Source organism: Sus scrofa, chromosome 15, assembly GCF_054392235.1.
Source record: "Sus scrofa isolate SSC_HxYL_T2T_F1_AM1 chromosome 15, Sscrofa_HxYL_maternal_Yorkshire_Landrace_v2.0, whole genome shotgun sequence".
NCBI lineage: Eukaryota > Metazoa > Chordata > Mammalia > Artiodactyla > Suidae > Sus > Sus scrofa.
Window position 1 is genome coordinate 18957802 of NC_139397.1, and position 72089 is coordinate 19029890.

The following is a 72089-nucleotide window of genomic DNA, read 5'->3' on the forward strand; positions in this document are numbered from 1 at the left end:
CCTCTCTTGGTAAACATAATACTCGATAAGAGAGTTGTCTATAATTCCATTTCATCTTTTGTATGATAAACAAAACAATCTTTCTCTATAGAGAAAGACGTGGTAGCAGTTAACAGGCTAATAAATGGAAGTGGACTTTGTGCTTATCCTAAGGAAAGTATTAGGTGCAGAACCCTTCAGTATTACAGCAATTTGAGAAGAGCTGTTCTCACTAACTGATTTAAGGGCATGTTTGAACTAGTACTCCAAACTCTTCAACCTGTCAATAGCCAATTAGATGTGCTACAAAATACCTCTCCTCTGCAACTAGTGTCTTCAGAGTGTTTAAATTGGGTGAAGTCACAGTTATTATCCTGATAAGCAATGATGTCATTGACTCTGGGCTATATTTCTCCCTGTTAAATGTGGCTGCACAGAATAATTGTGGGCAACTGCATCAAATGTAGCTAACATGGAGGTTTCCTCTCCGTTGAACTTGGGATCTCTATACTGGAATAATTTTTCAAAAATCATTAATAAAGTAATTAAAAAATGGTCCTGCCATTTCCATGAGCTCTGATTATGGCAGCTACAGTAATTACTATTGGTGATAGGCAATATACCCAGGGCCTACTAAGGAGATTTTTGTGGGCCTCTTTTTTGCAATCTATGCACCTGAAAGGTTGTGAAGGAAAAATGGGTGCTAGGGATGGCAAACCTCAGCACTGTTATCACTTTGCTGTTTATGATGTTTATAAAAATACTTAGAAACTCTGGTCTTTTCTCAATTACACAGACTCCTCCCAGACCATGGGTACAGTTGCCACCTTTAGGCAGTTTGTGTAGTCTAATTAGGGTTCCCTTAAAATTTTCTTGGAGGGCAAACTACTGCTCAAACAATGGGTATGACAATTACCAAGACTCATCATTTGCCATCTGTGCTGGCTGCCAGTAGGGCAGTGGATCATCATTTTCTTAGAATAACCATAGCCATTTATGTCTGAGGCCCTTAGAGAATTGATTTTCCCACAGGGCCCTTCTAAGGAAGAAGCAGCATCTGGCTCTGGTCTTTTGCTTGCTACTTGAATGCAGACGAGAAGCAGGATTCTCTCTCAGTGAGAACTCTCTCTACGAGAGTCGTGTTCGGGCTCTCTGGCAGACCTGAGGCTGGCTCTAGGAACAGACTGCAGTTTTCATCTCATGGATGTGTAGTCAGTCATTTTCTCACAGTCTCTAAGGGTAGGTGGACATTTTCTCTCTCCCTCCCCCTTCCCTCCTTCTGTTTTTTCCTTCCTTCCTTCCTTTGTCTATTGCATTTATTTATATGGAGCTCTTTTCTGGGCATGAAGCCTGACTTGGCTTGTGGTTTGTTTATAATGTACTGCCTCCCTATCTTCTGTTCAGAGGTGGGCATTTCATCCAGAAATGACTAAACATTCTGTGGATCCTTTAGATATCAACACAGAGAGAGCACTGGGGTCTTAAGAAGCAAGGTCAGCGCTGAGCACTGTAAAAACAGGTTTTCCATTATGTCTTATTTATCCAAAGAAAGGCAGGGTTATCTCTTGAGCAGAATTAGTGGCAGGGCAGAGAGAGAGGAGGAACATAAGGAGGAAGAAAGGGTGAAGAGTATTTCTTTCAAGCCGATGACTAGACTCTTTGCTTACAGAGAAGCAAATGGAAGTGTCAGCTGAGAGACAATCTCATTCAGTTTTGAAATCTATAAACAAGTTAAAGTATTTTCATGTCATAGATATCTTTAGCAGTGCTGGAATAGCGCTATAATAATAAAGGGGAAATGTTGCTCTTTTGAATAAAGTTACCTAGATTCTCTCTAGAATGAACTGTTTCATATATGAGAGTATATGAAGTGATTAAGAACATAGACTTGGAAGCCAGATTATGTGGCTTCACATTTTGTCTTTATATTGTGACTTTTTTGACTTGCCTATGGCTCAGTTTCCTAGTACATATAATGGGGTTAAAAACAGCAACCACCTCACAAATTTGTTACATGAATTAAATGGACAAATATTTATAAAGCAGTTAGAATAATGTCTGCCACATAGTAAGCAACTTAAAAGTGTTTTCTCAGTGAATAAAATGTCCAGTCTCTCCAAAAAGATGGAAATTTTAACATTAATAGGAAAAGGAGGAGTGGGTGGCAGCGAAAGTAGCTTATACAGTATTATGCCAATGCAAGACGACATTGCTTGTGATTTACTTTCCATGAAAAGAGTTTAGATATACATTTGGTGGATGGCCTATAAATTTTATTGAGTGACTGAACTCAGGATTTGGTTCACATTGCTATTTTTCACATAGATTCTCTTTTACTAAAATTTTCATTAGCTTTGAACAAAATTACGGTCACAGGGGTTCCCAGGATCATTCACCATGGAGTCTTGCTATAGGAAGCACTTAGATAAAGGCATTAAATTATCATTAATCGATAAGAAGCTAAACTTGGTGAATTAATTTTTTATTTATACATTAACCTTTAATAGTCATTTAACTTCAGAAATAGCCATAGACATACGGTCTTTCAATATCTTCCAGTTAAAATGTTCTAAAATCAATCTTTTCATTTCCAGAAATAAATCTATTTTGATCACGTCATTTCCCCGATTAGACATATTTAGTGTCTCTCCATCGTCCACACAAGTTGCAATACAAGTGCCTTAGCTGGCAATCACAGACTTTTTTTTTTGGCCCCTTCAAGGCATATGGAATTCCCAGGCCAGGAATCAGATCCGAGCCACAGTAGTGACCTAAACCTCAGCTGAGGCAATGCCAGATTTTTAACCACTGTGCCCAACAGGGGATCAAACCTGAGTTCCAGCACTCCCCAAATGCCACCAGTCCCTTGCCACAGCAGGAACTCCTCAACCACAGCCCTTCATGATCTGACCCTAACTCTTTTTTGCCTAATCTCACACCATTGCTTCCCTTTCCCCCCACTTTAGCTCTAGAAATAAAACTTACCAGAGGTTTATGCCTTTCACTTTTGCACCTGATCAAACCTGTTCTCAGTGTCTCTAATATCATTTCTGACTTGTCACCATTCACTTTCTTTTCTTTCTTTTTTTTTTTTTTTTTGTCTTTTTAGGGCCACACCTGCAGCATATGGAAGTTCACAGGCTAAGGATTGAATCAGAGCTGCAGCTGCTGGCCTACACCACAGCCACAGTAACATCAGAAATGAGCCGTGTCTGTGACCCACACCACAGCTCGCTGCAACACCAGATCCTTAACCCACTAAGTGAGGCCAGGAATCAAACCTGCATCCTCATGGATACTAGTCAGGTTTGTTTGAGCCACAACAGGAACTCCTTACTGTCCACTTTGTACCTCTCCTTTTAGCCCATGTTAAACTCTGACTCAGCTCTGTCTAACCAAACTTCTAGGATTATATAAACTCTCTTCTCCATGTTGTCACTGCAGCAAAAATAAGCTAACCCTATATAGGGTCTAATGTATGTGGGACTCTCTTCTAATTGCTTTGCATATATTAACTCATTTGATCCTCATAATAAACTTCTAAATTCCTCCATTTTACAGAGTAGGAAACTGAGTCATCAAATGGTTAAATTTGTTTCATACTTTTGGTTGATTACAGAGTCAGAATTAGAGAGTCCTGCAGCTTATATATTTTTCTATTTTCCACTTAGCAGATCTTTGTAAGTATTTTTATATATGGCTCTTGTTCTAGTAAGCACCTCCACAACCTAAGATCCTCAAGATCATAGATGCTTGAAGAGATTTGCAAGGTGATTGTGCATTCGTTTAGCATATTTAAAAATTAGTAAGTACAATTTTTTTAAGCTGGGGACTTCTTTTCCCTTTCCTTTTTTACTGAAGTATAGTTGATTTACAATATTATATTAGTTTCAAGTGTGTAAATTAGTAAGTATAGTTATTGAATCTGAAGAAACTCATATGATTTCGCAAATCTCTGTTGCTCCTTCCCATCTTCTGTATTTTCGGATTAATAAAAACCACAGCAATGATCTTGCCCACTATTTATTTTCTTTCTTTGACTTTTTTTTTTTTTTTTTTTTGTGGGGTGGGAGGGTGGGGGCAGTGATTAACCTGCGGCATATGGAAGTTCCAGGCTAGGGGTTGAATCAGAGAAGCAGCTGCCAGCCTACACCACAGCCACATCAATATGGGGTTCTTAACCCACTGAACAAGGTCAGGGATTGAACTCACATCCTCATGGATACCAGTCGGGTCCGTTACCACTGAGCCACAATGGGAACCCCCTATTTTCTTTTTAATATATGTGAACCTTTGCAATTAAACTAGAGACAGGCTTCCTTTTGCCTCTTTTAACTTGACATCACCAATAACTTTCTGGTTTGGCCATCTTTTTTATTCTGACTACAATAATCCCAACCACCAAGTGTGCATATGATTATAACACATTCCCTTAATCTTGAAGACACAACTAACTTGGTTTTTGACATTTCTAGCCAGAGGGGGAAGAATTGAAATAAGAATAAGACTGCAAATTTTGCCATAATTAGAGTATACAATATTATGTAATAGTATTTTAATTACATATTACCAAGATGTTCTGGTTTTAAAATAACAAATTATCCATTTTCCAATCCATGCTAATTATCCATGTTCCAGTCTTAATTCCAACATTTCTATATTATGTTTTCCTATGGGTCTGATAGATTTTCTTTCAGTCATTTAATAGTTTACTCCATGTTCCTTTGTAGAAATATCACAAGTCCTTACCTTAGTACCCCCATTTTTTTTTCTTTTTTTCTTTTTTTTTTTTTTAGGCCCTCACCTGTGGCATATGGAGATTCCCGGGTTAGGGGTTGAATCAGATCTCCACCTGTCGGCCTACACCACAGCCACAGCAACATGGGATCCAAGCCATTTCTTCAATGTACACCACAGATCATGGCAACACAGGATCCTGAACCCACCGAGTGAGGCCAGGAATCAAACCTGCATCTTCGGGGATACTACCTGGGTTTGTAACCCACTGAGCCACAATGGGAACTTCCTTAGTACCCCTTTCTTTAACAGTATTTCAGGAGTTCCTGTTGTGGCTCAGCAGGTTAAGAACCTGACATGGTCTCTGTGAGGATGCTGTTTTGACCCCTGGCCCTGTTCAGTGGGTTGAGAATGCAGCATAGGTCACAGACGCATCTCAGACCTCACATTGCTGCAGCTGTGGTTGCAGACTGGCGCTACAGCTCTGATTCAACCCCTAGCCCAGGAACTTTCATGTGCTGCAGGTGTGACCTTAAAAAGAAAAACAAAAATCCTTACTTCATAGCAAATTAGCTGGGATCACAGAACATCATAAAAAAGCATCTGTAGTCATCTCCATATTGACAAAAAGCCTAGTTAGCTCACGTTAAATGTGGGTCAAACTGATTGGTTACTGACAGGAGATCACTGAAATTTGTCTGTTTTTATGTTTGAGTTCAGGCTGTTCACCCAGTTGTTTTGGTCCCAAAGTAACACAATTTTGAGAAAAATAGATAGATTAGGCATGATCAAATTTTTGTTTGTTTTAAATATTCCTCGTCTCTTTGGAAAAACAACCGTAAACAAATAACTCAGGAATTTACAAATAAGACTCTGGGTTTTTAAATTAGAGTGGTGGGATCTTTTTTTACTGAATTTGACAGTGCATGTGTGTGGGTACAGAATACATTACTAGAATGATCTTGTGCCCTCGCCAGTCTGGACTTTGATCTTTTTCCCTTACCCCATCTAGCTTCTCTAGAAATGTTTCCTACGTAATTTCCTAATGCATCAACATAGGTTTTTTTTTTTTTTTTTTTTTTTTTTTCCCCATTCTAAGTTCTGTTGGGTCACAGACCTAACTCTCATAATTATTGTTTCGACACCCTCAGGAATATCTTTTTTTTTTTTTTTTTTTTGTCTTTTTGTCTTTTTGCTATTTCTTGGGCCGCTCCTGCGGCATATGGAGGTTCCCAGGCTAGGGGTCGAATCGGAGCTGTAGCTGTCGGCCTACGCCAGAGCCACAGCAACACGGGATCCAAGCCGCGCCTCCAACCTACACCACAGCTCACGGCAATGCCGGATCGTTAACCCACTGAGCAAGGGCAGGGACCGAACCCTCAACCTCATGGTTCCTAGTCGGATTCGTTAACCACTGCGCCACCACGGGAAGTCCAGGAATATTTTTTTTTAAAGGTAATGTCTCTAATAGGCAAATGCAAATCCATAAAATAAGACTACAAGCTTTAGAAAGCCTGCTACCTTTGCTTATGATTTCTGTCAGCTGAATCAACCTACAAGTTTTATTTAGATGGTAAACAATAGGAAACAGAATAAGGTAGCCAGGGTATTATGAATACAAAGAAAGCAGATCATATTGTTTGTCACATTTTCTGCAATGAGTTGCTTAGCATGATAGAATTTTTTGCAAATTTTTGAGACAGCGACCAAATATAATAATCCCCATTTCCAACACTGTCAGAATGAATTCCAACTGATAAGCTGAGTTTTTATCTGTATGTTGGAAATTGGGTTTATGAACAGAGATAAGGTTTTTCTGCTCCCCTCCTAACTTACCTCCTACCAAAAACCAAGCAGTGCTAATTTGCTATTTTAATATTAACAACAAAAATTTCTACCTACCCATGTGTTACAACCTCGCTTCTCAATTCAGTCGGTTTTGTTGATTTGTCTCTGGACACATCTGAGTGAATTGCTTACTTCTCCCTTCCCTTCCAAAGCAGTTCACTCTCTCTGCCTTTGAGACCCTGGCTGAGCTACAGGTCAAAGGAGATGCTTATAAAGACCTTAGATTACTGTTGTCTATTCACCCATATAAAAATATCTTAAAATACATTTTACTGTAGTTATAATAACATTCATAAACTTAACATCTTATTTTTATATGCGTATATTTATATTCAAATACTGTCGGATGATGTTACCTTATGTTAATTTTTTCTTTTGGGTAATCATGGTATCCTTGCAAATTTCAAAGAATCAGTTAGTTCCTGCAGTTATCCAAACTCAGGGATTGTTGCTGGGCCCTGCCGCACCACCTTTTGGCCCACAGGTTGGGAAGGTAAGAGAGTAATAAAAGTAAGAGAGTAATAAAAGAGAGTAATAAAAGGGTTTTGAACTCCCTCGTTGTTACTATTTTTGTTTTTCTCAGAGTAGGGTGAAGACTTAAGCAGATAATAAGTCATGAATTAACTTGCTAAGAGAAGAGGTTCTAGTGAGGTATGATTGCTGATGCCAAATATTCTTCTCTCTTTATTCAATGTTTAAAGCTACCAGGGAGAGAGGCTATAGGGCTATATGCACATGTTAAATTCTTTGAACATTTCTTAGCAGCTTTGCCCAGTGTGGCCCATGCCTTACCCAGTCAAAAATCTCTTTCCCTGGAGGCACAGTTAGAATCAACTTTACTCACATGTTGAAGACTCCAAGATGTTATGTGACCACTTAATCTTTTTACAGATCAAAATGTGTGAAGTTTTAAACTGCATAGTTCTAAAGTCTAGAAGCCATTTCCTTTTTTTATGGAAATTTCATATCAAATGTGCAGCCTTAGCTTGATATGTTAAATTATGTCAAACTGATTTGCTTAAGGACCTCAGTGCAAATGAGAAAACCTAGAAGAGGAGAGCTATAGACACTTAGTATGGAACCGTAAACCATCAGGGTGATTTCTCAGCAGACAATGTGGGAAAATGTTCTAATTGGTTGTGTTGTAGAAATCTTGATTCCAAGGTTTTGGTTTAGGCTCTAAGAACTGGTCATTGATATTGATGACTGATTTAGAAATAGGGTTAATGGGTTTTGGAAAAAAATATTAGAAGGAAAGTGGAAAATAAGACCTCCTGTTTAAAGGAAATTATTAATCAGGTCCAAAGTGCTGTACAGCAAAAAAAAACATAGCATAAACACTCAGGGAAAGAAAAAATGCAAAGCATTTTAGTGAAATAGCATGAAGAAACTAGAGGATGTATACAGAAACACCTTTTTGGAGTGAAATGCAACATGGGAAAATTAAATGATAAATTAAGGAAATATTTTTTAAAATACCACGAAATTATGTCATTGAGAAAACCCTCCCACAAAGAGGATAGTATTTAAAGGAAAGTGTATTGGTACACAGAATAGAAGGTACTCAATCATATGCTGTGTTTAGTTAGAACCTCTGATTCAACTAGTCCCAACCCAAGTTCTGTGTTTATTATAGTCAAGATCTGAGCAATTAGATTTATTTTGAACTTCATAGGCATTAATATAATCAGATAAAATATGAGATGCTACAGTTCTCACTGTGGTGCAATGAGTTAAGAATCCAACTGCAGAAGCTTGGGTCACTGCGAAGCTATGGGTTTGATCCCTGGCCTGGCACAGTGGGTTAAAGAATCCAGTGTTTCCACAGCTGTGGCTCAGGTGACAGCTACAGGTCAGAGTCAGTCCCTGGCCTGGGAACTTCTATATGTTATGGGTGGGTCCATTTAAAAAAAAAAAAAAAAAAAAAAAAGGTGAGAGGCTATTCTCAGGTCAGGGTGGAGGATATGAACACAAAACTTTGAACAACATTGTACTATTTTCTGGGATAAGAAAAAGCTGAGCATTTGTATTATTGAAAGAATAGATTGTGCTCTGAGGATAGCAGATAGTGTCTCTGGCAGATGCAACATGTTCTTTTAGTAACTGAGAGGCATTTCATTCCTCCAGCACCCATGTAAACTACATTTTTAACAGCAGATCTTCCGTAACTTAAGATAGGTCCCAATAAAACAAATCTGACTAGTAACCATGAGGTTGCAGGTTCAAACCTTGGCTTTGCTCAGTGGGTTAAGGATCTGGTGTTGCTGTGGGCTGTTGTGTAGGATGCAGATGCAGCTCAGATCCAGCGTCGCTGTGGCTGTGGTGTAGGCTGGCATCTGTAGCCCTGACTGGGAAACTCCATATGCCATGATTGTGGCCCTAAAAAAATTTAAAAAAAAAAAAGGTGGGTCCCAATAAACCCATCATAAGTTGAAATTGCCCTAAAGTTGGAAATGCTTTTACTATGCCTAATCTTCCAAACACCACAGTGTAGCCCAGTTTATCCTAAACATTCTCAGGACAATTACATTAGCCTGCAACTAATGTATGGCAACATCTAACACAAAGCCTATTTTATAATAAAACATTGAATATCTCATGCAATTTATTGAATACTGTGCAGAAAGTGAAAAGATGAATGGTTGTATGTGTACAGATTGTAAGTGTATTAGCTGTTAATCCTGGTGATCATGTGGCTGCCTGGGAGCTGTGTCTCACTACCACTGCCCAGCATCATGAGAGTACTGTCAAGGAGAAAGAACTTGTCCTCTACCCTTCTAGGTTCTTCTGGTGTTCTAAGAATTAAATTGACGAGATAGATTGACAGGAGAAATTCAAGTGAAAGTTTAATAACATGTATACATGGGAGAGAGCCAGAGAAACTGAATAACTCACCAAAATGGCTGAAATCCTCACCTTAAATGCCATCTTTAGCTAAAGACAAAAGAGGATATTGAGGGTAGGGCTTGGAACTTCGAAGAGGAGGAGTGCAATTCACATGGAGATGGAAGAGCAAATATTTGGTCAATAAATGTTTGCTGGGCTGTGCAGAGACAATGGGACACAGAGTGGACTCTGATCTCTAGGTCCTGGTGAGTTTCCCAACCACACCCAAGCCCATGTTCTTTGCAGAGATCTCTGATAGTGGCTCTTTTCTGGGAAGAAGCCCACTTTCCACATTCTTTTAGGTAGTTAGGGAGAAAGTCAATGTTTCTTCTTGAGTCTTTTGGGCTTTGGCTCTTTCTGCTCAAAATAATCCACATGCCAAAGGCACATTCTGGAGGGGCAAATTTTGTTCCCCTACAGAATCCTACCACATATTCCCAAAATCCTGGGAAATTCGAAGTGCAGTTTCTACTGAATGTGTATTTCTTTCATAACACTGTAAAACTGAAAAATCCTAAGTTCAGCCACTGTAAGTAGGAGACCGTATGAATTTTGTCTAGACTTCAAGTTATAGTCACCGTTTTCTGATGTACTACAAAGAGACTTCTCTGGGTCCAAAAGTGATTTGAGATCGTGAAGATTCCAAAGGCCTTGCTCAGCAGATGGCATAGATACAGGATTGAGTACTATCCCAAAGGATGTGGCAAATGTGACTTCCCTGCCTTCAATTTTAAGTCTCTACATATAGGGGTAGCCATGAATGACTCAGAGTTACTTCCTGGGATAGGAAGGGGTGCTTTGCAAGGGAACGGACTTTCATAATTCCAGATAACTTTGTTTACTCATCCTGTGATAACAAGGTCTTAGGTATTTCTTTGCTCTCCCTGTTATCTGTGTTACTCATTCAAGCAGTTATTTGTTCACTCATTCAACAAATATTTTTGGAGTATGTTAGCCAATGCAAGCTAGTCTATGTTAGTAAACTATTTACTTAGTATGTGTCTGGTAGCCCCCAGTACAAACCACTTTAGGGCACAGATGAGTTAATATTTTCTTTATATTACCCTAGTCTCCCAAATCAGTTCCTGGCCTGTCATAAACAGTTAGTGCCTACTTGATTAATTTAGTTTAAGTGAGATAATATTCAGAAGATGTATGTATTTCATCTGAACAAACACAGGCATTGGAATAATTTATTTCTACAGAAACTTGTCAAAGAGTAGAGTTCTGAGTAAAAGAGACCAGGGATGTGAAAGTTTTAATTCTAAGAGAAGTAACGGAGAGATATTAGTGGTTGCCACATCAGTGTCATGCTTGAAAGAGAAGGCTTATTTTGAAAAGAAGAGTCTTGGACACAAAGGAAAGCCCTGAAGTCTTTCCTGAGTTGTCCTTAAAACCATAATCCAGGGAAGAAGTTGAAACTGGTAAATAAAGAACTCAGTCAAGTGTCAGGTTTCAGGAACATGAGTTCACTTACAGGGCAATTGTAAAACTTGGTTTGATAACCTTCTTTAGTTGGCTCCTTAAATACATAACCCATACTTGACTACATGTGGCAAATTTTACCCAGATACGCTCTGGTGTTTCAGTGGGAACTGAAGGTGTCCTGAGGCATCTAATTGAATCTCTCACCGTTAGGTTAGAGAAGTAGTGGTGTGTGTCAGGCTCAAAAGAGGTGGCATGGTGGTAGAAAGAAGTGTGGGGAAAGCAGGATCTTTTACTTTGCCCAGGGCTGGCCCTGCTTTTGTTCATATAAGCCTGGAACTTAGAGACACCACGCACTCTTGGTTTGGGGGACTCTCTCAGAGGTGTGTTGTCCATTTCAACAATTGGGTTTCTGCCAGTAAGGAGATGTGGTCCTGCCTCTGGTTGCAGCATGACTGGAGAAGTGGGGTAAGACTGAAAGTTTTGAAAAAGGGAGTCCTCATGTCAACCCTGTCATCCCCTGCAAAAATCCTTTATATTTTTGTCTGGACTTGACTTTAGGCAGAGAAAGCAGCTCTTACTGGTAATTCTGGTGGAAGAGCCACGGAAGAGGAAGTGTTTTCCAGTTGCTTTCCTGTGCAATGCAATCTTCTTACTTCTCAAGTGCCTGTTATCCATAGGCCTCCTCAGTATGTGAAATTACTTGACTCCTCCTAGATACTCCAAAGAACTTTTATACTTTATTCTGCCTCTCTTGGCAGCAATTCTTAGAGGGATTTTGGCATAGCTGTTACTCTCTTCAAGGATAGGTTTTCCCTCCTCCACCAGATGTTTGTTAGGTGTCAGCACTTGATTTCTTTGCTAACCTATAGAACTTTCTGACTCATGGTACAGGCCTTTTTCTACATAATGCCTTTTTCTAAAACTTAAGTTCTAAAATGCATTCAAGTAGATGAAATCAGAGTAAAGATATTCTAGGGACAACCTAAAGAAGGAAAAAAATTGTAAACTTTCATAAGGGCATCCACAGAGATTTGAAATGAAGACAAACCATTTAGTCTTGATGGTGGTAAGGAATTATAGGCATTGATTTTATGCGTAAGTAATATTAAATTTTACAAAAAGGCCATATTCCAGAACTGTTGGCTTGAAATTTGGAAAGTATTTTGTCATAGAAACAGTGTGTTGATTAGGGTTGAGGGTGTCAGGTTAACCCACAAAAGCTCAGTTATTTTGCGTTATACACATAAATGACAACATGCATTGTCAGACCACTGGGAGTAGGAATCAGGAAGCCTTGATATTTTGGATGGAAGTTTGCTTTTCCCATTTCTGAGGGATGGTCCAAGCAAGAATTTTAAACCTGTGAGATTTACTCTGGGCCTCTGCTACAAACCCTGTCTGCCCTTTCCTCCTCCATTCAGTGAGACTGTGGCGGTCCTAGTGGACACTTAACCTGCTTAAGGCACTTGGATTTAGGCACCTCACCCGCCATTTCCATGCTGTTTTAATGGATCTACCTTCCTTCATCTCTCAATTTCCATTTTTCTCAGTATATTTCCTCTCAGGTGCAAATTCAAATCAGTCAGAACCAGCTAAATCACACTAAATTGTGGAAAACCAATAACTTCTCTGAAAGTGTTTTTTTTTTTTAATTGAAGAATTGTTGATTTACAATGTTGTATTAATTTCTGCTGTACAATAAAGTGATTCAGTTATAGTGATATACCTATCTATCCATTCTTTTTCAGCGTCTTTTCCCATATAAATTATCACAGAATATTGAGTAGAGTTCCCTCTGCTATACAGCAGGCAGCAGGTCCTTATCGATCATCCATTCCATATACAATAGTGTGCAAACGCCAGTCTCTTCTTTAAAGAGACTTGTTCATGAAGATACATTAATTCAGATAAAATGATCCAATTATGGCATTTGAAGGAGGTGTTGATTTGTGGGGGCATGGAAGCATCATAGAAGCTGGTCACCTTGTTATTCCTACCCTGTAACTAAATATATGTATTACACCCTGACTTTTTAATTTTCGTTTACACTATAGAATCATGTGTTTCAGTTCTTGGTTCTGGCTCTAACCCCTCAATACAGCATATAATTTGTCAAAAAAAGCATTTTGTCTCAGAGTCATTAATAGTACCTGCTGAAACAAAGAAATCCCAAATCTCAGTGGATTTACACAATAAAAGTTTATTTTTGTTCACACAATCCTGTGGAAGATGGGCAGCTCCTCTCCAAGAAGAAGCAAGTGGATCCTTCTTGCCAGTCTTTCCATTCCAGCTGTTAAAAAAGAACACTGGGAGTTCCCGTCATGGCACAGTGTCTAATGAATCCAACTAGGAACCATGAGGTTGTGGGTTCGATCCCTGGCCTTGCTCAGTGGGTTAAGGATCTGCTGTGGCCATGAGCTGTGGTGTAGTTTGCAGACATGGCTCGGATCCTGCATTGCTGTGGCTCTGGCGTAGGTCAGTGGCTACAGCTCCAATTAGACCCCTAGCCTGGGAACTTCCATATGCTGCAGGAGCTGCTCAAGAAAACGTGAAAAAAGACAAAAAAAAAAAAAAAAAAAAAAAAGAATACTGAAGACTGAGCTGGATGCTCGAGGCAGCGAGAAAACATGAGCCACAGATTCTCTGCCCATTTTTGCACTCTTTCACCTGGTCCAGTCTGAATGTAAGGTGGTCCAGAAATGGAGAGAACACGTGGGGAGGGAGAACATTAGCCCTCTTTGCCATACCTTTACCAGTGGTTATTTGTCCTTAGAGTAAGCTACTCATCCTTTTCTTTCCTACCCCAAACCAAAACTTATTTGAAGTTCTAAAGATCCTTCCCCTCACTTCCTGATAGAGTAACACCTGTGTTGTATGTGTGGATGTGTTTTAGCTTGGCTAGTAGTGCCTGGTGTGACACGGCAGTGACATGAGCAGGAAGGCGGGTGGGGAGGCTAGTGTTAGTGGGGTAGTGTGGGGAATGAGAACTCAGCAGCATAAACAGGAGGCACAGAAAGATTATTTGCGAATTGTGTTTCCTAAATCAAGGACACTCTCTCTCTGGTCCTCATCTGTTTGTTTTAATAGTGGCTAATAAAATCATTCCTTCTTTCTCTGCTAGTAACTTCTTCACATAATTGATGGGATAAAAGCAATAAATCTAAAAGTGCAGGGACCAATATGATTATTGCTAGCCTTTTAAAATTTTAGGATAACTACATGGACAAACTTCCAACATGCAGGCAACAAGTTATACAATGAAAATTCTAAGAAACAGTGTTACACCACTGAGAATGATCACTTATGTGCTGGTTCGGATTTGCTATGTCGGTTACTTGTGAAATGGAAAGTGAATAATATCTGATATCCTAATGGGTTTAAGTTCTGCGTTTGGTTTCATAAAGCAGGGAATGCCCAGATTCTAGTGAACCTACTCCCCCAAACTGTCTAATATGTTCTCACTGTGGAATTCTCTAGCCCCAATGCTCTTTGAATGTAGAGGCTGAAATTCCTTAAATGGATTTAAAACTTCCTATCTTTGCTGTTAAGCCTCAAACGTGTTATGATTTTTATTTTACCTTCCTTTGCTTTGCAATTTCCATTATTTATTTTTAATTTCCCAACCATATTTCTCCTACAAGCAAAATAGCTACATGCTACCAAGATGTCAATGGCAGAGCTAACATTAAAAAACAGAGCAATTTACCTGGCTTAGAAAGGGGGATAATGTTGCATATACATGCAAAAACATTCATATAGAGGGTTCTTTTCCTGCAGTTGAAAGGGCAACTTTATAACTCCCAGACAAGTCCGAATTAAAGGATATATTAAAATTCAGATATATTAAAATTCAGATGATGACATATATGTTACAGAAGTTAACTTCACTGCTCATAATCCATAGACCTACGAAATCTGGAAAGGAAGAATTCTTATGTACTTTACCAGTCTACACTTTAGAGTTTTAAGGATGCTTTTGTCTGCTTTATTTCACTTGTTCTTCATAATAACCTCAGGAGTATGGAGAACATGAGTTCTTATGCCCATTTCATCATTCAAGTAAAGGAAACCAGAGGGCTCAGGCATCCTTCTGGGGTTTCACTCTCCTTAAGAGTGGTTGAGTCAGAATTGGAACCTACTTTTGACCCTTAGTCTGCTTTTTCTTGTACTACAACAGCCTTGAGTTTTCTTATCACTGTGCTAAGTAAGACCTGACTGCTAGGAAAGCTCCTCATTTATTGGCTTTTCTAGAGATAACAGTTTGCTCATCTCTAGGGAGGGTCTTTCTCTTGATTCTCATTCCTTTTTCCTGGAAGGTGGAAATAATAATATTCATAATTCTTTGGTGAGCACATGGAGAGGATACACTAAAACAGTTAAAAAGCATCACTGTCATCCTTGACTCGCACCGCATATGCAATCTTTGAGTAAATCCCTTGGCTTTCTCTCTAAAACATATCCTGAATTCAACTACTTCTCACCACTTCTGCCACCACCACATGGCCTGTTTGAGCTCTTGCAGTAGTCTCCTGATCCATCTCTCTACTTCCTTTCTCTCTGAGCCCCTCCTAAGTATGATTCCCTACAGCAGGAAGACCGTTCCCTCCCCTGCTCCAAACCTTCCAAGGTTCCTGATCAGCCTCAGAATAAAGGACTCCACTGTTTCATTCTATAGCATATGCCGCTGGGTACCCTTTTTCACTACACTTCCTACTATTCCTCTCTTAGCTTACTTCTTTTAGGCCTATTTGCCTCCTTTCTCTTCATTGAATAGGACAAGCATTAACTGTAAGCATTTCACCACTGGGGCTCTTTCCTTGCAAAAGTTTGCCTACCTTTGCTCTGGTCTCATTAAAAAGATACTTTTGAAAAGAGGCCCTTTGAGATCATCCTCTCTAGCTAAGCTGCACCCAATACATACTACCACTTTTATCCCCTATCACTGTTTATCATATTAGAAATACTTTCATTCATTAATTTTCTGTCTTCTGCACTGGAGTGTGAGCTCCATGAAGGTAGGGAATCTGCCCGAATTTTCAGTATATATCCAGGGCATAAAGTAGTTTGCAGCATGTAATAGGGGCCTAATAAATCTGTATTCTGTGGGTAAATTTGTTGAAGGAATGAATGACTCACTGGATAAAGCCAACTGGGTCTTAATATGGCTTCGCTATTTCTTAGCTAGATGATATGGAGTTTATTATTTAACTTCTCTTAGTCTTAGTTTTCGCATCTATCAAGTGGCAATCATCTCTGCTTCAGAATTCTCTTGTGGCACAGCCTGTTAAGGATATAGTAATGTCACTGCAGTGGCTTGGGTCATTGCTGTGGCATGGGTTTGATCCCTAGCCCTGGAACTTCCACATGCCTGGGCATGGCACCCCCCAAAAAAACAAACAAAAAACAAACAAACAAAACAAACAAAAAAACCTTTGCCTCATTATTAATTTGCTGTGAACATGAAGTGATCATTTACATACATTGCTTCACAGGTGCCTGACCTATAATAGGCACTCAAAACTTTTTGACAGCTATTGACTCTGCTGCCCATGGATGAAATGCAGTTTTGTTATTCTCAGTGGAACTGTGCCCATCAATTTAGAACATGCAATCAATGGAACGAGTGACTCAGCTCTTAATTCAAGCTGTACAGAATCTTGGATCCCAATTTTTGGAGACTGCACAACTGCCTTTCAATAGAAAATGTGACAAAAACATGTTCAGTTTCTGTAATCTGCCTTTGTTTTCACTAGCTCTGCCAATAACGTAGCTTTCTTTGCAGAGATCTGGGTAGAGAGTGTTGGACCCTTCACTTCACCTAATTTGACACATACTACCAGGGGGGCCCTTGTGTTAGACTTTGGTAAAAAGGTTTTGTGAAAATGGGATTACATTCATATGCTTGAATGAGGGCTGAGCCTGGGCGTGAAGCCAGCATGCTGGGAACAGTGGTCCAGTTTGCTTTCCTAAGCTCCTGGATTTATAGACTTTCCTAGAAAAGTCCAGAAACATTCACACTACTGTGGTCTAGGCCCGGCCCTGGGCTGCCTTCAAGATTCTCAGCCTGATGACCCTGCTGACTCACTCTGAGGCTGAACTTTGATGGCTCCTGACCCGTCTCTGCCTGGTCTTTCCCTCTGATGGAAGTGTTCCTGTCACAGGTGCCTCAGGTGGCTGCTGCTAGGGAAACACTCTAAGTACCAGCTTCATGGCAGAGGGAGTTAGGAGAGGGAAAACTTCCCTAGATACCTCATTGCAGCAACATTTGTGGGAAGTCAAGAAAGTTATTTCAGAAGGGATTTGAGCTCGAGGGCTTTGTAATCCATTTGGGAGCTAGGATGTGACTTTCAAAAGAAAACATATAGGACAGGGTGGAAACTTTTAAGAATCTTGTGAATGATTTGATAGAAAGTACTTCAGGAGACCCAAGACCAGGAGATTCCTGAAGGAAAGATCTGAGACATAGAAGGTCCTGTTTGACCTACTCTCACTTGAAACTAGTGTTTTCTACAGCTGTGAGAATGACAAAGACAATACATGTCAAGACCCTAAAGTTTAGAAGAATCCTTTGAGAGGCCAGCAGAACATGTAGGTTCCTAGATCCCATCCTCAGAACTTTTATTTAATAGATCTGAAGTTAGGCCCAGATACTTGCCGTCACATTGCCTTTCTCATCCTCCTCTTTTATTCCTCCCTCTTCCTCCTCCTCCCCATCCGCCTCTCCTACTCCTCTTTCTTCATTTCATCCTTCCTTCTTTTAATAAATTATTGACGTACAATTAACAAAAATGAAAGTCACATATCTTGGGATTCAGTTCAATACATTTTAACAATTATGTATATCCAAATAACTACTTTCCAAAACAAGATATAAAATATTTCCATCACCACAATTGTGCCCCTCTCTAGAAAATTCCACTTTCCCTAACCTCCTCCCCTTCTTCCAATTTCTGATTTCTTATCACAGACCACCTCTGTCTATTTCTGCATTTTATATGAAGAGTATTATAGAGTAGGTATCTCTTTATGTCTGGCTTCTTTCATTCAACATAATTTGTGAGGAGAGTAATATTCATCCACATTTTTGTGTATGTCAGTAGTTAGTTCCTTTTAAAAGTTGCTTCTTACAGGATACAAAATTGACATAGAGAAATCTATTGCATTTCTTTACACTAACAATGAACTATCAGGAAAAAATAATCCCTTTTAAAACTGCATCAAAAAAAATACACAGGAATACATCTGACTAAGGAGGTGAAAGACTTAATGCACTGAGACATATAAAACATTGATAAAGGAAATTGAAGATGATTCAAAGAAATGGAATGATATTCCATGATCTTGAATTAGAAGAAATAATATTGTTAAAATGTCCATACTACACAGAGCAATCTACAGACTTAATGAAACCCCTATTAAATTAACGATGATATTTTTCACAGAAATAGAAAAAATAATCCTAAAAAAAATATGGAACCATAAAAGACCCAGAATTGCCAAAGCAGTACTAAGGAAAAAGAACAAAGCTGGAGGCATAACCTTCCCAGACTTCAGACAATACTACGAAGATACATTAACCAAAACAGCCTGGTAATGGTGCAGAAACAGACATGTGGATCAATACAAGAGAATAGAGAGCCTGGAAATAAACCCATACACCTATGATGGATTAATCTTCAACTAAGGAGGCAAGAACATACAGTGGAGAAAAGACAGTCTGGTCAACAAGTGGTATTAGAAAAGCTGAGCAGCCATACATAATCAGTAAAGTTAAAACACTCCTTCACATGGTACACAAAAATAAACTCAAAATGGCTTAAATACTTAAATATAAGTCATGACACCATAAAACACCTAGAAAAGAATAGAGGTAAAACATTCTCTGGCATAAATCATAGCAATGCTTTCTTAGGTCAGTCTCCCAAGATAATAGAAATAAAAGCAAAAATAAACAAATGGAACCTAATCAAACATAAGATTTTTTTTAATTTTTATTTTGCTTTTTAGGGCCACACCTGTGGCATATGGAGGTTCCCAGGCTATGGGTCCAATTGGAGCTACAGCTGCCAGCCTACACCACACCCACAGCAACACCAGATCTAGCCACATCTGTGACCTAAATCACAGATCAATCCCCGGAGCAAGGCCAGGGATCGAACCTGCAACCTCATGGTTCCTAGTTGGATTTATTTCTGCTGTGCCACAGTGGGAACTCCAAGCTTACAAGCTTTTGCACAGTGAAGGAACCACAAACAAAATTAGAGGACAACTCACAGCATGAGAGAAAATATTTGCAAATGGTGTGACTGACAAGGATTTAATTTCCAAAATATAAAAACAGCTCATACAATTCAATGAAAAAAAAATACAAGCAACAAAAAACACCAGCCAACCCAATCAAAAAATGGGCAGAATACCTAAATAGACATTTCTCCAAAGAAGACATAAATGGCTGATAGGCACATGAGAAAATACTCAACCTCAGTAATTATTAGAGGAATGCAAATCAAAACTACAATGAGGTGCCACTTCACATCAGTCAGAATGGCTTTCATTAATAAGACTACAAATAGAAGGGAGTTCCCGTCGTGGCGCAGTGGTTAACGAATCCGACTAGGAACCATGAGGTTGCGGGTTCGGTCCCAGCCCTTGCTCAGCGGGTTAACGATCCGGCGTTGCCGTGACCTGTGGTGTAGGTTGCAGACGCGGCTCGGATCCCGCGTTGCTGTGGCTCTGGTGTAGGCCGGTGGCTACAGCTCTGATTTGACCCCTAGCCTGGGAACCTCCATATGCCATGGGAGCGGCCCAAAGAAATAGCAAAAAGACAAAAAAAAAAAAAAAAAAAAAAAAGACTACAAATAGAAAATGCTGAAGAGGGTGTGGTGAAAAGGGAACCCTCCTATAATGTTGGTAGGAATGTAAATTGGTACAACTACTATGGAAAACCGTATGGAGGGTCCTCAAACTAAATATAGAACTACCATATGATCCCACAATCCCACTCCTGGCATATATCCAAAGAAAACGATAATTTGAAAAGATTAATGCACCCCAATGTTTATAGTGAGCTATTTACAATAGTCAAGACATGGAAACAAATGCCCACTGACAGATGAATGGATAAAGAAATATATTGTAGAATATTGCTCAGCCATAAAAAAGAATGAAATAATGCCATTTGCATCAACGTGAATGAACCCAGACATTATTATACTTAGTGAAGTAAGTCATAAAGAGAAAGTCAAATAATATACGATATTATTTATTTGTGGAATCTAAAATGTGATATAAATAAACTCATTTATAAAACAGAAATAGACTCATATACATAGAAAACAATGTATTACCAAATGGGAAAGGGGGTGGTGTAGGAAGAAATTAGGAGTTTGGGATTAGCAAATACAAAATACTACATATAAAATAGATCAACAACAAGGTCCTACCAGAGAGCACAGGGAAATATATTCAATATGCTGTAATAAACCAAAAAGAGAAGAATATAAAATAATATACATACTTCATATTCTTTCCCATATATTATGCATGTGTGTTTATAAATTTGCTATACATCAGAAACTAACACAAAATTGTAAATTAACAGTATTTCAATTTCAAATTTTAAAAGTAAATTATTTACTAAAGTTACTGTCTAATAGCCCAATGTTTTAATATCCTATAAGTTGTTTATTATTTTTTCTTTGATGGACATTTATGTTGTTTTCAGTTTTTTACTACTATGAATAACTCTGCTATAAACATTTTTATAAATTTCTTTCTCTGAATATAAGTTTTTGTTTCTCTTGAGGAAATACCTAGGAGGAAAATTGCTTATATGACAGATACATGCTTAAATTTATAAGACATCAATAGACTCTTCTCCAAAATGGGTGCATTTTTTTATACTTTCAAGAGTAATGCAGAGGAGTTCCAATTGCTCCATATCCTCACCAACATTTGATGTTGTTAGATTTTTCAAAAAATTTAATTTAAAATGTTAAGCATATTTTTATTTATTTAATTCAATATCTTCTTCTTTGAACTGTCTGTTCAAATCATTTGAACATTTTAATAGGATTCCTTTTCTTTTTATTGTTGAATTTTGAGTTTTTTATACATTTTGAATATTTTTATCAGATATATGTTATAGATATTTTGCTCGAACTATAACTTATTTTTAAAGATTTCTTTTTAGAAGTAGACATTTTTAGTTTTGAGTTCATCAATTTTTCTTTTAAAATTATTACCATATTTAAATTGTTTCAAGAACTCTTTCCATGAAATTTCAATGATAGTCTGTCTTTTCTTTCTAGTAGTTATATAGTTTAGGATTATAATCAATTTGAATTTGTGTATGATATGTATGCATGTATAACGAGATAGGAGGCTGTGACTCACTTTTTTCCATACAGATATTTAGTTCTTCCAGCAACATTTGATTAAAAATATTTGAATTAACCTGGTACTTTAGTCTTTTCAATTTTAAATAAGCACTCTAGGTAGTTCTGATATAGAGCATTCAAGGATTATTTGATTTATGCTGATGAGGAGAAAAAGTGAATAAGTGTTTATTTTGCTTTATTTATTTATTTATTTATTTATTTATTTACTTGATTTTTAGGCCCACACCCACAGCATATGTAGGGTCCTGGGCTAATGTCTAATAGGGGCTACAACTGCCAGCCTATGCCACAGTCATAGCAATGCCAGTTCTGAGCCACATCTGTGACCTACTCCACAGCTATGGCAGTGCTGGATCCTTAACCCACTGAATGAAGCCAAGGATCGAAACTGCAACCTCATGGTTCCAGTAGGATTTGTTTCCATTGAGCCACGATGGGAACTCCTATTTTGCTTTCTTAATGGAGAGAATTCCTAGCACTGGGAATAACATTATTGTCAATAATAAATATAAAAGACTAAGTTTCATCAAGCTCAAATATTTTTCTACTTTATACTCTTAAAAATTATAGAGAACATCAAAGAGCTTTTGTTATATGGGTAATATCCATTTATATTATCACATTATATATAAAAATATGAGAAACTTTCAAAATATTGATCAATTTATTTAAAAATAACAATAATGAATCCGTCAGGGATAATGAAACTCCCTACCCCATCATGTCCATTCCTCTTTCCTTCACAGGGGCTAGGACTGCATTGTGATCTGGAAGCCTTTCTTTGCCTTCTCTGGCTCTTTCCCTTTACCCTTCAGGTATTTTCAGTAACTCCCTTGAATGTCTCATCACATTTTAGAATCTTCTTTTGAGGGTGCTAGAACTAAAAAGCAGATCTCTAAATTTTGACATATTTGATCATAGAATATCAAAACTTGCCTTTGTAAATATCACCCCTGACCCCATCAGGAAATTTTAAGCATTCAGGAGCTGTCAAGTACAAAATGAAAAATAGGCATTTTCAAAATTTTTAATTTTCACTTTAAAACTCAAATTATATTGTTTGCAACATATACTGTCAGTTGTTTTTCTTAGAGTAGTGAGGTTACTCTATTCAATTATGTGAAAATTTCTGTCAAATTCTCATGTCTGAATAAACATATTTTACCTATGAATGGGTCTTTCTAGGGGAAAAAAAAGCAGCTAGTTCAGCTCACAACTCAATCATACAAGGGCTTTTCCTTGAAAAAATCATTGGACTGAAGAATGCAGTGGAATTACTTTTAATCAATTTGTGCCATTTCATCACATATAATAATAGAAACTCATGTTTTCAGAGTCAAGTTTAAAAAAAAAAATTACTCTTTTTTTTCACTGTTTTCTCAGGGACATTCCTATGTGGAACTGACCACTATATTGCAAGTGGGTGACAGTGAAAAATATGACTACTAATAATCTTAGTAGTCATCAAATCAATTGACTTGATTTATGCTCTGATCCCAATCATTTTACTATCAGTATTTTTGCTCTATCAATGCAAAAGTCAAGAACTTGAGAAAGGCAAATAATTCCTTAGTATTAATATAAAAATAATCTTGACCTTTTAGACCTTCTAGAAGGACTATGGAACCCCCAAGTATTCACAAACATACTCTGAGAAGCATTTCATGAAGACATCAAACATTTATTCATTACCCACCAAATATATATAGTACATCTTTGTAGGCTCTGAGGATGCCTAAGATGGACACTGCCATGTCTTTGCTCTCAAAGAGCTCTGGCTTTTTAAAAGGGGAAAGAAGTTATTCAATAAGTAGATTAGAGTTAGTGGAGTGTGCTATGGAAGAGAGACAAAGGATATTTGGTTCTATCTATAAGGGTCAGAGGAGTCTCTGCCAATGGGCTGATACTTGAAGCAGGACTTGAAGATTGAGAAATGGCTTATCGAAAAAATTAAGGAGGTAGGCATTCCAGGAGGAGGGAAAAACATAATGGACAGATATGAAGACGTGGCAGAGTGTGATATGTTTGTACAACTATGTGAAAAACAGCAAAAATATTATTATTCTCCAACTCAAACAAGAATTTTAGTTATGTATTTTGTTGGAATTTTGACTTTCATGGTATTACTCAAATAAGTAGATTATTACATGGCGCTCCCCCTTTGTGCCAGGTGCAGTGACAGACACAGTCTTACATTGTGATCCCCTTATTTCCCCTCACCATGGGTACTTCTTAATCACTTATTGGAACATTGTTTCTTGTTTTATGTGTATATATTTTAATATGATCAAAAATAAGATATCTGAATATTTCCTTAGACATTCAAATGTGACTGATACCATCATAAAAAATTATGTTGTCTTCACATATATGAGGCTCAAATGCCCAAAGTCTCCAGAAGCTCAGATCTGGTTTATTTAATATGTGTAAAACTGTAAATCTTGAAATTCAAGCCCTTGTATTTCTGAAGATGCTTATGATTTGCAAAACCATAAAGAAAGTAGATGCTTTAGATCAGAAACCCACAGTGCAAGTAAACATATTAGTGTGGTGTGTATTGAATGTTTATTCATGTAAACCCAAGATTGCTAGGGAGAATTCACCAAACAAATCACTGTGATTCAGATGTTTCCTAACAACCACCTGGGGGAGGAGTGTGATCTTCTATTTAGTCTTAATCACTGGCAATCAGGGACATTTGACAACTGGGAAATACCACACGAATTATTAGAAGAGCAATCATAAAATATCATAAAGTATAGAAAGAAATAGTTTCCCCTGTGCCAAGAATGTATGCACAATTGCTTAAAGTATTTAAAGATCTCGTCACGTCCCTTCTCAAGCCATCAGGTTTTAAATCCAAGCTGCCTTTTTAACTAAAGTCTTGTCTAAAGAAACTACAGGCTCTCATAGGCCAAGTCTTTTTATATGCAAACAAAATAAATGAATTTTAATACCAACATTCATGTTTCATTTTGCATATCTCCTCAACATTTGGTGCCTAGGTGGAAGTTTTAGCTTTGTAGTCTCTCTATAAAGCTGTAAATATTTCTAGACCAAGAAGTTTCCAAATGTTTTCACCTTAGCTTTTGTGTGAGAGAACATTAGAAATCATAACAAGTAGGACTGCTTTATGAACTTCCAGTCCCGAATATCATAGGCCTAGGATGTTCTCTTTGCTCTCCTCTCTGTCCTAAAAATTTTTGTACATGTGAACATTTACTAAGGTAAACAATAACAATGGAAAGTAAATGGGGAAAACAAGTAACATGAATGAAGACTAGGAGTGTAAAAGAGTATATGAAAAAGAGAAGAGTACACAAATTGATGTAAAAATGGCTTCAAAAATCTCAGTGGTGGAGTTCCCATCATGGCACAGCAGAAACAAATCCAACTAGGAACCAGGAGGTTGCGGGTTTGATCCCTGGCCTTGCTCAGTGGGTTAAGGATCTGGCATTGCTGTGGCTGTGGCATAGACTGGCAGCTGTAGCTCCAATTAGGCCCCTAGCCTGGGAACCTCCATTTGCTGTGGGTGCATCCCTAAAAAAAAAAAAAAAAAAAAAAAGCAAAAAAAAAAAATCTCAGTGGCGTTTTTTGGATGTGATGCCAAAAGCACAGGCAACAAAAGTAAAAAGAAATAGAGTAGCACTGCATCAAACTAAAAATTTCTGCACAGTAAAGGAAACAATTGACAAAATAATAAGGCAGTCTACAGAATGGAAGAAAACATTTGCAAGCCATATCTGATAAGGGATTAATGTTCAAAATATAGAAGGAACTCAGACACCCTTAATAATAAAAAAAATAAATAACCCAATTAAAAAAAAGAGCAAAGGATCTGAATAAATATTTTCCAAAGAAAATATACAAATGACCAACAGGTAATGAGATGAGATATCACTCCAAACTTGTTAGGATGGCTATTATCCAAAAGTCAAAAATAGCAAGTGTTAGCAAGAATGTGAAGAAAAGGGAAACCTTATACACTGTTGGTAGGAAAGTAAGTTGGTGCAGCCACTATGGAAAACAGTATGGAATTTCCTCAAAAAAATTAAAAATAAAACTACCATATGATCCAGCAAGCTTACTTCTGGCTATATATCTGCAGGAAATGAAATTAATGTCTTGAACAGATATCTGCACTCCTAGGTTCACTGCCATTCAGTAGCCAAGATGTAGAAACAACCTAAATGTCTGTTGATGCATCAATGGATTAAAAAATTTGTATATATAATTCAGCCTTAAAAAAGGAAATCCTACCATATGTGACAATATGGGATGAACTTGGAGGACATTGTGCTAAGTGAAATAAGCCAGGCATAGAGAGATAAATACCACATGATCTCATTTATATGTGGAATCTAAAAAACTGAAATTCATAAAAACAGAGAGTTGAATGGTGGTTGCCAAGGTTAGAGTGAGGGGATAATGAGAAGATGCTGGGAAAATGTACACACTTTCAATTACGAAAAAGTTCTGGGGACCTAATAAACAGCACAGCGACTATAGTTAACAGTACTGTATTACATACTTGCGATTTACTATGAGAATAGATCTTAAGTTTTCTCACCACACACAAACACAAGATAGCTTTATGAAGTGGTCCGTGTTTTCATTAACTTGACTGTGGAAGTCATTTCACAATGTGCCCAAATATCATAACATTGTTTAACTATTGTGTAACTTAAATTGCATATTCCTATTTTGTAACTTAAATATATACAATTTGTATTTTCTTATCATGCAAGTACATGCCTCAGTAAAGCTGGGAGAAAATCTCAGTACTTAATAATTTGAGAGTTTATTTCTCTTACAGGCTGGAGTCCAACCAGAGTTGATGGTCTTATTAGTGGGGGGTGGAATCCTGTTCCATGTAGTCATGGATCCACAATCCTTCTATCTAGTAGCCCCACCATATCCTGGATTTTTGGATTCCACTACTGGATTATTTGCATCTAGTTGGCGGGAGAAGAGTGCTAGAGTATTGCTTGTGAGGTTTTGGGGGCCAGGCCTGGAGACCGTTCCTAGTTCACTTTTGTTCCATTATTGGCCAGATCTAAGTAGCAGAACCCTATCTAACTGCAGAGGAGTTTGAAAAGTATGGTCCGGTTGTACGCTCTGGAGAAAACAGAAGTAGAGTTTGGTGTACACATTGTGTTATCTTGATCACACTCATCAATATGTTCTTAGTGATAGTTGTCAATATTATGGGTAGATTGTCTGTAGAAAAATGTCAGTCTGTGCTGGTAAGAATATATTCATAATTTTGTTTATTCACTCAACAAATTGTATTGAACATCACTCTGAGCAGGGCACTGACAAGGCCCTCAGCATGCAACACAAAGCAGAGAATATAACACAGAAATATATTACAGTCCTTTTCAGGAGCTTAGAGTCTCCTACTATTTAACACATCTACTTTCTCATCAGCTCTCTTCATACATCCCTAAGATGCTGACGGTGTAGAAACAGGAAGGAAGGGAAAGCTAGTTCTTGTCCTAATTCACTATCCCAGAGGTGGCTCCAGCAATAGGCATGTATATCAGTTTATTATCTATGGTCATCTTAGGGACCATCCAGAGGACCATGTAATTTGGATATTATCATTCTTCATGTTTTTTTAAAAGGCTTATGTATACTGGTGAAGAGGACTTGAAATTAGCTGTGTAACTTTAGGCAAATGACTTAAGTACTCAAGGCTAATTTTTGATCTATAAAACAGGAAAATTGATATAATCCCCCTCTTAGGGTGTTTGTGAAAATGAAATGAAATTGGTAAAGTGGTTAGCAGAATGCCTAACTTACTATAACAAAAAATGGTGATATTAACTCATGTTTTCATTTTTGTTTGATTTTAAAAACAACCGTGTGGAGTAGATTTTATTTTAAAAATGAGCAAAACTGCAGTTCAGAGAATTTAAGTGTATGGAAAGGGGTTGCACAGTTTAGTAATTATAGGGTCAGGATTGATTCCTAGGTTAGTGCTATTCCATTGATCCATGATTCCTCAAAAGACCTGTAAGTTACAGAGTACTTTTGAAGGCCATTTGCTTTCTTCTATATTACAAAAGAAACTGGACTAACCTCTTTAATAAAATGGAAAAACAAGTATTACTTCCTCTGGGTAACCAGCCATGACAGTTTTCATAAGCATGAAATTTTAGGCTACAGGCAGCATTTTATTCAAACACCTGTAGTTTGCAGCTTTTGTGTAAAGGTTGCTGTAGTTTGCAGATGGTGTGGAAAGGCAGGAGTGGGTGTAAGATTTGGAATTCCTAAGTTCTAATATTTATTCTACAGGTGGCCAGCTCTATGACTTGAGAGAATTTACCTCCCCTCTTTTCAATTTTTCAGCTATGAAACAGGTTTTTGCAATGTCAGGTACTTACTAAGCATCCTATAAAGCAAAATTAACTGATTAATAAGACAATGAAAACAAAATATTTGGAATTAGAATTGATCTCAAGTCATCTTTAGATCCAGACTGCCAAATCTAATTCATCTGATCTTAGGCTACTTTGCTGTTGTAGAGTTTAAATCCTTCAGCATCCTTAGAAAGTAGAGAGAGGCTAAACGGTCTCTGTTGCCATGGTAAAGGATATTCTGAAGATATAAATTGTGTCTATGTTGATGGTCTAATTAAGAACCAACCAAGATTCACATCCTATAATTACATATCTCTATGCCCCCTTAGAAATAGACATAGTGCTGGTAAATCTGTGAATAAATTTTTATACAATTGTATACTTTTATACAATTAACTTGTTATCCTCTAAAAATGTCTTTGTGGTCATCGTAGAGACTTTTACTTCATTTACTGTGAATACCTGGGAATAGTATTCTTTTAATTTCCCTAACCCTTTATTTATGTGTATTTTTGAAAGAAAAGAAAAAAAAACAAAAAAACAAAACTCTTAGTGATTCTAAGATTAGGGTGGAAATTCTGTTATCTTCCGGAAATGATACAGTTACATTTCAATCAAAATGTTACAATTCAACTAGAGTTCATAGTCTTTTTATTCTGCAAAATCAAGCTAGCAAAAAAAAAAAAAATGCTCATGAATCTAAGTAAAAAATAGTTGATTAAAAATTCCCCTAGTAGATCCGTTTAGGTAGTTAAAAAAAGAAGTCAGATGTTTATTTCATCATTAATATTTCAACTAACTTATTTTTACCGGGGAAGAAACTGAGGCACAGAGAAGTCTGACTTATCACAGAGAAGGCGAGGACCGAGGTTTGCCAGATTCCTGATACTATAATCTTTTTATGGACTGCATTTGGCACATTCTTCTTGAACTTGCTTTGGTTTGAGGGGAAAAAAAAATCTTCTGAGAAGGATTTTATTGTCAGCGTATCTGTCGAGAGACAGTGACTGTTGGGGGGTAAAAACAGAACTAATAACTAGCTAAATAAATGATTTAATCTTAACCTGACTCTCAGTTCCTAGTTTGTGAAATATCTAGAACACATATACTTGCCTCCCGGATTGTCATGGGACTTAAGATAGGAGCTAAAAAGTGCTTGGGACTTAGCTGGATTCAGCAATCTTCAGTTTATTTCCCTATTAATTTTTTGTTTTTCTTTTTTGGGCCGCACCTGTGGCATATGGAGGTTCCCAGGCTAGGGGCTGAATCGGAGCTACAGCTGCCGGCCTACACCACAGCCACAGCAATGCAGGATCCTAGCCTCATGTGGACCTACACCACACCTCACTGTGGGAAGACTTCCTGGGAAGTGGGCATCCTTGCTCATATTTCAACAGGCTGAGAACACCAGGTTTGACTCAGCTCATCCCTGAAAAAGGCTAAATGTACGATTCCTCCTGGGCACACTATAAACTGGCACAGGTAGATTTCAGCATCTAGAAATATGACCAGCAGAGACTTCAAAGTTTCTTTCTTTTGGGGAAGATTTAAAATTTTTCTTCCTAGTTCTAGGAGCTCTGTTCATATTTCTGGAAAGCCCCTGATATAAGTTTTGACAAATTAGAGGCAGGGATCTTAAAGTCCTTCCGTGATTCACTTCATACAGATCATTCTGTATTTTTTAAATTTATTTTTCCATCATCCATTCATCCATCTTTCTATTAATTTGTTCATATTTTAAAATAAACACAATGAGTTTCATAAAATTTTAATTCTTTCTCTCTCTCTCTCTCTTTTTTTTCTTTTCAAGCGGCTAAATTTGTGTCATACGGAAGGTCCCGAGCCAGGGGCCAAGCCACAGCCACTGTAGAAGCAACTCTGAGTAATTATGTTGTGAGCCACATGGGAAGTCAAAAATTTTTCATTCTTAATGTCTAGAGAAAGCAAGGCAAACCACCTATACTATCCCTTTAAATATTTCTCATAATAACCTCATTATTAACTATTATCATAATCTTATACTCATTACTTTTTATCATAATAATCTGAATGATTTTTTAGTTATTTTTAAAATAAAAATAAAAATAAAAATACTAAAATTATATCTGTAAGCCTACCATTCCATAAAATAAATTAATAAACTTAGTTCTTCCTCTCACTTTCCTGGAAGTTCAACCATCTCTGAACCAATCTCATTTGCTCACTTTCAAGACCCATATTACTTTCTGTCAACTACAGACAAAATATGGCCATTGCCCTCCAGGTAACTTCCTAGGAATAAAACTCTGAACTTCTTGCAGCTCAGCTCTTCACTAAAAAAATGTTTATGAAGAATTACAGAAAGATTAATTTTATATATTTTTCCAGTTACTTCAAAATCAATTCCATGATTAAGCAGGTTAGTGGAGGGGGTTGCATAAATGAACTTGAATTGCATTTTTCTTTGATAATAAGCCACTGCCCTACATTGAAGGACAGTTAACAGACCAGCCCAGGGAGAGGAGACCAAGCCAAATACCAGCCTTAAAACCTAGTTGCACAAGACATACATTCTCCTTTTCCTTTGGCTTCAGGGCAAACTGGGCACCTGGGTTCATGCTTCTTCACTCTACTTTGAAGGTACTGTCTTTCAGGGCCTCTGTTTGCCAAGGAATGACAAAATCCTACTTTTCCTCCCTAGAACAGTACAGCATGTGTTCTCACAGGTGGTCACAACATATTCCTCACATTTGCAATCTTACGTCCCCTCTCTGTTGTGTTGCCAGGATTGATTCTTGAACTCTTTTTTTCCGGATTTCTTAAAGGCTCTTGGCACGGTCCTCGTTCACTTGGCTTAGCTGGTTTTGCCTCCACCACATCCCTTGGCATGATTGCATTCACTTGTTTAGCATCAAGGGGGCTTGGGACTCTTGAAATGGTGACTTATACTTGGCAATCATGCTCAATTTCATTTGTCTATAATTTTGCGTCAGTGGATTTAAGCGGTTATTTGCTTTTTATGAGCCTTCCTTTTTCTTCTTCTTCTTTTCTTTTTTTCATTTTTGACTACCCTATGGCATAGGGAGTTCCCAGGCCAGGGATCAGATCCAAGCCACAGTTATGACCTACACCAAAGCGGCAGCCGTGTGGGATCCTTTAACCCACTGTGCAGGCTGGTGATCAAACCTGTGTCCTGGAGCTGCATAGATCCCACAGATCCCATTGCACCACAGTGAGAACTCCTTCTTCTTCCTTAAATTACTCTTTCTTTCCTAAGAGTTTTATTGTCCCTCGGAGAAGAGAAAACTGCACGTAAGTCAAAGTGTAGAGGTTCAGTTTATAATTTACTGATTTGAACAGATGATTTTGAGACTAAATTTTCCTACTAATTCTGGCCTGTGTAGCTACCTCTTGGCTACCATGAGTATTAATGCCTGTGTAGCAGCTGCTAGAGCAACTGGCTTTGGAAGGGGGGCACTGTATTAACAGTGGTAAAAAATTTTATATACAAATTTTATTTATATTTTTAAATCATTTATTTATATATATATATATGTTTTTTCTACTTGGTGACCCAATTATACTATTATACCAATTATACTATTATAAAAATAGTATACACTATTTTTTTCTCACATTAAGTGTTCCATCATAAGTGACTAGACAGAGTTCCCAGTGCCGCACAGCAGGATCGCATTGCTAATCCATCCCGAAGGCAACATTCTGCATCTATTAACCCCAAGCTCCCAGTCCCTCCAAGTCCCTCCCCCTCTCCCTTGGCAACCACAAGTCTATTCTCCAATTCCATGATCTTCTTTTCTGTGGAAAGGTTCCTTTGTGCCATATATTAGATTCCAGATATAAGTGATATTATATGTTATTTGTCTTTCTCTTTCTGACTGACTTCACTCAGTATGAGAGTCTAGTTCCACCTATGTTGCTGCAAATGGCATTATTTTGTTCTTTTTATGGCTGAGTAGTATTCCATTGTGTATATACACCACTTCTTCCTACCCAGTGGTCTGTTAATGGACATTCAGGTTGTTTCCATGTCTTGGCTATTGTGAATAGTGCTGCAATGAACATGCGGGTGCATGTGTCTTTTTAAGGAGAGTTTTTTCCAGATATATGCTCAGGAGTGGGATTGCTGGATCCCATGGGTAGTTCTATGTACAGTTTTCTAAGATACCTCCATGCTGTTCTCCACAGTGGTTGTACAAGCTTACATCCCCACCAACAGTGCAGGAGGGTTCCCTTTCTCCATGCCCCCTCCAGCACTTGTTATTTGTGTATTTATTTATGATGGCCATTCTGCCTGGTGTGAGGTGATATCTCATGGTAGTTTTGATTTGCATTTCTATAGTAATCAGTGATGTTGAGCATTTTTTCATGTGCTTGTTGGCCATCTGTATATCTTCCTTGGGGAAATGTCTATTCAGGTCCTTTGCCCATTTTTCAATTGGGTTGTTAGCTTTTTTGCTGTTGCGCTGTATAAGTTGTTTGTATATTTTAGAGATTAGACCCTTGTCAGTTGCATCATTTGAAAGTATTATCTCCCATTATATATAGATTTTAAAATGAATTATCAAAGAAAAGATACAAAGCCTGAGGTAGTTTTGAGTGGGGAAGGAAATTCATGAGTGATTCCAAGGAGTTAAAGATTATTCATTCCTGAGAATAGTTACCCGTTATGGTCCAGCTCCCTTGAGAAGACAAGATAGAGGTGATCTGGCTGAAGTTTTAAAGTTCTAAGGTATGTTACTTCTAGAGGTTGATTAGAATCTACCTCTTCTTGGTAGAAAATAGATTTGATTACTGTCAATCTAGGAGCAAAAGGTGCACCTGAAGGGAAAGACAGATGAATGATCTCCATCCATTCCCAATTCTATGGAGTCTTACAATCTTATCAAATTCATGATAAATTTTATTACATTCATGATATTTATGCTTGATTTATTTAAAGCTATGAATCACAATGGCCATGGCTATGAAAGATACTCTTTAAATCCTTTGAGGATATGTTTATTTGAACAAAGTTCACCCGCAATTAATATCATGATACTGAAGCAATAACAGAATAAAGAATATTTAACTATTCTTTAATGGCAGTTTGAGGGTAGTTAAATTTTCTGGGAGGCATTTATTATCATTTGTTAAGTCGTTAATAAGCTGTCAATCATTTCTGTTTTTTGCCTTCTTTGGGGGAAACATAGACAAAGGAAAGAAAAATGAAGAAATAAGAGAATGTCTGAATAATAAGTTGATCAATAAGATGCTGGTTTACAATTTCCTACTTCAGTAAAAGGCTTCCAAACTGCTTTTCTTTTATAATTTATAACTTCTCTCTGTTTATTCCTACTTCAGTAAAATTCTTCCAATCTGCTTTTTAAATAATTTGTAACTTCTCTCTGTTAATTTGTCATAAAAAGACACATATTATCTGAAATTTTCTATCGATAATGACAAGAAACTTAGATTTCTAGTTTTAGAAGATGTGCTTAAAGGGAAGCAAACTTAAGGAATCTAAAATGTGAAAACAGGTAACAAAATTGTGATAAGGTGGTTTGGTAAAGACCAGATTGTGAGAGATGCTTCTAGAAGAAAGAAAAGTTATGGGGTATTAGATGGGGAATTAGGGATATTAAATGGGGTTACATGGAGTACGGATCATAATAGGCTTTATATTCTCTGCTCAAGAATAGCTAAAAGATCTTAAGTTATCCTAAAAGGAGAGATTCCTTAAAAGGGTTATGTACAATTACTGCAGTTATTACTCAGTTTTTTCCTTCTGAAAGTTGTTTTATTACATCCTTAATTTCACATCTCTTTGCTAATAAACTGAAATCCAGCAGTAGAACATGAAATGGACAAGATGATACTTTTAAATCTGGAGCCAGTGTGGAGTAGTGATTAGGAGCAGAGATTTTAAAGTCAGAGAGCCCTGACTCTTTCACGTCCCTCAGAAAAATTCCTGAAGCTCCCTGAGGTTATTTCTTCATCCGTAAATTTAGTTTTAATAGCACCTGCCTCATAGTATGTCTTAAAGTGATGTTCTAAGGATTAAAATGTGCAACTTTCCTGACATACAATGAGTGCTCAAAATATTGTAGCTGCTACTGGGTTTATTGCTGTTGTTTCTAGTGAAATCATTATTCTGCGAAATATCTGAGTGGTTTGTGGTGAGGTGACACATTGAAGGTGTTAAATGCATGTTAAATCATGATTAAAAGTGGAGTGGATGAACAAAAGGTTCAGAGGAAAAGTGTGACCCAAAGACAAACCTTTGCTGAATGCTGACCAAACAAAAGCACTGTTGTTTTTTTTTTTTTTGTTTTTTTTTTTTGACTGCAGCACACAAAGCAATATGTCTGAGATCAGAGCCCTTCAACAGGTCCACAGAGCCAAAATTCTGGGAACCCACCACCTCCAGCCCAGGTCGTCAAAATCATCCCAGATCTGTGAGATGTCAGCAGTGAGAGTGGGTGCTTGCCAAGTCAGGAAATGTGACTCAGAAAAAGGATGCCATTCTGGCAGAGAACCCCTCATTAGGATGGTTATTGATGATGTTTGTTTTGAAAGGGAAGAGGCTCAGTACCCTGCTATGAGAGGGAATAGTTCTGGACAGGTAGGCAGCAACCCAAGGATCTAGCTTGATTTTGCCACTGGTGTGCTAGAAAATAATTGGTGAAACACATAACCTCTCAAGGTCTCATTTCCCTCTTCTGAACAAGATGACATTTGAGATTTCTTTCAACTTTTTGTCAACTTAACTAATCTATTGTTAATTTATTTCAATTAATTAGTCTATGGTCTATTAGACTACAATTAGACAACTTGTTAGTTTTTGTAATTGCACATTTCTAATTCCTAAATATTTCACTAGAGATTTATACCTTGTTAAAGATAAATAAAGCATAATTCTCTTTTTATCCATTAGTTGGTCCACATAAGTGTTAAAAGTACAAATAGAAGATTCAATATACAGTTTAACAAATTAATTGGCTAGTGAGTCCACAAAGTTCAGAAAGTTGGTATAGAGGGTTAAAACTTACAACTTCATTCAGATTTTTATAGGGAAGATTCTTCAAGAAGGGGGTGAGCGAGTGAGACAGATTGAAAATATTTGCATGTAGCTGTGTCTGGATAGTTGGGGAAAGTTTAAATTTTTAAATTAGATGCCACAACGATTAATTTTGTCCCGAGTTTTTTCTGTAATGAAGTTTTAAAAAAATTCTTAAAATTGAGATTTGGGTAAATATTTAAAATAGAAATTCGAGTACACTCAATCAGCTGACTTGCTCTCTAACAAAATTAGAATGGAAAGTGGGCGTTGATAGAACTTATGGGAGTCTCCCGAGGTTGGTCTTGGGTGCATACCCTCTTCCCCAAACTGAATTGCTAAACGGTATAACTGACTACTTTTTACTTTGTAATGTCTTTCAAAAACTATGGAGAGCATCTCTAGAAGAGATATTTTCGATACTTTACATTTCATTTATTTCTCCTTGGAAGAATCATAGGTTTCTAAGAACTGGCAAGAGTTACATTCCATGTCTTCCTCAGTTTTAGATTATTCGCTTGATCTCATTACATTTCCATATGGGGAAAATCATTCATATAAACATACTGTCTTGGGTTATCCCTAAAGACAGTGGCACAATGGTAGCCAAGGCATCTCCCAGAGCAGTAGAAAACATCCAGGAAGAAAGACATTTTATTTGTGACTTGTCTCATAGATACTTTATCTTAAGAAATGGAGCACACGGATGGGGTTAATCTCTTGTTCAGATTTTCTTTGGTCATGTACTATTTACAGTATTAAGAAAATAAAGATCCATGTTCACCTCCCTCTGCCCCCAACTCTCCAGACTGTGGAATGCTGGGATTCATACTGTGAATGCTCTGAAAATCAATTATTGTCAGATTCTGTTTTCAGGGCTGCCAGACAATATTTTGGCTCAACTTCAGTCCATTTGGAACACAGCTGTTAAGTTGTTGACAAAAACTAAGGAAATATGAACATGTTCCACCCTTTTAAAAAAATTCCATTTGCTGGCAGCCAATCCAATGGATTTAAAATTTCCTTATTGGAGACCAAGTTAGTACCACTCTCTGGCATTCTTTTGGACTGTACTGGTCGTCCCTGTGTTCCGATACACATGGCATCCTTCATTCACACTTGGGATATTCAGAATTTACTTTTGATCATAAAATTGAGCTTTAAATTATTCTTTTAAAAACTCCCCCATAACTCTAAGTTTAGTAGGACTTAGGGCCTTATTGGTCTTTCCTCTTCTATAGAGCACTTTTTTTTTTAAGACTAGTATGGCAATTTAGCGTTGGTTTACTTTTAAGGGATAAGTGGTTATGCTATTCTACATGCTTTATATTGCAAGTAATAGAAAATCCTATTCAATTAAATAATAAGTAGTATGTGAGCATTTATCAAAACAGGGGAATTATAATTATACATTGTGTATGTGTGTGTGTACATATAATAACATTAAAAACAAGACAAATGGAAAGATAAAAAAATTGACATTAAAAACAAAATCAATGGAAAGATAAAACAAGAAAAAAAATTTAAGTTTACTATAGGAGGAAGGAGAATAGAATAGGAAGACAAACTAGACTTCCTTGTGTATATCTTGTTTGTAGATTAGTCTTCAGCATTATGTAAATATTCACTTAAAAACAAAACAAAAAATATAAATAAATTTCTAAAAATTAAGATAAAAAGAAAATAAAGGAATTTAACCATAGCAATCAGTACTGCCCAATAGAACTTTTTTTGTGATGAAAATTCTCTCAACTTCATTCTTCACTGTGATAACCTATGGCTATTAAACACTTGAAATACACCTAGTGTTACTAACTAAATTTTAGATTTTTATTTATTTAAATTATTCTTTTAATAGCCATACATGGCTAGTTGCTACCTTACTGGACAGCTCAAAAACAATATTCACACAGACGGGAAGTACTGCAAGCTATTTTAATTTTTTTTTTTTTTTTTTTTTTTTTTTGTGGATGTACCTGCGGCATGTGGAAGTTCCCGGGCCAGGGTTCCCGTCTGAACCATAGCTGCAAACTATCTGCATCTGTGGCAACGCCAGGTCCTCTGGCCCACCACACACGGCTTGGATTGAACTTGCACCTCTGCAGTGACCTGAGCAGCTACAGTTGTATTCTTAACCCACTGTGCTGTGGTGGGAACTCCTGCAAGTGATTTTAAAATGCATTAATTTGATTGCATATTTATGGTGGGGAACTTAAAAATAATACTAAACTAATTTAAGTAATGACTTAAATAGTAACATTGTTATTCTGATTCTGTAGGGTGTACATCATGAATGAATCAAACGAATAATTACATTTGTATCTTTGAGAACTCAAATTTTGTGGCCATTTAGAAAGAGATTCAGACTGAAAGTTGATAAGATTAAGTTAAAAAGATTTGAGGCATCTATATGAATGCTTGGTATGCTTTCTTAAGAAACTATTTCCCAAGTCTGTCCACTAAAAAGGCCTGGTAACAATGACCAACCCAGTAGCAATAAGCTCTCTAGTGATCAGATTATGTTCTCTAAATGCCTTTTTCCACTAAAAGAAACCAGGGCTCCTTGGAGAAACAAATGGATGTTTCGGAGTTTATGAATTTATAGGATGAACCTGGAACATCTTGCTATCATAAAAATCAGGAATGCTTTCAAAGACTGGTAGATTTATGTTAGGAAGACTCAGAGCCAAATTGAAAAGCTCCCACTCATCAAAGAGAAAAATGTGTGCACCAATTTGGATAATAACTTAAATGAATTGAAAAACTTCAAATATGCACATCATGAGTTTATATTATTACTTAAAAAACTCAGTTATATTGGAGGATTTTGGGGAACAAACCCATCATTTTGAAAATCTGAATACTCAAGCATTTATTATTTTCTGTGAAAACTATAATACATAAGAGAAACCAAAGAGTTGATGAAAGCTTCTCTTTATAACACTGTTCTATCTAATAAATTTAGTATGATAAAATTAGAATATCACTGTCTTCCAACCCTTCATAATTAATGGATATATATGGGCAATCATCACTAAGAATATCTTAAAAACATGATAGAGATATGCTATGATGGATGTACACTGCTTTTTGTTTGATCTTCTTTTCAGGTTTTTTCTTTTGCTGATGGAAATGTGAAAAAAATACATAAAATTGTCTTGAAAAATAAAAACAAAATGAATAAACAAATCCCACATTCAAGCCTGACCCTGATCAAGCCTCTAACTACCAACATATGAAACTACAAGAAACAAAAGTCCTGATAAAGAACCCCGTGAGTGTGAAATTAATGAAATCAGACTGAAGGACCACAGTGCAAGTCACCAGAAAGATAGCCTGTGGGTCAATTTTGGATTCTGATTGAAACATTGTAAATGACTTTTATGAAAATCAGAAAAATCTAAGTACTGCTTGGATATTGATGATTTTAAGACATTTTAAAACTTGACTTAGTATTTGAAGTTATTTTATTACAGTTATACTTTTAAGTCCTTATATTTTAGATATATATTCTGAAATTTTTATAGAAGAAATGTTATGAAGTCTAAGGTTTGTTTCAAAATAATCCAGGGATTAGGGAGTGGGTGGGTGTAGAGATGAAGCAAAATTGGCCTTTTAGTAGGATTTGTTGAATGTGGTAATGGATAATTTGGTTTAATTATACTATTTTTTTCTATTTTGTATAAGATTGAACATTTCCATGGTAAAATATTTTTCAAAGCTTCTTTTCATAGAACTTGCATTCTAGTGGAGGAGAAGGAATGACAATTTAAAAAATACATATCAGTTGGGTGATAATAAGATTTTAGAAGAAAAAAATGGTATGATAGTTTTGGTTGGAGAGGGTAAGCTTGATGGCTTGTATGGAAGTTGCATATCCCATTCTTAAGTCCAGAGATGAAGTCAGCTTCCTGGGCATCACGGGAAAACCAAACAGCCTAAAGTGGTGCTTGCAAGCATCAGCTCTGGAACTTGGTCTCCTGGGTCCAAATTCCAACTCTGTGACTTACTAGCTGTGTGAGCTCAGGCAAGTTCCTTCACCTTTCTGTGCTTCAGCTTCCTCAGGCTGTATGTCTTTGATAAATATTTTTTAAAATATTACTGACATGGAAATTAATAATGAAAGGTTTTTTTTTTAAAACAGCCTTCTTTCAGTACAGTAAGTTAGTTTTTAATATTATAAGACAGTGGTTCTCAAGCATTTTTGAATTTTTTAAAAATTGTTTTAATTACGTTTTCTTTTTTTTTTCCACTGTACAACATGGGAACCCAGTTATACATATATGTATACACAATTTTTTCTCCCATTGTTGTGCTGTCTTGTAAGTATCTAGACATAGTTCTCAGTGCTACACAGCAGAATCTCATTGTTAGTCCATTCCAAAAGCAACAGTTTACATCCCTTAACCCCAAGCTCCCAATCCCTCATGCTCCCTCCACTCCCCTCAGGCAACCACAGGTGTATTCTCCAAGCCCATGATTTTCTTTTCTGGGGAAAGGTTCATTTGTGCTGTATATTACATAGCAGATATAAGTGTTGTCATATGGTATTTTTCTTTCTCTTTCTGACTTACTTCACTCAGTATGAGAGGCTCTAGTTCCATTCATATTGCTGCAAATGGCAATATTTTGTTCTTTTTTATGGCTGAGTAGTGTTCGACTGTGTATATATACCACTTCTTCCTAATCCAATGGTCTGTTAATGGACATTTGGGATGATTCCATGTCTTGGCTCTTGTGAATAGTGCAGCAATGAACATGTGGGTGCATGTGTCTTTTTAAATAAAAGTTTTTTCTGGATATATGCTCAAGAGTGGGATTGCTGGATCAAATGGTAGTTCTATGTATAGGTTTCTAATATACCTCTGTACTGTTCTCCAAAGTGGCTGTATCAGCTTACATTCCCACCAACAGTGCAGGAGTGTTCCCTTTTCTCCACACCTCCTCTGGCACTTGTTATTTGTGGACTTATTAATGATGGCCATTCTGCCTGGTGGGAGGTGGTATCTCATGGTAGTTTTGATTTGCTTTTCTTTAATAATCAGGGATGTTGAGCATTTTTTTCAGGTGCTTTTTGGTTATCTGTATATCTTCCATGGAAAAATGTCTATTCAGGTCTTTTGCCCATTTTTGAATTGGGTTGTTGGCTTTTTTGCTGTTGAGTTGTAAAAGTTGCTTGTATATTTTAGTCAAGATTAGGCCCTTGTCAGTTACATCATTTGAAACTATTTTCTCCCATTCTGTAAGTTGTCTTTTTGGTTTTGTTTTGGTTTCCTTTGTTGTGCATAAGCTTGTCAGTTTGATGAGGTCCTATTGGTTTATTTTTGCTTTTATTTCTGTTGCTTTGGGAGACTGACCTGAGAAAACATTTGTTAGGTTGATGTCAGAGAATGTTTTGCCTATGTTCTCTTCCAGGAATTGGATGGTGTCTTGTATTATATTTAAATCTTTAAGCCACTTTGAGTTTATTTTTGTGCATGGTGTGAGGGTATGTCTAATTTCATTGATTTGCATGCAGCTGCCCAGGTTTCCCAGCAATGCTTGCTGAATAGACTGTCTTTTTCCCATTTTATGTTCTTGCCTCCTTTGTCAAAGATTAATTGACCATAGGTGTCTGGGTTCTCTATTCTGTTCCATTGGTCTGTATGTCTGTTTTGGTACCAGTACCACACTGTCTTGATGACTGTGGCTTTGTAATATTGCTTGAAGTCTGGGAAAATAGTGCCTCCTGCTTGGTTTTTGTTCCTGAGAATTGCTTTGGCGATTCTGGGCCTTTTGTTGTTCCATATAAATTTTTGGATTGTTTGTTCTAGTTCTGTGAAAAATGTCATGGGTAATTTGATAGGGATTGCATTGAATCTGTAGATTGCTTTGGGTAGTTTGGCCATTTTTACAAACATTAATGTGCATCAGAATTCCCTGGAAGCCTTGTGAAACCACATATTACTGAGCCACACCTCCCTCCCCACCCTAGAGTTTTTAATTCAGTATGTCTGGTGCATAGCTTTGAGGCTTTGCACTTCTAACAGTTCTCATAGGTTCTCCAGTAATAAGGATGATGCTAATCTGGGAACCTCACTTTGAGAACCACTGCACAAAGAATCCCCTTATTCTATAGCTATTCATTACAAAGGGAAAATAAACATACATGATTTAAAAAATTTAATGAATAATTTGCTAACTCTAGCTTCATATAACAGAGGAAAACACTGTCTTAGTTTTGCCCCAGATTGAGAGAGTTTGAGTTTTCTTCTCTTGGACGTTAAGACTGAATGAAAAAAAAATGCTTATGGAGTAAAAATGACATACCAGCTGCAGATTATTTTTCCCATTCTTTTTTTTAAATAAAATAATTCAGTGTAGCCAGACAATTTCTCACCTACTCATCTCCATCTAAAACAAGACACCATCTGTTATGTATCCACTTAATCAGTACCGTGAAAAATTGGAGCACGCTCAGGCCTCTGATACCATATACCACTCCCCAGGAGTTTCTGACTAGACCTTTGGAAGGTCCTGATCAGAGGCTGAGAGGACAGCTGGCCATTATACTTCAGCTGGTTAACATCAGAGAGAATACCCCCCAAGGACTCCCACCAAATAAGCAGGGTCAAACAGCCTGGGCAAGATGATGCTTGGAAAATGAGTTACCTGGGGTCTGGGAGGATTCTGAGTTTGATTTACTTTTCAAGAAGGTTATGTTTTCTTTCAAGAGCGAGTCTCTTTTTCTCTTTGTGACCACTGAACATGAAGTGGGGATGTTGAGAGTTTCCAGCATGTCTCCGGTCAGTGTCTAGGCTATCACCAGGGTGAGGGCTTGTAGACAAAATGCCTCTATGCGTGGAACGGAGGATCTAATTTCTTCTCCTGCTGGTCTGAGGTGACCTGTAGACTGAAGCCAGACAATCCACACCACTTCAGAATGCCCCTCCAGCAGCTACAAAGGTCTCTCATCTTTTTGCTAACAACGCATTTGAGTTCAAGAGCAGAGAAAGCAGGTGGGCATTTGAAATAAGAAGGAAAAAAAATCAGCCAGAGAAAAGGAAACAGATTGAAAGTGATGTTATAAGAAGGGGAAAAGTGGAGTAGGAATTTGGAGACTGCTGTCAGGGGCAATGAGGTGAGCAACTGAAGTTTTATGAAATTCATAGGTGATTTTTTTTTAATATAGTGTACAGGATGAAGGATGAATATGAAGATACAGGACAGTAAAATTATATAGATGATAACTATATCCTTAAAATAAATTTTAAGTTTTCATGATCTGTTTCATGTTTCCAAGTATTTAGCCATTAAATAGTAAAAATAGTGTATGTAATTTGAAATGGCTTCCTGAAGGATTTTTTTTACAATTTTCTTAGTAATTAGAAAATATGTATAATATTAGGAAAAGAGGAAATGATGCTTGGTTTCTTAGTGAATAGAGTACATGGAACAAAATTCAAAAGACTATAGGAATATATTTCTAGATTGCAAAAGATAAATTGTTTATTTAAGGAATAAGTAGGAAATAAGTATTTTCTGTGCTCTTAGCTCTTTTTTTTTTTTCTTTCATTTTTCCTTTCTTTCACTCAGCAAATATTTATGAGAACCTGTTGTGGGCCAAGCACTCTTTCAAGGAATTGGTCATTTAGCAATGAACTAAAGAAATAAAAACCCCGGCTATCAACTTTTAGTAAGCAAGAGAATATCTTGAAAATGTTGAAATGCAGATTCTAGGGCCCAAACCCAAGATTCTGATTAAGTAAACTTGTGAAAGGTCCTGGAAATATGTCCTCTTAGAAGTACACTTAGTGATTCTGATACACAGAAATGTCCCCCATAGGTATTTATCTCACTCTTGGGGCATCAGCTATTTTCTCACAAGAGTGCTGAATCTTATCTCCCCAGCTCAACTCCTGGGCTCTGTGCCTATCAATTCCAACTGTCTCCTAGACTTTTACGCCCTGGCTTTAGGAAGCCAAATGGTCCATGTAAAATAATTGAAATCACCTCTAAATACAAACTTACACTTCCTCCTACATTTGCATTTCTGTGAATAGCGTCACCCTCTGGTTACCAAAGAATTAATTAGAAGTTCATCCTAAAATCATGCCCTCTCCTTCCTTCCACAAATCTAGTCACCTCCTGCTTTAGGGATTACCTCCCTGTGTATTCACCTCCATTGCTTCTGCTTTAGGTCAGCCTCATTAACTACCACCTGGACTATTTCCTGAGTCTTCTAACTTAGTCTCAGAATCTGCCTTCCCAGGCTACCCTCCATGCTGTTTCTGTTGTGATCTTTCTAAAACAGAACACCAATCATGTAACTCCCCTGCTGATAGCCCCTTAATGACTCAAAATTTCTCACTGAACAAAATTCAAGATTCATGATAAGGTTAACTTAATTCACGATCTTGTGCCCTCTCCAACATTTTTCTCCGTACAGAACCCCCTCCAACTTTTCAACTCCCTACACCTCAGCCACTACTGAGTCATACGTCTCACTCTGTGTTGCCTTTGCTCTTGCTCCTCTCTAGAGAAGTCTAGACATGCCTCCCTAGTCATGCCTAGAATGCCTTTCTTCATATTCATGGCTACTCATATTTCAACACAAACTTTACTATAAACTTTCCTGAACCCCTCACCATGCCTTGCCACTCCCCAAAGAATGAACTATTTTACTTTATGCCCCCTTGTTATCACATGTTTCTAATGTAGCATATGCAACACCCTAGGATACATACGTCTTCACTTGTGTGTCTCACTTGGATGTGTCTGCACACATCTTGAGAACATGGAGCTTATTTTACTCTGTATGGGAACAGTGTATCACAGAGTATATCACAGTGTATGCCATCTTGGATGAATGAAAGAGTGAATGAAAATAATGACTCCTCAAGAAGGATAATTGTAAGTATTATGACATGGATTTTTCTGTATCTTATATTTTTCTATAATAAACTATTTTTATTTGCTTGTTCTGTCATACCATACCTACATAAAAAATAAAGCATAGTGCTTCCTTAAGTTGTCTGGTATATAAAGGTAAGTTTGTACCTATGCACCTTTAGTCTCTAATTGAGTTCTCTAGGGGATCCATGATCTAAGTACCATAGCTCTTAGATTTTCATTCTGGAACAGAAGATTTTGCATGCTCCTCAGCTTCCTCCTTGCATGTAAATTTTGATTTATGCTTCTTTCAAGCTTTGTTTATATCTAAGGAAAGAAACTGATTATTCACCATATTTTGTAACAGTAGAAGAATGACTCAGATTTATTGGTATTATCTAAACTATTTTCAAAATATCTAGATTATTAGGGAATGAGGCATGTTTTCTTTTACACGAACAGACTCGTACCTTCTTAGCATGTCCCAGTGGGTCGGCTGTTGCTTTCTGTATTTCAGATAATATTTTTTATCCCAACAGCAAGTGAGCCTTGTTATATGCTCCAGATCTTGTGAATTGCTCAAGGAATGCAGGGATGAGTCTACAACTGATCTCGTTTACAAAGTAAAATAGTGACAGGATAGTAATGTGTTGTTTGTTTGTTGCCATGATTGTTTTTTAAACAGATAGGTTATTGCTTATTCATTGTCCTGTTGTACATTGAATTGTTCTTCAATCAGTAGCAATAGGTTCTTAATTTTCCATCTGTTATTCAACCAAGCTGCTAATGTGGGGTTTTTGGCAGATGATGATAACCTCATATTTCTGTAGTATTTTATATTTACAATGCACTTTGCCATGCATAATCATCCTTATTTGATTCCAGGCAGTTTTATGTGAATAGACTAAAATTTACTGGTCAGTTAATGCTAGAAGGCTCTTTTGTGTGCCCTTGTAAGAATCACTTCCTAACTGGAGGATGTGACACCCTTATGCCCTCTGACCAAATATATTTCCAGAACAGTATGTAGGAGTATATTTAGAAAAGAAAAAAAAATGTAGATTATGTTCCTGTGCTCCTTTCCTCACACATATTACTTTGTTGTGGCTGAAAGATAGTAATGAGAGAAGCAAAGTTTTATTTTCAGGTAAAAGTGTCTTTTTAGAGATTCCAGATGTTTAAATGCACATTCAGAGTAGCAGTTAGGGAAAAAAAACATTTCAAATAGAACTGTTTGCCCTTGATTTATTCCCCAAAATAATTCTCATGCTAAAAAAAATAAATAAATAAATTCTGACAATTACTTGAGTAACAAGAGAAATATGTCATGGCTAATTGTTAGTTGAGAGACATATAATGGTGTAAAAAGCACTTTACAAAGATATTTGTCTTTTCTGTACCTTTAGGTTCAAAATTATGTCTCCTGATTTTTGAAGCACCAATCATGAGTTGTTTAAATTCAAGGACCTCATCTGTATAGAGCTGCGAATCGCCAAGCTATTAATACCTGCATTTTTATGACACATTCTAAAGTCAATAGGAAAGATGTTTCTGAATAAAAGCCTTAAAATTACCTTATGAATTATTAATTACAGGGTATATTGCCTTTGAATTATAAAAACCCAGAAAAATGGAAAGGAGAATTGAAAAACATCAATCTCGGGTTCTTTAAAAATGTAATACCAATCATTTGAGCAGTGTACAAATCTTTTATTAAAGATAAAAAGGAGGTGATACGTTTTTTATTAACTGGAGGATATGTTCAATCCACATGATTAAAAATCTCATTACTAACTCAAGTCAGGAAAGTGATTTATTACTGAGAACGAATGGGAGGCGTTAGGTTGTCCAGAGCTGCGTTTATCAGGAGTAGAACTATCAGTTTGTATCTATTTTAGCATGCTTAATAGATTTTAAAGGTGGCTTTGCCATCTGTTTGAAGAATTGAAGATATTTTTCTAAAGTTGGCAAGCTACCTTAAAGCAAAAACATTAGCTGTTTTTCATTTAGCTTAAGTTTTAAGTTTTAGAAGTAAAGATTCATTCTGTGTTCTAATGAAGATAAAGATTTCCATTGTAAAGGGAAAAAAAAAACCATAGAACCTATTTTTGTTCCTTCCTCAATATTTTTTGAAAAGGTTCTAATTAGGAAATATTTATTATAAAAGACAATGTTTGGGGTGTGGGAAGAGAGATAATGTCATGTCTATTTGGTGTTTGCCACGACAATGAGAGATTATTATTATCATCTTTTAGATCCAATTTGCTCCGGTGATTGTTACCCCTTCGTTTTTCAGAGTAATTGTGATAATTGCTGTTTGAATGATTTCAGACTCCCTCAGGTCTGAATTCAGTATCTAAGATATTATATTTAGAAAACAACCCCTTATTATTAACCCAATTATTTAGTACTGAAGCTCTTTTGTTCCTATCTGTAATATAATGACATATCACCCCAGATGTCAGGAAAATAAATGAGGGTTGATGCTGTCGGAATGTGCCTCATGGCCATGGAGTAGGACCCCGAAGCTGAACATGATTTGCCTTGATGGAAGGAGGATAACATTTAATGTAGACAACATGAGGACTATCTTCTTAACACGCTCAGCTGAAGATATATTTAGTATGTGGGGAACACAGTACGAGAATGCCTTGGGAAGGAATGGTGAGGAAACAGGCTTAGTTGTTCAAGAGCTTACTGACATGAGTTTGGTTCAGTTAAAACAGCACCCAGTTATGAAAGATTTGTGATTTGATGGAAGTCATAGGAAGCCAGTGAAAGCTTTTAGAACAAAGGAGTGGTGGATAGAAAAAATAGTCATTCAGTGGGCTGGGACATTTAAGTCAGGCCAGCCAGAGAGCCAGAAAGAAATGCTTCCATGGGCAGTAAGATGAGACCCAAGGTGGTAGAAATTGAAAAATGAGATTGGTAAAAATCATCTTGGGAGAATTTATTAAATAACTCTAGTTTTCATATCAAATGCATATAGTTAACTTAATAATTCAATGCTTCTTTATAACTGGGAAGTTTTAGTTTTTTTTTTCTTCAACTTTCTGTGCTTTGTCACCAAAGCACGTATTTTGTCACCAAAGGTCATTCTTGATTTCAGGTGGTTACGCCCAGTGGCACAGGTCTTGGGAAGCATGTAAGAGATTTTTTTTAGAGCCTTACTCTTCATGTATTCCTTCAGGCAGAGTCAGACATCAAGCTCTTTTAGACCTCCTGTTCTCTCAGCAGAGAACATTTGACTCTTCTCATTCGGGTTAGGGACAGCTGAGATTGCATCTGTGTGTCCATTGTGAAATGATGCCTTCGGGGATTACTCATTTTAACTAACGTTAGGGCACTTCGGTTTCAAGGCTGCTTTGGAATTTGGGTTTATAGCTCTGTAAATATTAAGTAATAACTACCATGCTATAGGTGTCTATACCACACTATAGACTGGAAAGACTGAGAACTCATCCATTTTTTTCTCTTTCATTTAAAGAGAATTTTCTTAAGAATGGTTGCCATAGATATACTCACATTGTCTTTTTTCTTGGCATTGGTATTTGCGTATATCTTCTTTGACTTATATAGTGCTTTCTGAAAAAGAAAAGTCTCAAAGTCTCATGTCCTTCTATCTATATTTATACATTTGTGAGTGTATTTAGGTACTTAAAAAAAGAAAGAAAAGAAAAACGGCTTCAAATGCAAAATGCCTGTTACAAAGCCTCATATTTCTTCAAGCTGTTTTGTCCCTTTGAGTTTTTGAGTTTAGACAAATGCCTTTTCCCTGTTCTTTTTTTTTTTTTTTTTTTTTTTTTAAGCTGGCACATTCTTGTTCAATGAAAACAAGGGAGCAAGGGATTATTCTATCCATTGAAATAGAAATGGTGTGTGAATCTGACAGCTGGAGCTTGGGTGTGAGATATTGCAATTTTTGTTGTAGGGAAAGGAGATAAAATGAGGGTTTGAATTTCATAGCATAGGGGGCTACCTAAATAGCAGCTGTTAGGTATGAGATCCCTGCTGAAGATTAGAAAATGGTAGGGGTTAGGTATTCCTAAACCCCAAGAGTTGGAGGTGGGAGTGGGGGGAATATGTTGCTTTATTTGAAGTAATTTTTTTTTTTTTTCCTTTTCTAACGCATGGCAATTGCTTTCTTGGTGTAGAACTGCACATTCATAAATTCTGTTCACTTGCTTAGACTAAAAATACCTTCAGCCTTAAGACTTTTCATTTTGAAGGAACTGAGTAATAACCATAGATTACATGAAGGGGTGCATATTTTCAAATTGCTGAAATTGTTAATAACATTTCAGTGAGTTTGGTTCTGCATTTCAAGAGGGAATGTTGTAATGTTTGACTTCCAGCTGACAATAAATGATCTCTCTCTGAATAGCACTTAGTTGATAACTTTTTAATGCATTTATTATTCCCTCATATTATGGATTTTAATGTCCTATATTTCATAAAAGACAGATGTTTTCAACATACTTGTTCTTCCTTACTTCTCCTCTCCCACTATCACACACCTTCTCCATGCTCCAATCTTAAGGCAATCCTTTTATTTATTTAGTTAGTTATTTTGGCCATGCCTGGGGCATATGGAAGTTTTGCAACCAGGGATCCAACCCACACCACAGCAGTGACCCAAGCCGCTGCAGTGGGAATGCTAGATTTTTAACCCACTGTGCCACGAGATAACTCCTTAATGTATTTGTTTTCATTCCATAATATAAGTTGTTATGTCTCACTTCTTTGACTTTGGAGGAGTCATAGAAAATTGAAGGACATATGCAAAATTATGAAGTTCTTCTCCCCAAGGTAACCATTGCAACCAGTTGCTTGAGTGTTGTATTATAATTGGATCTCAAACATTATCTCCCAATTACTAGTCTAAATCAATGTCTCAAACTTTGTGATAACAGAATCCTCTTTAAAATTACAAAGGGATGTTGGACTTTGTCAAATGCTTTTTCTGCATCTATTGAGATGATCATGTGGTTTTTGACTTTTCTTTTGTTAACGTGGTGTAAGATGTTGATTGATTTACATATATTGAACCACCCTTGTGCACCTGGGATGAATCCCACCTGGTCGTGGTGTATGATCTTTTTTATATGTTGTTGGATTTGGTTGGCTAAAATTTTGTTGAGAATTTTTATGTCTATATTCATCAAAGACATTGGCCTATAGTTTTCTTTTTTGAAAACTATCTTTCAAAATCTTGTATCTTTGTCTGGTTTTGGAATGAGGGTGATGGTGGCATCATAGAATGTCTTTGGGAGTGTGCCTTCTTCTTCAACCCTTTGAAAATGTTTAAGGAGGATGGGTATAAATTCCTCTTTGTATGTTTGGTAGAATTCTCCTGTGAAGCCGTCTGGTCCTGGACTTTTATTTGTAGGGAGTATTCTTATGACATATTCAATTTCATTTCTAGTGTTTGGTCTGTTCACTTGCTCTATTTCTTTTTGATTCAGTTTTGGCAGGCTGTACATCTCTAGAAAGATGTCCATTTCTTCTAGGTTGTCAAATTTGTTGGCGTATAATTATTGATAGTATTCTCTTATGGTTTTTTGTATTTCTGTACTATCCTTTGTGACTTCTTCTTTTTCATTTCTTATTTTATTTGGGTTTTTTCTCTCCTCTTCTTGGTGAGTCTACCAAGAGGTTGTCTATTTTGTTTACCTGTTCAAAGAACCAGCTCTTGGTTTTATTGATTTTGTCTATTGCTTTTTTAATCTCTATTTTATTGATTTCCTCTTTGATCTTTATGATTTCCTTCCTTCTGTTGACCTTAGGTTTTGCTTGTTCTTCTTTTTCTAATTCATTTAGGTGGAGGGTGACGTTGTTGATTTGAGATTTTTCTTCTTTTTTGAGGAATGCCTGTGTTACTAAGAATTTCCCTCAGAGCACTGCTTTTGCAGCATCCCATAGATTTTGAGTGGTTGTGTCTTCATTATCATTTGTCTCAAGGTATTTTTTAATTTCCTTCTTGATTTCCTCATTGACCCATTGGTTTTTTAGTAGCATGTTGTTTAGTCCCCATGTAGTTAGTTTTTTCTCACTTCTTTTCCTGTGGTTGATTTCTAGTTTCATACCATTGTGGTCAGAGAAGATACTTGAATGCTATACTGTATAAAAACATATATATAAATAAATGATAAAAAATAAAATTTCTAAGGACTGCCAAAGAATTTTTATTTAAGTGATTGTTTCTATCAACAATCACTATGGTAGAAATTAAGACAGGATAACTTTAAATTTTTTTTATTAATTAATTTCAAAGTAACTGTAGGAGTTCCCATGGTGGTGCAGTGGTTAACGAATCCAACTAGGAACCATGAGGTTGCTGGTTTGGTCCCTGGCCTTGCTCGGTGGGTTGGGGATCCGGCGTTGCCATGAACTGTGGTGTAGGTCACAGATGTGGCTCGGATCCCAAGTTGCTGTGGCTCTGGCATAGGCTGGTGGCTACAGTTCCGATTGGACTCCTAGCCTGGGAACCTCCATATGCCATGGGAGCAGATCAAGAAAAGGCAAAAAGACAAAAAAAAAAAAGTAACTGTAATAAATTCACTACGTGTTACAATAAATAATACATTATAACATAAATATTCTAAAAAATTACCATTTTCCTCAAATAGAAATTTTCCAGATTTCCTTCTGTTATTATAAATTGTGTAATTCTAATACAATTAGATATTTGAGGCTTATTTTGTGGTCTATTATATATTCCACCCAGGAGGATATTCCATATGCCCTTAAAAGAATGTATATTCTGCTATAATTGGTGGAATGTATACTAAACTATCAATGTCTATTAGTTCTAGTTAGTTTACAGTGTTGTTCAATATTTCTATTTCCTTTTTGATTTTCTCCCCACATTTCTATCCATTATTAAAAGTAGGACAGTGAAGTTTCCAACTATCATTGTTGAATAGTCCATGTCTCCCTTCAGTTCTGTCATTTTTTGCTTCATGTATTTTGCTTCTTGTTTTTAGGTACATATATCTTCTAAGTTATTGTGCATTCTTGCTAGATTAACCCTTTTATCATTAAAAAAGTCCTTCTTTCTCCCTAGTAGATTTTTTTTGTCTTAAAGACTATTTTATCTTATGTTAGCATAATTATTTCAGCTCTGTTTTATATACTGTTTACATGGTATATAGTTTCTACCTTTTTACTTTCAACTTAGTTATATTAATGAATCTAAAGTGTATCTGCTGTAGACAATCTGGAATTATCTTTCCTCAGGTGAGCCTATGGCTTATTTCATCATTTCATTAGGACCTCTGGGAAAATGTCACTTCCTTATTCCTGCCAGGTCCCCAAAGCTTGGATTAGTGAGTAATACATGGCAATGACACAACACATATTTGCTGAATAAGTAGATTTAAACTAATCTATCTAGAAAAACTTACATTTTATAGTTTAACATTAAATCTAGTAAAAAAAAAATTACCACTACTGCTTCAGAAATGATATGCAACTAATTATTAACAACCCATCACTTATTAATTTTAGTGAACTTTAAAATATCAAATGGCAAAATAAAGAGATACCAAAAAATTAGACTTCTATAAAGCAATAAGAACACTGGCACAGATTTCAAAATCAATTTTTTTCTGAACTTGGGAAAGTAACCAAAAGCATGTGACAATCTGAGTCATTCATTCATTCAAGAAAAATGACTAAACCTTGGTAAGAATAGAGAGCTTGATGGTGTTTTAACTTGAACTATTCCAGTCTTCCTCTCTTCAAATCCGTGGTATCATTGAAAACCAGAGCATGGGTACTGAGGCAGAAAGAACACTGCTTGACATGTTTAAAGGACAGCAAAAAGTCTTGTATTGAGGGAGTGAATAATTGAGAAGACTGTAATGAGACCAGAGTTGAAGCTAAAGGCCAGATTGTGTCTTGTGGGTCCTGGTGACTTTGGATTTTATTCTGAGGTACTAGGGAGCTATTAGAAGCTACTGAGTAGATGATTGATATGATATGATTTATGCATTAATGAGATACTTTAATCTCTGCTCCCTTTTGAGTAGTTCACAAACTTCAGCTTCATCATTTTCTCAATGTTTCTTTTTCCTGCAGGGGTTTCTTTTCCAAGTTAAGATACCAGAGTTGCCAACTATGAATCTCATCTAAGGAGTTAGGAACCCCACATCTGTGTGGGACATGAAAGATTTTTAGCTGAGGGTTTTAGAAGACTTCATTGTGCTTCTAAAATTCTTTAAAGAAAATCCTCTTTTTAAAACACTTAGAGAACAAGCCATGATACTAGACTATCTTAAACACAGAAAATTACTTACCAAGTACCAGTGTAGGTTATGAAAGACAAAAAAAAAAAAAGACCACTTCTCTCCCCTTCTTTGGTTTACATTTATTAATAAGGAGAAAGAACCAGTACTGAAATATTTTGTTGAAATATTATTAATAATAATACTTATTGTTATTTTCTGTATCCTTTTGTTAGAATACAAATTGAAAAAATTCTTTCTCTTTAGAACCTCTCACTTTTGAGCAATAAACTTGAAGTGGAATTAACAAGGCTATGAAAAAGATGACAAATATGTAAACTAAGGTTAATCCTTAGTAAATGGTGTCAAGTATTACACCTATTTATTCCAACCTGGGATTATTTCATCAACAGTTTGTTGAACGTATCTAATTAATTTCTGGTAATATTCAAGTCTTATTTAACCTATAACTATCATCTCTTTTCAGTAAAGAGTTTTGGAGTAATGCCATTACCACCTCTGGTAAGCCTACCTCTCCTGGTAGCCCCTGGATTTCATATTTGAATACAATTATATTAGAGAGAACAGATTAATTTGTTTTACATATTCAGAGCTAGTTTTTTGGGGAAAATGTGATGCAAATTTATGTAAATTGGAATACATGTTTATGTAAAACAACATGTGATTATGCATCCCTACATTTACAAGAAAAAATTCTGCTAGTCTTCTCTTAAAGTAGAGAAAATACAAATATACTCACAATCCCAGTTTGGACTAGGATTCTTGCTAGAATGGTTTGTCTGGCATGTGGAAAGGCTCTCATGTGCCATGGCATTGGTTAAGGATTCTGTGTTTCCTTTGCTGAAACATGGTTTTCAGCTTGAGTTTCAGAGGATGCTGCCAATTTTATCTCCCCTTCTCTGCTTTCTTTTTTTCTGTGATGAAAGATTTTGATTTCCACTAAGTAATTCAAAACGGTTTTGTGGGTTGTTACTCAGTTTTATAAATAAACATACATTGGTTGAGGGCATTACATGTGCCTTTTTGTAATAAACGATCCATAAAGAGAATGGCATGTCCCTGTTCTTCAGAAACACACCCTCTGTTCTTTTCCTTTCTGCAATGCATAGGAATAAGATTGCTTCATCCTCTTTGGTGAGGATGGCCACATATATAATATTTTGTCTGAACAAGGACAGCTTTGAGAGTAAACAGGGTATAGTTATTAATTATGCCAGTTTTAAAGTTTAAACTAGTACTGTTCCAGGAAAACTTGAACATGTGATTACCCTAACTGTGGCTAATTCTAAGTATATTTTTTCTCTTTTTGGTAAGTTTATATGACTGCTTCATATATGGTCAATCCTAATTTTTTGATATCCCAAGCTTCACAGTCTTTATCAATTAGATGTTCTCTAGAATCCCAGGATAAAAATGTTATCTTTACCTATCAATTGTTTTAACTATTAGTTTAACTTTTCCTGTATAATACTTTTGCACTGTTGTTTGGCTTGATTAAGAGGTGGAATTTTTTTATTGGGTTTTATATTTCTGTTTCTCAGAAAGAGAAAAGGAGTAACTGAAACACAAGCTCCCATCCTTAAAGAACCTCAGGCATTGTTTCTTTTCTTCACAAGTTCTGTCAGTTGCTCTCTTTTTTCAAGCCTGTGTGTTGCCCAACTGAGCAAAATTTTACCTTTTAGGAAAGGCTTAAGGTTGCGATAGGCAAAAAGCACCGAATGTTGTAATAATTAAGTAGTGAACTATTATACTTGGCTGGAGGTGATTCCATTCTACCAAGTTTGATGGTAGTTGGAATGAGACAATTTTAAAGAAGAGTCATGTGAGATTTGTGAAAAAGTCCCTGGAAGGGGACATACCTTTAGCAATCTAGGGGCTTCGGTGATAGGAAATTGAGCAAATTTCTACAAATTAAATTCTTTATAACTGCTGATCAAGTATGATAGGAAGTATATATACATATTTTTTTTAATAAAGAGAGCTCACATGGAGAGAAAACAAAGTAGATTGGAGGCAGTTCCTGCCCTTTTGAAAGCAATGTGAGAGGTGACAGAAGAAAAGCTATACTGCTGACAGTATACTGTGATTTCACAATTTACTCAATATATTTGAATCTTGAGTTTTTGCCAGTATTAATTTCTTCAGATGGCACACTGACAGTTTAGAGGAACAAATGAGACAGTGAATCTTGAAATATTTTAGACATCCCATCGGTGAAATACTACTATATTGTTATGTATCAATGTAGTAGCAATGAAGTCTAAGTTATTTGAATGATTACTAAATGATCAAGTAAATTATAATGTGTGGAGTTCTTGCGGACCAGAAATGAATCCGACTAGTATCCATGAGGATACAGGCTCAACCCCTGGCCTTGCTCAGTGGGTGAATGATCCAGCGTTGCTGTGAGCTGTGATGTAGGATATGGCTCGATTTGACCCCTAGCCTGGGAACTTCCATGTGTGGTGAGTGCAGTCCTAAAAAGACCAAAAAAAAAAAAAAAAATTTATCTGCAATTCCATTTTTGTCTCCCTATTTTAGCAGATGGACTTTTTTTTAATCTCTAATCTTCTCAAATACCCCTCCTTATTTTTTTAATTGTTTTTAATTTTTTTACAGAGAGGCAAATTAATCTCAGCACAAGTAACTTCCTCTCACATAGTTAGTTATGGTATTCTATTGCTTCATATCCTTTTTGGAATAAGGCAAAATATGAATAATTATAAAAACATGGTTCTTGAAGGAAAGCCTCATGATTATATCTGCATGAAACTAGAAAGCGGATGCAAACTGAATAAACATTTTGGAATATCCAGAGTGCTTAAGGTTTTTACAAGGTATTGTTGAGAATTTCTAAAATGTTTATCATGGTCACAAGTGCAATACCTAAAATCCAGTAGATGATTACAAAATAACCATCACTTAACATTCCAGGGATTTTAGCTTGATTGTCCTCAATTTCTATACATAACATTATTTTAAATGATTTACAATTAATTTAAGTTATTGATTTATATTAACTTATACATGTATATATATACAAGAAATATATGTGTGTACATATGTAAATATATATATGTGTATGTATACACTACATAACATTTTACATATGTATATATGTGTATATATAGTTCTGTAAGGTGAACTTTATTCTACTATCCATCCCTTCTCTCTTTTAACTTTTTTGTAAAGGATGCTGCATAATTAAAAACAATTTTTGCATGGGAAAAAAGTGTCTGCTTCAGCAATGGCTAAGTGTCTTACATACTCTCCTTATCCCAGCCTTACTTCCCCCAACATCCTCTTCATCTACTCTAAGGGCAAGGGTTTATATTAACTTTAAGAGAATGTAGCTTGGGTTCAGAAACCTCAGTAGAGATCTTTCTTGTCCTCAGTTTTGAAATTCTTATATTCAAGAAGGCCTGTAGAGGGAGAGACACCTCTGATTGGATCCTCCTGAGGCCATTTAGTCACCACCTCAATGAGGACGAGAAAGAGGAAAACAGGCTTTCTGCCCTCTGCAACTGCTCATATGTTCGTGTTCACTGTGCTAGACTTGGGAATCAAAAGACATCAGGAGGGACATGGATTATTGCAGCGAAGGCACAGTGATCTTACATACTAGTAAAATGTAGCCCAACCAATGCCTCAGGTACTGACATATCAGATTTTTAGGCCTTTCCTTTTGGAGGGGAAGGGGCAGAGATAAAAACTAGTAGCAGAGCAGGAGATCCCTAGACCTCCAAAGAAAAAAAAAGGAATGGTAGTTCCCGTCTGATTTACCTATTATTTATCTGATCGTGGTAATAGGTTTAAGGGATAATCTTGGTCTGTGTTACTTGTTCTTCAAAGTAACTAAGAGTCTTTGGAAATTTTAATGTGGGTTCTTGATGTGGGCCATTGATGTGGGTTCTTGAGCGTGCAGTGAGCTTAAATTCTGCATCCCACAAGCAAAATATTTAAGAAAATTCACCCAACTATTTACAGTCTTAAAAGAGGAGAGGAGAGGTGTCCAGAGAAGAGTAGCTTCTCTGTTTTCTCACTTCTCTTGGCTAATCACTATCCCCTAATCATTTTTGTATTTTCTTTTAGTGCAAGGAGCCAAATAAATGGTATACATTATGTATCAAGTATATTAGGCATTTAAGCCATTATTAATTGTCAAACATGTTACAAGATTGTAGTGACATATCAAATTCTAACAATGAGTATAAATGCTTATATGCCTCCCTTGCCTGTATCATGTACTCACGTGTGTATGCTTATGCTCATACGTATACATACAGCAAAAATATGCTTTTTCTTTATGTAGTGTGACTTATAAATGCAGAGATAGCATCCTATATGAATTGTACCAGCTCATGGAATTTCTCTGATATCCAATACACATAACCAAGAAGAAAAGTGAGTAACCTAGAAGCCATAGACCAAATAAAGACTGGCATTGGCTAAACGTAGTAACCTATGTTTAAAACTCTAACATATGGCCTAATTTAACATTTTCAAAGTCTAAAACCAAGAAGAGTTATACCATGATCATGCTATTGTGGAAACTAACATTTATTGAGTATTTAATAATTGCCAGTTACTTGTTAAACATTTTATGAGCCTTCATTTAATTGTCACACTAGTCCTAGGATGAAGCTGCTATTATTATCTTGATTCACATCTAAAGGATACATTTTACATCTAAAGGCTAGAGAAGCTAAAATTTTATATGAGGCAGAGTTTCCTCTGAATCTAAAGCTAAAACTCTTAACAATTTATTATTCTATTTCTCCTGACTCAGTTTTATTCTCATGTTTTTTTTTGTATACTAATCACTGATGTAAGAAACCTGGTTATTCTGAGACATGGCTATTTGTGGCTTGCCTAGGTTCTTAGATCCAAAGAGTGGCATACAATTTTTAAATATAATTTTTCATATACTTGCGTGTATATATTTATATGTATGTGTGTGTAAACATGTGTGTGTGTTTATATATATATGTTCTCAATTTACTCATACAGTTCATCCTAAGATCTGTTTTTAAGAAACAATACAAAATACTGAATAAAACAAATATTACATTGTTAAATTCAAAGAGAGAACATAATGTTTAACAGTTGCTAGGCACAATGGGGCAGTTTTATTCTTTCCCAATTTATTAAAGTAATGCCATTTATTGTTCTACTGTGCCAACTATTTCAGATGGCTTTGAATACTGACTTGGTAAAGGCTTTACTGAAACAGTCATTAAGTTCTCCCACTCCTGAGGCAACCAAATTTTTATCTCTCAAGATAAAATAAAAGTGATCTGAATGTTGCCCAAATCAGCATCTGAGAGGGAGGAGAAAGGTCACTCATGAATGGAGTCAAGTTCTGACGACTTTGCAAAAAAAGGAAGCAAGTCAAATTGTAAGTCATGCACTGCTGATTTAACGTGTGGGAACAAGAAAGACAGGAAGACACTTAGAACACTGGAGAAAGCTTTGTGCCTGCCAGTATCATAAAATTCTCTTTGTAATTCAAGAAACAAAGTCAAACTGTTGGAAATGATCCAAGTTTGGCTGCAGTAACTTTCTATTCATACATCTTAAAGGGTTATCGCTAGCTCTTTCTGGATTTGAATGATTTTGTAGCAAAAAATTTTCTTTAGGAATTAGAGATTGATCACTTCAATTAACAATTAGCCTAACTCTTCAGGTTGGGAATATTTGGCTCTCTGTTAAGGGGGTGAAACTAGAGCTTAAGGGTGGTCTGGTCTGGAAGGAAGAGGAAAAGGTGTTGCCAGGGCAGTTGTCCTTGGCATGTGATGTTTATCTCCTTCTTCTCTCCTTAGCCACAAACACAGTACCCTGCCATTACCCTTTTGCACTTGGGGCTGTAATCTCCCTCTGCTTCATTCCTCTCTTGCTTGTCCACTGCTAAACTTAATCTTAATTAGATTTCACAAATGCATAATGAAGAAGGGAGGAATGAATCCCCACATAATGTATGTGCACATAACGTATGTGTTTCTTGGCATCCTTAGTAAATGTCAGAGTGTTAGACAAGCATTCTTGTAACATTTGAGATTGACAGAGTCACTGTCATGGGAGTGTAATCCTGGGTCCTCAAAGAGAATTGATTCATAATATCCCTAGCCATATCAAACACTCATTCTAGTTCCCATGCTTCATCTTCCCTTTTGTTCTTATAGGCTCGGTGATTCTGAAATATCCTAAGACCTTAAGAACTAGCTTTGCTCAATTGTGCCTTCTCATGGCAGCAATCTATGTGTTTCACTCTGGCCATGACCCCTCATCTATTTTAGTCTAGTCACTAGTGCTATTAACCTGTTCTTAACTTTTTTAAGTTTGACCCCCTACTCTGCTCCTATTTTGGATTTTTTTAAAGTTATCTTTTAGTAAAGCAATCTTCTTTTTCCTGTGCTGTCTCATCATGCAGCTATGACAGAGCACTGATAATACTTCCAGAATCCCTAGAATATAGTTCACACCATAATTTTTTTTATTGATTTGAGTGAAAGGGCTCTAAAATGAAGAAAAATAACAGCACTTATTTTTAAATTAGGTAATACTGAAAAGATTTTGTTTCCTTTTGTTATTTTTTTTTTCCTATGATGAGAAAGCAGGAAGAAATGGGCTTTTATTTGTTCATTCACTCATACATATCTTTAGTGATCATCTATATATGTTTAAGTTTCAGGCACTACATTTAAATAAGATTTTTAGTCTTTTGCTAAATAAGAAAGAATTTCTTTACTGTCAATATGGTAATACATTAAAATTAAGAAAAGAAAAGAAATAGTATTTAAGTTACAGTGATTTTCAAGTAAGGATGATAAGTTGGAAACAAATTAGGAGTTTAGTTAAGTATATTTTGATGCAAACATATATTGGGATGTAATGTTTATTATACTAAAATAACAAGACTCCAGAGGGGTTAAGAGAAAACATCATTTTCTTTTCCTCTGTGTAAGCTAGTTTTCCCCCATCCATTGGATAAAATGTAGGGGTGATTCATGATTTTTATGGTCACATTCTGATAATAAAAATTCCTTTACTCACTTTTAGCTGCAATATAATTTCAATAATTGAAACAATCATTTCCACAGTCAAAACTCTGGACTATATTTAGAGTTAAAAATGCTTCTCTTCTGAGACGCTGAGTCTACAGACTTCTGGTGGGAACAAAGTATGGTCCTCTCGCTCCTTCTTCAACAGTATCTTCTCACAACTCCTTAGCCAAGGCTTCTCAAACCCTTCCAGGAGAGTGGGGAAGAGTGGCGTGAGGAGTAAGAAAGTTGTTACTTTACAGGTTTTCTTATTAGTTGGCACTGGCATACTTTGAGATTAGTGGATGTTGAAAGCAATCTTTTTATGGAACTTACTTTTTGACCTCCACCCAGTTCCCGTCTGTAATATGCACTTGGGCCATCCTCACCATCCTAAACACAGCATGGTTTTTCCACTGCTATCTTTTTTGCCTCTGGACATAAAACTGTCACATTTATTCCTCTTAGGTGGGGTTCAAACACCCTGTGCTCATTCACATTTCAGAAAATGCATATCAAATGCAACGAGGTCCTTTTCAGGCCCTCTCACTTCTTGTGATGCAAGGGAAACACTTCCTTTCCTTTCCCCTACCAGGAAGATAACCTGGAATCCAGCAACTTTTTCCAGTAACATATTCTCTTCTGGACTCTTTAACCTAGTTCTGTTTATATTTTTCTATAAAGTGCATATTCATCTTTGAGTGGAATTGGTGGATAATTTGTTTTTCCTCCCTATGCTGTTCTATATTTTCTAAATTTTCTTCATTTAAATGTCTGCCTTTAAAGATTCCCCAAATAAAGATTTTTGTTTGTTTGTTTTGTTTTTTAGGGCCGTGCCCTTTGAGACTGCTTTGAGACCTTGCTCTCAACAAAGAGTAAAGTATTTAGAGCTTCTAATTCCACTTTTCCTTAAGGGAGGATGAACTCTGTAGCAATTACCTTGTGACTTCTGAGGATCACCTTTGGAAGGCTTGGTGTTACGAACATTGGGATAAGAATTTTACAAAACATCAAAAAGGTATTGAATTGATAAGTAAAAGAACTGCCTTTTGAGCGTTGCATGAGAGGAAAATGTACAATTTCAGAGTGGGATTGGGTGTGCAAGGATGAGTAACCGATTGCCCAATAACTTTCAGTCTCTTTCCCTTTTAGGGGCCTGTGTTATATTAAGAGTATTATAGTTGACAGCTAGGATGAAAACAGGTCATCATTTCCAAATGATTTCACAATCACAGATGTAACCAGGATTCTTTATAATAAAAAAGCTTATGTTGGCAAATTCAAACAGAACACAAAGCATTCAAAAATAAAATATTCACCTTGTAGAGAATGCCCTAAAGAGGAATATAAAGAAATTTCTGATGATTTTCCTGTGAAATCGTGTGTAGAGATATAACTACCCAGAACAATTTATAATTATAGTTAACAGTGAAATAAATCTACTGGGTAGTTTATATTTGTTAGTCAAGTATATAAATCCCCAAGCTAATCAAAATTTATCACAGTCTTTTAGAATTTGCACTTATCATATACAATACCACAAATTTTTTGCTCTTAATCTTTTTTCCTTTTTTTTTTTTTTTTTGCTTTTATACTAGATCAGAGGTTATCAAACCGTGAAGTGAACCTTGAATCATCATCATTATCACCTGGGAACTGATTAGAACTGTAAATTTTGGGGTTGTACCCCAAGTCTACTTAATTCAAAATTCTAGGAACAGAACCAAGAAACCTGTTTTAACAACCTGTCCTGGTGATTCTGATGATCCCTAAATTTGAGAACCATTGAACTAAAAGAAACTGAGTTTAAAATATCTATAGTAGGAATTCTCTTGTGATATACCAGGTTGAGGATTTGGCACTGTCAACACAGCAGCTTCTATGGCTCATGTTCAATCCCTGTCCTGGGAACATGCCACAGGCCTGGCCAAAAGATAAAAAATAAAATAAAATACCTAAAGGAATTCAGTCTGTCCTGGTTAAAGGGCTGTGTTTGAAGGTGAATTGCAGCATAATATTTTGGCGGATCAACCCAAGTAGTAGATATTCTTACCAAAGAGATAGGAGTAATTTATGGAAGATACAAATGAATATTTATCACTAATGCATTGGAGCAGGTATTAGCAGATGTGTAATATAGTATATACTCCAGGGTCCTAAGAAAACATCTTTACGTTAGCTCTCTCCAGTATCCAACCATTGTTAACAGGTGCTGATATTCACATCAAAGACCTAGTTCTTTGAGGAATTTTTTAATGGGGCTCAGTATGTTTTAACCACTTTAAGGCACTTTGAGTGAGAAAAATATGTTTGAGGGAATGAGTTAATGTACTGAGTTTTTTACCACAATATGAAAATGAGACATCATTATAGGTAAATATTAAAGGGAACAGAAAAAAAAGTCTGGAACTTGTCTAGAGGAATAGAGAAATACAAGGAAAATTGTACCATCTCATACTACAATGTGTGATTCCTATGTTATAATGTGTCTCTCATCATAAATTCCAAACACAGCATTAAATATCAGAGAAGGGAGAAAAATGGGAACTGATGTTATATAAAATAGGAAATGTAAAAGAAAACAAATTTCATTGTGTAAAGTGTGCAACATTCTGGTATTCTATGACTGTAAAAATTACAAATTTGTTAAAATAGCCATAAAAAACAAAGGTAAACCTTGAAGATACATTCATGGAATAATCACGCTGTAACTGACCATGTTCCTCCACCATCTTTCTTTTTTTCTGCTGCATCACTGCTGGTGTCCTAATTTTCAAAGTCAAGTCTATGTGAAATGTATAGCATATAAAATATGGCTGATTGAACTGCCTTAGAGGATGGAGGTGCTATGGCCTCAAGGGAGAATCAGGTCATCTCTGGGCTCCTGGGCCCAAGACACTAACAATAAAGGAGATGCATGTTTTCAAGGTCATTCTGGTGGGTCTTCTCCATATCCTCATGGATCTTAGGGGAACTACTTGGCAGTAAAATAATACAAAATGGTAACATTGGTCAAATTGAAGTTATCTTAACAGCTTCCCTCATTCCGTAATGTCATCTATGTTGAAGGAGCATGTGTAGGGTCAGAAATACTGAGAATTCTTGAGTTCCTGTTGTGGCTCAGAGGAAATGAAACCAACTAGTATCCATGAGGTTATGGGTTCGATCCCTGGCCCTGCTCAGTGTGTTAAGGATTCAGTGGTGCCGTGAGCTGTGCTGTAGGTCACAGATGTGGCCTGGATCCTGCGTTGCTCTGGCTGTGGCGTAGGCTGGCAGCTGTAGTTCTGATTTGAGCCGTAGCCCGGGAACTTCCATATGCTGCAGGTATATCCCTTATTTAAAAAAAAAGAAAAGAAAGAAAGAAGGAAAAAGAAAAGAGAAATATTGAGAATTTCATAGGATTCTCAAATGGTCAAGGAAGGGTATTACTACTGTGCTTGAGAAAGTTATAACTTTTGTTCACAAGGCTATACTATTATATATCAGACCTCCAATTTGTTCAACTTAAAAGTTCTTGGCCAGCTGAAGGATTCACTAATAACAGTAAACAGGAGAGAGTTAGGCAATATAGAAAATGAGCATACAAGATCCTTATAAAAGATACAAAATGGTTTGGAGCATGGTGAAACAGTATAAAATTTATTTGCAAAGAGGACATTCAGAGTGGGGTGATGGAAAGGGTGTTGGGGGGTTTAATGAGGATTATATATAAGAGCCTATAGGAAAGTGCAAAAGCTGAATTAAGTAATAATGATATTTTTAATCCAGAGTGAACGAAATTCAGGAATTTTAGACTATAATCTAGTCTGGTTAGGGAGTATATGTATTCAGTCCCTGTATAACTTGGTAAATTCTTGTGCAAGTAATGGATTTTTTTTAGTGTGTCTAAAAATTGCTGCTTAGCAAAGTTAGTTTGTGGAGCCAAGAGAAAAAAAAGTCTTTCATTATTGTTATTATTATTATTATAATTATTACTGCTTTGCCACATAGAATCAATTTGTGGATTCCATAAACCTCAGGATATATTTCTACTATTTCAGCCAGAAACTTTCCCATCTGACCAAGACAACTGGAAATATGCTAAACTTGCTCTAATGAAAAGTCATTCTTTACATAGCTTACATCGACATAAGATGACAAGTCACTCACCAGATAAAAGGTTCTTTGTTTGAATCAAACAATAAGCCAGCTCTTCTAAAAAAAAAAAAAAATTCTATTCTGAACTGAATGCATTTTCAACTAATGCTGTATTCAGGACCAAAACCAAAGGAGGCCCATCTGCTAGGAACCCAAAAGCCTATTGTGTAGTGTGTCAGTCCAGTTTGTTATGGAAATGGTCACTCTAAAACTGTTTGCAATTTAAAAGTGCATGCTGAGAATTATGTTAACCTCTATTGACTGACTTCTGTTAAATGCACCATTAAGAATCCAATTTACCCTGGCTTCCTCTAAAATTTTGTGCTCAGGGCATTCTAATAGGTACATTATGATGGTCAATTGTCATAGGCTAGAAGTCAGTACCTCATTAGCTCAAACACACTGAGAATTTGTTCCCAATTTTAATAGGGGCTTTCTTGCCCTGGGATTATGAGAACACTGATGGAATATAACCCTATATGATTATTTGAGGGGTGTCGGGCAGGGTCCAGGAGTAAATGCTGATTGAACAAGGCTAAGAGGTCCTAGATAGTGAACTCTGACATCATTCTTTGCAAATCTGATGCTATATCTTCTGCTTACAGTGAAAATTTGCAGAGGTGGGAATCTGAGTGTCAAGTCAAAATGAAATGATGAATTAGGTCCATTACTACATAGTAGACATGGAAGTCATGCTAATGCTTAGTAAATACAGCACACTTTTAAGTATGATTACTCATATCACATTTATTTTCTTTTGTCATTTAAATCATCACAGGATTGCTAATAAAGTTATTTATTCACTAGTTAATTTTTTTTTTTTTTTTGGCTGTGCCCACAGCATATGGAATATGGAAGTTCCAAATCTAGGGATCAAACCCATGCTGCAGCAGTGACCCAAGCTGCTGTAGTGACAATGCCCAATCCTTAACTTGTTACACCATAAAAGAAACTGATTAATTCTGATGTAACTTTACATCACATTCTGAAATGCAGCACCTCCCTGAGGATGGCTTCCCCTACCATTCAGAAGGTAGATTTCTAGCAAAGCCCCCACCTGACAGCCCTAGCTATGCTCATTCCAGAAAGCTCTTGATCTCACCTCTAGTCAGGCAGGCATGGGGTTACTCTGGCAGACACCCCTTGGGTTAAGAGCTCTAGGGTTAAGAGTAATGATTTGATTCCTATTTTCTGATTGGATTCAGATATAATGAAGTTATTACTTTGCCTTATCTCTGATTGAAACCATTATCAGGTATCAGTAGGCCCGAAATCTTAGAAGGTAGATAAATATGAATAAAAATCCCAGCAAATTATAAGTATTTTTCAATTCACTTATAATAACTAAGCTAATTAAGAACTACTTTGGATACTATTTCAGAAGGTGTTGACTCTTTTATTTTATTATTTATTTATTTATTTATTTATTTATTTATTTTTTGTCTTTTGCCATTTCTTGGGCTGTTCCTGCACATATGGAGGTTCACAGGCTAGGGGTTCAGTTGGAGCTGTAGCTGCTGGCCTATGCCAGAGCCACAGAAATGCGGGATCCAAGCCACGTCTGCAACCTACACCACAGCAATGATGGATCCTTAACCCACTGAGCAAGGCCAGGGATCCAACCCCCAATCTCATGGGTCCCAGTCAGATTCGTTAACCACTGAACCACAACGGGAACTCTGGCATTGACTTTTTTATATTTCACTTTTTCTGTCTTTGAAATATTCATAAGAGTTTGTTAAAGTAAAGACATATGGTGATCATATGAAGAAAATTTGAGAATGACTATTGGAATAAAAAATGACCAAGGAAAGGAATAAATATTAGTCGATCTGAGATGCTATAATTAGTAGCGAAACAATTGGCTCTTCTATAACTTCTAATTCCATGAGTGATGTACACAATAAAGTTTTGACAGTTTGACTATTTTCAATATAGCTTTGGTATTTACATTTATTTTTTATCATTAAATATGATCAAACATAGTATTTATAGTATATGCTAGACATTTATTGAATATTAACTATTCTATCCCTATTATTATCTTTCATAGCATTACATTGTAAAAATAAACAACTAACTTAATCTTGAATAATAAATAAGATTTTTAAAAATAAATTTTTGGTCTTTCAAGTATCTTTTGGTGTAAAACAATAAAAAGGGAATGGTAGATCTGTATTTTTGCTTTCAGCTCCAAATAAGATTTCCATTTCAGCACAAATGAAAATGTCAGCTAAAGAGATGTAAATCTTAGATCACTAGCCATCTTATCTCCACTTACCACACTCCTACAAAACATTTTTCATTAACATAAAGGTGAAGTTGATAAATGCAAATTCCTCCACAGTTGTTGGATAGGAAATACCCTGAGCCATTTAAATAGCAATAAGGGACAATGAGAGTTTCCTCTTCACTGATAATTTTTTCATAATGTCACTCACTGTTCTATAAGAATTTTAACTACCTTTTAAAATATAGTTTTTGGATAACATCTAACATTGAATTACATAGTCCAAGCAGTTGCTTTTTAGTAGCTGACAGGTAAGATTTGCATTTGTTTCTTTGTTAAGTGTCTAGGTAGTGAAAGTTACATTTATGTGGCAGTTGTGGCTGTTCCATTTCAGTACCATAACTGTTTATTTGTAAGAGATACATAGAATAGTGTTACAAGTGAATGCTTTAAATAGGAGCCCTTCTATAGTCTCTTTCAAAAGTTTTAAATTATGGTACTTAACATAATTCTGCTTTCAATTATTATATGTACATCTTTTAAGAAACAAGGCAATGTTTAATTCACTGTACTCTGACTTCTTACTCCTGCTGTGCTGTGAAAATTTCTTTCAATAGGACCTTTCTTAAATCTCATATTGCCAGTTTCAAAGGGGACTTTTTAGCCCTTACCTTAATTATACTCTACCTCTTTTGAGAAGTTGACAGTTAATTTAATCACTGTTCCTCTTACATAAGTCATTTCTACGTAGCCTCTTAAATACAAACACACACAATATTAATATTTAGGTATTCATTCATTTATTGTTGAAATTCAGAAATTAGATTATTATGTGCCTAGGGAGACATTCTTCAAATTTATTATGTTTGGGTTTGAAATCTATAGCTTTTCTTTTTTACCAGCTTTGGGGAGTTTGGGCCTTTATTTCTCTGAGCATTTTTCTGTCATTTTCTTTCTGTTCTTTTTGGAAAATTCCAATTATTTATATGTCATATTACTTGATTTTTGTTCCATAGATAATTTGGCTCTGTTTACTCAGGAAAAAAATGTATCTGTCATTCATATTAGATATCCATTCATCAGTATTCAAGTTCATTACCTGGTTCCTCTGTTGCCATTAATCTGTTATTAAGTCCATTAACTGAATTTTTTATTTCAGGTATTATATTTTTTGGCTCTAAGTTTTCCATTTGGTCCTTTTTGATATTTCCTTTTTCTTAAATATTTACTATCTTTTTACTCATTATGACCATATTTTCATTTAGTTAATTGAGCTTTATTATAATAGCCACTTTAAAGTATTTGTTGAATAATTTCAACACCTGGGGCATTTAGGGTCAATTTAACTGTTCACTTCTTCAGGAAGCCTTCCCTAAGCCTAAATGGGTTGAGTTAGGTACCTCTCTGCTCTCTAAGAGTTCAGAATGTAACTCTTTCTTATTATTGCTTATATTAACTTAAAATAATGTATTTTTGAGTCTATACTCTCAACTAGATTGTAAGCTATTCAAAGACAATAACCATGCCTTTCTTACCTATGTCCATCTTAATTTCCAGTATATCATTTGAAAAATAATATGTATTCAATTGTTATTCGCTTAATTAAATGTAGTTCAGGGAGACAGTGTGGATCATTATTCAGGTAGAACATACTGGAACTGGGGTTTTGGCCTCAGGTTTTTAGACCAGAAGCTAAATTCAGTTCATATCTTTAACACTGGCAAGGTTTTGGGAACTAATTCTTGCTATCCCAAACCATTATAAGTTGATGCATAATTAAAGTTACTATTGGTTAAAGTACAATAATAAATATGCCTTTCTAGTGATTAATGTATATAATGTATTTCTTCTTTTCAGAATGTAATATATATATATTGTACTTTTTGGGGCTACACCTGCAGGACATGGAAGCTCCCAGGCTAGGGGTTGAATTGGGGCTGCATCTGCCAGCCTACTCCATAGCCAGAGCAACACAAGATCTGAGCTGCATCTGCAACCTATGCTGCAGCTTGCAGCAATGCCAGATCCTTAACCAACTGAGCAATGCCAGGGAAAGAACCTCCATCCTTGTGGATACTGGTCAGGTTCTTAACCCATTGAGCCACAATGAGAACTTTGTAATATAATATGTCATGTTTTGAGTATGATAAATAAATGTAATAAAAATACTGTTTACTATAGTGAAATGAATTTAGTTACATATTAAATACAACTCCTTTAAGGTGAAAAGCCTTAGGAGACCATCCCTACGCCTTGAACTTGTGATCTGAGCTCAAGTCTATTCTCTGCACATTCTTTCTTGAACAGTTCTGGGTGAATGCAGATATCCTTACTTTTAAACTCACTCATTTTTTTTTTTTTCTTTCTAAAAGCCTTGGAGACCATCTTTTAAACTTAGATTCATCCTTTCCTTGGATAGGCTATAGGTTTAAAACATCTGCACTTGGAGTTCTTAACTGCTCAGCAGGTTAAGAAACCCACATAGTTTCTGTGAGGATGCATGTTAGATCCCTGGCCTCACGCAGTGGGTTAAGGATCTGGCATTGCTGCAATCTGTGGCATAGGTCATAGCTGTGGCTCAGATCCAGTATTGCTGTGGCTGTGGCATAGGCCTGCAGCTGCAACTCTGATTCGACCCTTGGCCAGGAACTTCCATAAACCTCAGGTGTGGCCATAAAAAGAAAAAAAGAAAAAAGAAAAAAGAAAATCTGCACTCTGTTTGTAAATCTTTCCGTGTTTGTACACTAGTAGTTTTTTTGAATTTTAACAAAACTTAGCTTTTTATGTAGGTTTTCCCTTTCCCTAAGTTGATGTCAAGACAGTTAATCACTATATCCATTTATATTTAATCTATTATATAATTAGTTTAGCCCTTAAGCAAACATTATTTCATAGTTCTGCAGACATTTTCTTCTATTCTTTAAATGACTACATAAGTTCTTAGCTAAGTGATAAACAACTTATGGTTATATATTCATTAGTCCATGCATCCGTTCCTCTATCCATAATCATCCCATTATTTACTGAGAGCCAGTCAATTTTCTAGTTGTATCAGGGAAGTACATCTCCTGCTATCACAGTGCTTCTTATAGTTTATTAAGGAAAATGTAATTAAACAAACAGCAAAATAGAAGTGTAGTGAGTGTTACAAAAAAACAATTCAGGGACTTTGGAAACATGTAATAGGTAAATGGCATAAACAGGAAATCTTAGAAGGTTCCCTGAGGAAGTGGTATTATCCTGAACAGTTTGAATAGAGGACGAGCTGGAGTTAGCTAAAGATAGGACTGGTAGGATGAGTTAGAGACATGGTTTAAAAACTTAAAAACTCCTTAAGAGTTCTGTTTCATTGGAGTAGAACATGAGAATGATGGGGAATGAAATCAAAGAGAACACTAAATAGAGGTATCTCTTTGAAACATTCCTAAAAAAACAACTTTTTAGAACTTTGCCCTCATTAAATAGCAGTATTTAATTTTTAATGCATACAGTTTAAAAGGGAAATAAAAAGGGATATAATCCAGCTACCCAAATAACCTCTGTTGATATTAAAGCAAACTAATAAAGCTACAAAGGCAAATTAAGAAAATTTCACATGCTATAGAAAATAACTGAAAATGAAAGCCTCCATCCTCAGCCTAATCAAATTCCTTAAATTTAACCTCCACTTAAAGTTTGCTGGGTTTCTTCCTGGGTAAGGAGTAGAAATATTTATCTATCTACTTAGTTATCTATCTCTATTTATTTATTATTATGTATTATCCTGTTCTACTCACTACTAGTCTGCATCTAAATTTAATACATCATAGTATATTTTTGGATATTGTTTATATTAACACATACAAAATAATCTCATTATTATTAATATTTGTATATTACAATATACAAATGTGTGTGGGTGTGCCAGCAATTTATTGTCTCAGTTTCAGCTCAACCCTTCTATACTCCTTAATGATGCTGGAATTGGAACTCTGTGAACTACGTTTTTCCTTTCCATGTGCTGCCCACCTCTTTCCCTGACTGCCCATTAATCTTTGCTGATAGCAGTAGAAGGAGAATGGGAGGCTGGAGGATAAAGTGTCTTCCCTGTTTTCTTTCTATCCCTATTTCCTTCTATTCCTATTTCTCTTTGCTTCCTGTCCCATCTCTCACTCTAGCATCACTTCTTTCTTTTGATAATGGCAGTTAATTTCAATAGCAGTAGTTGATTACAATTTTCAGTTTTCTAACACACCCAGTACCCATTCCTTTGCACCTCCTCAGAGATACAAGTACCAGTTCAGGCAACCACTTAGAAATCTGGGAAGGGCCTCAGAATAAATTTTGTGGGTGCTGGGCACTTAGGCCTTTGACAGATTCTTCTACCATAAGAATTTTTTTTTATAATTATATTTTATGATGACATTGGTATAAAGACAATATATATTAATCTTTTACTTATAAAAAAAAAATTCACTGACCTAAAAGTTCATTCTTCTGAGTTTAAAACAAACCAAAACATTCTCATGGACTCCTAAAAGTATTTAGGGCCTAGGCACTGTGCCTACATTGCCTAATGGATAATTTGGCTGGTCCTGTGTGGCCCTGTGATCCACAGGGTCCCTCCTCCTAGCTTAGAAGAACCAGTATCATCCCAGAGAGGTTTCCTCTTCAGAGCTGTAGGTCTCAGCTCCATGGATGCTCTTCCTCCACTTTATTTTGATAATTCTGAACTGTGTTGCCAAAGGTCTCTCTCCTCTGCTTGCAGATAACCAACTTCTTTTCCATATCTTCAAATAGTGATTTCTCTGTGCTGTCTGTGTCCTAATCCCTTTTTATAAGGACAGCAGTCATATTGGATTAGGGCCCACCCTAATGACCCCATTTTAACTAATTACCTCTTTAAATGTCCTATGGTCATATGGTACTAAGGGTTAGGGCTTCAATGGGTGAATTTTAGGGGGGGACATAATTCCACCCCAAACAAATGGACTTGCCAACACTTACTTAACCAGAAACATATTGATAGGTACTTCATTGTTTTCAAATTTAGCCATTGCAAACATGTTTCAATGAACATTTTTGAATATATATCTGAATAAATTCTTTTGGGAGTAGCTGTGGCTTTAATTTCTTAGGAGTAAGATGACAAGTTTCCTTCATTTTTAATTTGTAGTTTTCATAACTATTGCTTGTTGCACTCCCTAAATTTCATGCCCTTGATCAAAATATATGTTTGCTAGCATTATCATTGAACTCTACATTTTGCTGATCTGATTGTGAAATACGGTTGAATATTTGTTTTGATTTGTATTTCTTTAATTGTGAGTCAGAGTACACATTTCTGTTATATGTTTATTGTCTATTTAGATTTCTTTTTCTGAAGACTGCCTGTTTATGTATTAAGCTGGTTTTCTGTTGAGAGTTTGTTCATTCTAATCGAGTTTTATGTCATAATTATCACTTCTGACTTTTTTAGTTGTCATTGTAGTTTCATATCAACTAGTTAACTTGTCATTACCTTTGGATCTTAGATTAGAAATGAACTTCAACATGAATTCTTCTATAATTTTCTCTACAAAAAACTGAGATTAGGAACCCCCTCTGAAAGGCCAGGCTTATTTATTCATATTTAAAACTTATATATCTTTATAGATAATTGAAATCGTTTTTATTGTCTTGTCTTTCCCACTAGATTATAATATTAAGAGCAGAAGCCTTGATTTATTTATCAAAGAAACCCCAGTAATTAACACAGTCTGACTTTAAAGGTAATTCAATAAGCTTTTCTTTTTTTTTTTTTTTTTTTTTTGACTGGTCGAAGGAAGGATGGGGAAACAGTGAACGTTTACATTGAGCAATATGCCTTCAGGTTTTGAGTTTGAAAACCATCAATTCAAAAGTATTTGGAGATATAGTTCATTACCATATTTCTTATGTATAACTCCTATTCTTAAATTTATTAACCAGAAAATTCAGTATACTGGCTGTGAGTAAAATGTAGTATTTTCCATCACAACACAGATAGTTCTATTTATTTTCATCAGGTGTTAAAAAGTATTTTGATTATTTTTAGATAGAAGCCATCTTTGTAGCTCAGGGATGTTTGTAATAGAGCTTTATTTACCTTCTCTTCTCAACAGAGACAACTGTACACAGCAGTTAAAAATTTGGACTCAGGTGCTCATGTGTTTCACTCTTACTTCCACCATTTCTAGCTTCGTGACCTTCTCCCTGTTACTTAAATGGTCTGATCCCTAGTCTTGCCATCTCTAAAGTAAGAATGATGTTATTTTCTGCTTATAATGTTGCAGGGAGAATTAAAAAAGATAATATCTATTAAGCACTTATCATAGTGCAATTGAGGCACTAGATATTGTTGTTACTAATACCATCTTCCTTTCCTTTTTTTTTTTTTTTTTTTTTTTTGTCTTTTTTAGGGCCGCTCCCGCGGCATATGGAGGTTCCCAGGCTAGGGGTTAAATCAGAGCTGTAGCTGCAGGCCTAGGCCAGAGCCACAGCAACGCGGGATCCAAAGCGTCCGCGACCCACACCGCAGCTCACGGCAACGCCGGATCCTTAACCCGCTGAGCAAGGGCAGGGACCGAACCCGCGACCTCATGGTTCCCAGTCGGATTCCTTAACCACTGCGCCACGACGGGAACTCCCCATCTTCCTTTCTTAGCGAGTTGGAGCTTCCTTAGAATGTGGTGAATTGAGGAGTTCCCATCATGGCTCAGTGCTTAACGAATCCGACTAGGAACCATGAGGTTGCATGTTTGATCCCTGCCCTTGCTCAGTGGGTTAACGATCTGGCGTTGCCGTGAGCTGTGGTGTTGGTCGCAGACGCGGCTCGGATCCCGCGTTGCTGTGTCTCTGGCATAGGCTGGCGGCTACAGCT